This window comes from Puccinia triticina, chromosome 4A (assembly GCF_026914185.1).
Source record: "Puccinia triticina chromosome 4A, complete sequence".
Lineage (NCBI taxonomy): Eukaryota > Fungi > Basidiomycota > Pucciniomycetes > Pucciniales > Pucciniaceae > Puccinia > Puccinia triticina.
This window is the reverse complement of record NC_070561.1, coordinates 578,202-648,834: the sequence shown is the minus strand read 5'-3', so window position 1 is coordinate 648,834 and position 70,633 is coordinate 578,202. Positions and strand designations below refer to the sequence as shown.

Below are 70,633 nucleotides of genomic sequence, written 5' to 3'. Positions count from 1 at the left end.
CAAACACTTCGAACTGGAATCCACAAACCGGTTTACCACCACCACGCCCAGACAAAGGCAAAGGACCTGCAAACAGGTATAGAGATCAAGAGGAAGGCGGCAATGAATCAGACTCTGGTACACCTCAGAACGAAAGTCGACCTAGACCACAAGCTCAGGGATACGGGATGCATAATGTTCGCCAATCTGAAGGACTTATGGAAGAAGAAGACGAGCCTCCTGTCATGCAAAGAGGAGCACCAAAAATTATTAAAGACCCGGGATTGCTCTACAACGGGACCCACTTTATGAAGTTTTTAAAACGATACGAGAGAGCAGCAAGGACATACCAGGCAACGGATTACGATAAGGCGTTACAGATCGGACGATTTGTGCAGACGGTGTAAGACTCAAAAGTGATTGTGAAATCCTTTTGCTGAATGGAGAAGGGGATGATGGAGGTGCAAAACTCTGCCCTTCTATACTATCAGATAACAAGACCCACCAAGGTAAGCTTGGCAAGTTTTAATCAAGTGATAGGTCTGGTCTGTTCCAGATGAAGCTTGTTTGATGACAGGGATGTGAAAGTAGAGAGTGAGGTGATGAGAGTTGACTGGTTTTCTCCGGTGAGGATTGAACCCAGTTCCTTGAGGTGGGGGTACAAAAGGTTGAGAAGAGTGACTAGGTTGAGCAGGGCAAATGTCCCAAGCAGGAGTTGAACCAGGAGCTAGGCAACTCGTGACAGGCACGTGAAATGTCAACCAAGTGATATGAGGGTATGAGAGTGAGTTCAGTTGTTATTGCAGATATGTAAGGGTTGTTATATGGGTTGTTATAATGGGTAAGGGTACTAATAATTGTGGTTGTTGTGTCTGTATAACTGGTGGGTACTGAACTGAGGGAAAAACAACTGGGGGAGAGAGCTCCTTATATAGACAAATGTGAGGGATTTTAGCTCCAGGGCAGCCCCTGGGTGAGGGATTTTAGCTGGTGAGAACAGAAGATTGAGGGAATTTAGCTAGTGGGGCTGTGCACAAGTGGTGTCAGAAGATGCTAAATACAGGTAAAAGTGGGGTGAGAAATGAAGAATGAGGTGATACTAATGCAAGGAGTGCATAAATGAGGTGGAGAAATGTCAAATACAGGGGTAATGGGGTTGGTCCCCTGCATATGCAGTGGAGATAAGAGGGATAGAAAAGAGTATGTGTTTGGCTGGGGCTGAGTATGCGTATACCTGGGAAAGGTGACTTGAGGGGTGTGACAGGTTAATGACTGAGGCTGGCCGTGTCCATGAGGGTCCAAGATGGTGTAACTTCCAATCCTGTGGGGTTCCAGTGACGCTTCCAGTGGTGACTAGGGGTAAAATTGGCCGTAGAATCCATTTATGAGGTCTATTTGGTGGTATCTTGAGGCCTAGGGTGAGTAAATATATGTATGAGAAAAAAACTTTTGATTTTCCACTTTTCCGTCTACCACAACGGAGGAACTCAAAAGCAAACTCGAGGCGATGGACGGATATGACGAATGCAATTGGAAGAAGTTACGAAAAGATATGGTAGAAACGTGGGGCGAATTGGACGACACAGTTCTATACACCACAGCCGATCTAATCAAAGTAGCAGAAGAATACTCCAGGGAAGGTCAACTTAGCAGTCATCAAGAATACAAAGAATACCTTGGGAAATTCACCACCATCCTCAAGTATCTAGTCAGCAATGAGCACATAAACAAAAAAGAGGATGCTTCGCTATTATTTTTAAGTGCATTTTCAAAAGAAAGTCAGAAGAATATCCGGAGATCACTCATCAGCCAAGGAAGACTACCCAAGGGGAAGGATGGAAGTAACAAACCGCCACTCTGGGACCATGCGATAGAAGCAGCCGAGTTGGAAATACAAACGGAAGAAAATGGATATGTAGATGTACGAAGCTTTGCCGATTCAAACCGGGTCATGCAAAAAACCATGGACACTCAGAAGGGAGATAGTCGTCGACGAGAAAAGATGATTACCAACACGCCTAACTCCAAAGTAGCAGATAAACAGGTTCAAGAACTCACTCAAGAGATATCAGCTCTCAAACAACAAATGCGAAGTTTAGTCCCAGTTACATACAACCAAAACCATCCGGCAGATAGGCCATCAGATCGATCAGAATTCTCACGAGGGAATGGAAGACCTTCAACACCGCTCTATGAAAGCCAGACTTGTTACTACTGCCATAGGGAGGGTCACTCCACCACTCGGTGCGGGGAAATGCTGAAAGATGAAGCACAAGGCTTGGTAAAACGTAACGGGAAGGACTGGTACTTACCAAATGGCCAGCACATTCCTTGGAATCCAACTAGGCCCATCCGAACAGTTGTAGCTACCGCGTCAGCAGACCCTAAAATGCAAGAAGCAGCTCAGGAACATCAAAATTTGCAGCCAGTCAAAACCTCCGCACAAATAATTGAGTGGCAACCACCAACCCTGGGGGCTGAAAATTACCTCAAATCACATCCAATGACAAGGTCAGAAGCTCAGAAAGGATGAAGAAACGTAAGGATCCAGGAGCCCGGCCAAGAGGAACAAATGGATGTCGATCAAGAAGAAGAACCCGAAACACCGGTACGCAGCCCAGCAAGACAAATGGTCAAGAAAGTATGGAGCAAAGAGAAGGGACTAGCTGGAAAAGAGAAGGAATTGAATCCGGAAGAAACGCTACTCCAGGAACTAGACAACGTCAAGATACCAACAACATTTGCTCAGCTCACGGCAATCTCTCCGGCATACACAGCCCAGATTATTTCCAAGTTACAGAGCAGGTTACCAGAAAAATCAAACACCACATACATTTCAACAAAGGACACCAAGGTAGCAACTATGGAACTCAATAACCAGGAAGAGGAGAGGGACCCGTGTTACTACAGCTGCGCCTTGGGATACGTCTCAGCCGAAATTAATGGAGCAAAGGTCGATTTCATGATAGATTCAGGATCCATGGTCAATGTCATACCTACCTCAGTAGCACACGATCTTGATTTAGAAGTTGTGGCAGTGGACATACCAATGAAAGGGGTAGGCGGTGCGCGATGCGACATCAAAGGAGTAGTGGAAAATTGCCCGGTAACCATAGGAAGATTCTCAGGGCCAGCTCACTTGTTTGTATCGCCAAAAGCTCAAGATTGCATCCTTGGACGACCCTTCCTTTTCGACTACGAATGCACGTTAGGATACCAGGAGACAGGCAAAATTCTCACTTTCCTGGGCGACAAAGGAAGACAAGTATCAGTACCTCTTGCAAAAGTAGGACAAGGAAGAGGCTGGAACAACATGAAGGATCTCGGTGCAAATAATATAAGATCGTTTGGGTTCAGCTTGGTTCCACAAGGGCTCAAAATAGGACAGGTTTTGTTATGTTGGATAATGGCCTTAGCAATAATGATTGTGGAGGGATTCAAAGGGCTAGCAAAGATCAGTACATCAATTTTTAAATCCTTCAATGAAATACTGTTGATCACCCTTTCATCTATCGGTGGCTACGTCAAAACGGGAGCAAAGAAAAGTTGGGAACAGGGAGCGAAATTAGGACGCCCAAAAATGGAGAAGGAAGAATCGATAATCTGCCGGTCCCTATCCTCAATCGAATCAACTTCGAGGTTTTCCACCAACCAGTTGCAGCATCTATTAGCAAACGGCTTACAGATCTTGTTCCAGGAGCAATTATGTCGGAACTGGAAGGATGGGGGGCTTTGGTGTCTGACAAAATACAAGCCGGTGGGGAAGAAGATCAGACCAATCAACGAAGCGATTCCTCAATCACTCAACCCACCACTTCAAAGGCCTGACCTTTCTCGAGACCCCTACAAAACCCCACTCACACCAAATCCACCAGAATTCAAGCCAACGCTGAAAGTAACCGAGGAACGACTAAAGATGGTTAATTTCGGACCTGAAGGATGGCTTTGGAATGAAGAATTGAAACTCTTTAAACACCTGATCACGATTTGAGAAAAAGAAATAGCATTTTGCCCAGCGGAAAGAGGACTTCTGAAACATTCATACGGCTTACCTTACGTGATACCAGTCATAGACCATCAGCCTTGGCAGAAGAAACCAATCCCAATTCCAGCTGCAATAAAAGACGAATATGTGGAGTTAGTCAGGGAACGAATCAGGACAGGCTTATACAAACAGTCAACCTCAAGTTACTCGAGTCCAGTTTTTTGTGTAGCAAAATCGGACGGGAAACTTCGAATTGTCCACAACCTGCAAGAAATGAATAAAGTCACTATCAAGGAAGCAGGATTACCACCGGCAGCAGAGGAATTTGTAGAATCCTTTGCAGGAAGGGCCTGTTACGGTCTAGGCGACATCATGGGCGGATACGATGAACGAGAATTAGCGGAAAAGTCACGACCATTGACCACTTTTGACACACCACTAGGAAGATTTCAACTCACTCGCCTCCCTCAAGGTGCTACCAATTCTGTAGCAGTATACCAAGCACAGATGATGTGGATCCTTCAAGACGAAATACCAGGAAACATTGGAGTATTCATTGACGATGCAGGAATATAAGGGCCTAGCAGCAGATACAATAACGAAGTCCTAAACAAAAACTCAGGAATCAGAAGATTCATTTGGGAATATGCGGTTACTTTGGAGAGAATCTTGTTCAGAATTGAAGAAGCAGGACTTACGATCTCGGGGAAGAAGTTCGCAGTGTGCGTTCCGGCTCTGGATATTGTTGGCCACGTGGTCTGTCAAGAAGGACGGCGAGTTTCAGCACACAAGAAGAATAAAGTATCAACATGGCCTACACCAAATAATGTAACGGAATTACGGGGATTCTTGGGAATAGTAACTTACGTTCGAATCTTCATCAAGAACCTTTCCGAAATCGCGGCACCTCTTAGGAAACTCACAAGAAAGGACGTAGAATGGGTCTGGGGTCAAGAATGCGACGAAGCCTTTGAAAGACTTAAAAAAATTATTGGAGAAGAAATCACCTTGAAGAAACTAGATTATTCTGAATATGCGGGAATGATTAAGTTAGCGGTTGACTCAAGCTTCATTGCGGCTGGCGCGGTTCTCCTTCAACAAGAGTTAGAAACAGGGCTAGACCGTCCGGTACTTTACGAATCCATTGTGTTTTCACCCGTAGAATCCCGGTACTTGCAACCGAAATTAGAACTTTGCGGGGTGGCAAGAATTCTAAAGAAGCTACAGATATATCTTTGGGGTCAACATTTCGAACTCCAGGTGGATGCACAGTCATTAATTCAAATGATTAACTCACCATCACTCCCAAACGCCCTGATGACGCGCTGGGTATCTTTCATCCAACTTTTTTCATTTGATATTGTACACAGAAAAGGGAGCACATTTACCCTCCCAGACGGGCTGTCTAGAAGGCCAATCAGTGAAGACGAATCAGAGTTCTATGAAGACCAAGAGGATTTCGACGAGGACGCACCGGTAATCAAAGTCTGTTCGCAGTTCAGAATTCTGAAGACGTCATTGGAACCACAAGAATGGGAAGCGCCGGGATTCTGGATGGACCTTAAATACTTTCTGTTATCTCTGAAGAAGCCTGAGGGGATGGAGCCAGAGGATTTCAGACAATTAAAACAAAAATCAGTTAACTTCTTCGTGCAGGACCAGAAACTAATGAGGCGGCACGTACCCATGGGACAACTAGTGATATCCAATACAGATTATCAATTCAAGCTGTTGAAAAACGTCCACGAGGAACTAGGGCATAGAGGATTAGAAGAAACTTATCAACAACTAGTTTGCAGATTTTGGTGGCCAAGTTTGAAGAAACGAGTGAAACTTTGGGTCCAAAGCTGTGAAGCATGCCAGAAACGGGACTCGTTAATTCCCCGAGAAATCCGAAATCCGACTGGAGAAAGTACATTGTTTTGTCGTGTAGCATTGGACGTATGCCATATCAAAGCAGGGCGGTACAAGTACTTACTGGTAGCCAGGGACGATTTATCCGGATGGGTAGAAGCGGCGCCTCTAGAAAAACTGACGGCAGCAAAAATCGGGAAATTCCTACTAGACAAATGGGTTTATCGGTATGGCCCTATCAAGACAGTCACGGTCGACAACGGGCCGGAATTTAAAAACAAATTTATCAAAGCTGTGGAAAAGATTGGAGCAAAATTTAAGCCAACAACACCCTACTACCCAGAAGCTAATGGCATGATTGAAAGAGGGCACCGACCTATTAAAGATACCTTGGTAAAAATGTGTGGAGAATCTGGGGGAAAGTGGCGGGAATATTTGCCTTTAGTACTTTTTTCCAACAGGATCTCTACAAAGCGGACGACAGGATACTCACCATACAAGTTGGTATTTGGCCAGAAATCAGTTTTACCCGTGGACCTGGAAATGGATACATATTTAGGAATTGATTGGACAGACATTAGTACAACTGCGGAACTCTTGGAAGCACGGACTCGGCAACTGGAGAGAAGAGAGGAAATTCTAGGAATAGCTCATCAGAAGCTTCAAGAAACACGAGAATCATCAGTTAGGTTCTGGGACAGAAAGATGGCGGCCCGACTTCGGAAACCTTTAAACCCGGGCGAAATGGTTCTTATTTACAATAAAAGTCTAGAGGATCAATGGGGGAAGCTGTTTGCGCATCGTTGGAACGGGCCTTTCAAAATTAAGAAGCAACTCAGTGGTGGATCCTACATTTTGCAAGAACTAGACGGAACAGAACTAAAGAGGGCTTACACAGCATCACATATCAAACGATTCTATCCACGAGGACGGCTATTGACCGAAATTCAGGAGGATGAAGTCAAAGATTTAGATCAGGATTTGGACCAAGACTCCGAGGAAGGGTCGCAAAGCTCAGAATGAATCATATCTCTTTGTTGTAACAGTATCAAGAAGGTAAAACATAAATAAAAAAAAAGTAAAAAGAATAGAAAACAATATAAAAAGAAAAGAATAAAAAAAAGTTCAACTCATTTTTTTCAAGTTGGGGGAGGATCTTTTACCATGTAACAGTATCATTCTCAAATTGGTTGAGGACAACCATCAAAGTTGGGGGAGGGGTTTCTTTCTTATCAGTCTCAAAGTCTCAGTTTTTTTTCAAATTTTGGAAGTCTTACTTTATCCCCACTCTTAAAAAAAAAAAAAAAAAAAAAAAAAAGTAAAAAGTAGAATCAGACTCAATTTCTTACTCGCAATCTTCAGATATATCAACCATAGGATCGGCACTTGGGACAAGCTGGGAACACACACACATAGCAGGGACTTGGAGCCTTTAGCGGGAGGTACAATCAGGACGACAGAAGGAACAAACACGACAGGAGGAACAAACAGGACAGGAGGACAAGAAGGGTTTTCAGGCGTTACAAGTTTCTCAAGACAAGGAATCAGGCAGAACGGTGTGGTGAGCAAAATGGTACAGACGGTCCATGGTTCAAGATCCAGATGAAGACTCAAGATTCAAGTGACCAGTTATCAAGATCAAGCCCTCAAGATTATCCATCTCAAATTTCAAGCTCAAGATTCAAGATATTATGATTGATATTGATGATTATTGTTGATTTTTCTCTCTGTTCTTTTTGATCCATTGCACCCATCCTCTTATGTTACTCTCCTCATTTTTCTATGTATGTGGTTGATCTTTTCTTTGTGTGTGTTTTGTTTTGTTTGTGTTGTGTAGAGCTTGTTTGTAGTTAGGGATGTGATGAACATGTCTGTGACATGTTCACTTCCTGGAGTCTGAGTTCGAAGTTCGGACTCAGATGAGGGGGAGGCATGGCAGTCTTCTGATCCACGAAATACACCATCAAGATTCTCAGATCCTTATCCTCACCACCTCATCAGATCCTTATCAACCCTCAAGATCCTCATCAGCATCCCTTTCCAGATCCTCAACCCCCAAACCCGCCAACAAGTCTCACTGACATTGTTGTTCAACCCCCTTTCTCTGGTTTTCTCAGATCTCATTCATCCTAGGACCTCACAGGAAGGCAGGCTCATCACCACTTTCCCTTCCAAGCACTGCCTACCGCCTGGCACGGTAGGAGTTCCACATTTGGTCCCCCGAGCCGGGATCGAACCAGCGACCTCAAGATTTACAGTCTCGTCTCACTTTAGGACAACAGGCGGTCAAACCTTGAGGATCTCAAGTCTCTAGTTCTTGTTTCAGTATCTCCAGCTTTGGTTCAGGACTCCTCTTCCCTTTCTCTTTCTAGATCCAACCTGGAAAATCCGGATTTTTGACCTTGAAAATCACATTCTCAAACCTTGAATATCGGATCCCCCAGCTCTGCCGATCTCAATCTGCAAGCTTCTGGCCCTTTCCCGGTACTTGGACGACTTTTCTGCCGTTCTCTGATCCTCCGCAAGCCGTCAGAGTGCGGTCCTAGACTCCGCCGACTCCGCTATCGAATCAGTGCGGACAATCTATCATCTGAAGCGGCTTTTATCTCCATATACCCTCGGAACGGACGAGTCGAGGGCCGTTCTACCCTTGGTTGGATTTCTGTTGCTTTGCAATCCTTGTCTGGACGTTCGAGCGGCCGTCTTTGTTGCTTGATCTCTAGCTACCCGCTCGAACGATTGGTCGTGTCTCTCTGTGTGGTTTTCTCTTCATCAGGCGCCAGGAGGGATTGATCAGATCCCTTGTTTGTTTTGATCCTTCTCTCTCTTCCTTTGCAATGGATCCCGCAAATCTACTCGGCGGCACAGCAAGGCCAAGGGTCCCAACGGTAAGATTAAGCCGCGGGACAAGCAGTTTGGTTTCGACGGATCCAACGTCAAACGCTTCCTGGATATGTACGAGTTGACGGCGGAGGTGGACGGAGCTTCTGAGCAGGATATGGCTCGGCAGATTCGTCTCTTCGTCCCGGATGGAGAACTGCTAGATATTCTGGAGACACTGGATGGTTTTAGCCCGCCCGACTGGTCGAAATTGAAGGCGGCAATGCTCTCTCATTGGGGTCGGGTTGATGAGGCTCGCTTTACGCTACAAGATCTCGACTCCCTGGTTGATTCCTGGTCGTCAAAGGGCGGAGTCTCGTCCTCGGGTGATTATCATTGGTTCCGACGATCCTGGGACCCAATCCAGGCTTATCTGGTGCGGAACGAGCATGTCGACTCCGCTGAAGAGCTCCGCACCCGCTTCTATCGATCCTTTTCTTCTAGTTTTCAAGATCGGATCCGCACAGCTCTCATCAAGAGTGATAAGATGATCACTACACTGGATCATCGCTTCAAGCTTCCTCCTCTCCAAGATCTCCGCTCCGCCATCGACGAAGTTATGAAAGGCCAGATTGCCTTGACTTTGGAGCCTTCTAGATCAACTAATCCTGTCCCTTCGCCGCCGTTCAAGGATGCGAATGAAGTCATGCGGAAAATGGAAGCGGAGCGGCGCCCAACAAACGACGTCACTACCGCTCCGCAGGCCCCGGCGACCATTGATGAGATCACCAGGATGCTCCAGTCCTTTGAGCAGCGCCTGATGGAGAAGTTTGCTCTCCGCTCTCCGCCTCAGTCCTCCGCTCCGCACACCACTCCGCCCTCCGCAGTGCGGCGACCATTGATCTGTTACTACTGCCATTTCGAAGGCAACGGGACTGGCCGATGCTTCGAGCTCCAGAAGGACAAGGAAGATGAGCTTGTTGAGCAGAAGGGCAACAACTACTTCCTCCCAAGTGGTGCCCTGATCCCCTTTGATCCTAGTCGACCGATCCGCCGCGTGGTGGCCTCCTTTAAGGCATCACACCCGTCTAGCAGCTTTGTTTCCGTGCCATTCAGGACTGGTTGCGGAGCTCTTCACCCGTGGTATCCGCCAGCTTCTCCGACTCCGCCGCCGCCTTGTCACCCGATCCGCAGGCAAGCAACGCGAGATTCATCCACCCCTAGTTCTCCGTCTCCGCAAGCAGTAGATGCCGTTCTTGAGAAAATATCCGCTCTCCTTGTTCCCAATCTCGCCGCTACCGCTCCGCCTGTTGCAAAGGATAGAAGGAAGAAGATTCTGTGCCCCTGTTTGGATTCCCGTCAAATCAAAGTGAAGCAAGATCAAGATTTTCCCGCGACCCTTTCTGGTTCCAGTTCTGAGTTTGTTCCTAGCCACCGGCTCTGCCAGCCTGCAGAGATTCCGATTCCGCCATTCCGCCTCCGAGATGAGGTTAAACTATCTTTTCCAATCCGTGCTTGCGACCACCTCCGCAAAGAGGTTAAACTATCTGATCCTGATCCAATTCCCCCTCCTTACCCGCCAATCTCTGCCGATTGTCTCCGCTCTTCTACAGCCATTCTCCGCAATGAGAAGAAATTATCCTATCCTGATCCGTTATCTGGTTCCTTTCTCAGCCCTTTCCCTGATTCTTATCCGACAAAACGTTGCCGCCTTCCTCAATCCCGTCTCCGCAATGAGGGTAAACTAGTTCCACATGGTTTGGATGTGTTGGGTTTTGGTTTTCTGCGGAGGCAAAATGGAGTGCAAGTAAGTCCTCCCAATTGTGCACCTCCGGGGCTTGATGCCGCTTTAGTTGTCAAAACTCTACCCTGTGCCACATTTGTGAGCAATTCTCGATCCCTTGGTTCTTCCGCTCGTTTAGGCCAGCTCCTTCAGTTTCAAGATCATCTCCAAGAGCCCCGGACTCCCTTCTGGTTCCCATTCTTTTAGGTTTTTCTTTCAGTTCAACTTTGACTCAGCATAAGTTTATTTGGAGAGAAGAGGAGAGCAGTCTAGGGACAGACTGCAAGTTGGGGAGAGATGTAGTGAGCAAAATGGTACAGACGGTCCATGGTTCAAGATCCAGATGAAGACTCAAGATTCAAGTGACCAGTTATCAAGATCAAGCCCTCAAGATTATCCATCTCAAATTTCAAGCTCAAGATTCAAGATATTATGATTGATATTGATGATTATTGTTGATTTTTCTCTCTGTTCTTTTTGATCCATTGCACCCATCCTCTTATGTTACTCTCCTCATTTTTCTATGTATGTGGTTGATCTTTTCTTTGTGTGTGTTTTGTTTTGTTTGTGTTGTGTAGAGCTTGTTTGTAGTTAGGGATGTGATGAACATGTCTGTGACATGTTCACTTCCTGGAGTCTGAGTTCGAAGTTCGGACTCAGATGAGGGGGAGGCATGGCAGTCTTCTGATCCACGAAATACACCATCAAGATTCTCAGATCCTTATCCTCACCACCTCATCAGATCCTTATCAACCCTCAAGATCCTCATCAGCATCCCTTTCCAGATCCTCAACCCCCAAACCCGCCAACAAGTCTCACTGACATTGTTGTTCAACCCCCTTTCTCTGGTTTTCTCAGATCTCATTCATCCTAGGACCTCACAGGAAGGCAGGCTCATCACCACTTTCCCTTCCAAGCACTGCCTACCGCCTGGCACGGTAGGAGTTCCACAACGGAGAAGGGATTCATTTTCAGAGGTCGACACAGTGTTGCCGCCGATATCAAAGCCGGTTCTAAAAAGGATTAACAAGCGAAAAGAAGAAAACAGTTAGTACTCGAGTCGGGAAACAAAAGAGGAGGGGACATACCTAGAAGTAGCCGGCGTGGGTGGTAAGGAACACAGCTTGATTGGCGGTGAACGCCCATTGGAAGTTCTGAAACAAAGTAATACGAGATTCAAGCTCGCCAAGGGTGGACGCTGGATATTGGTTGCAGTGAAGGATAAAGTCGTCGGCGATATGGTTGAAAATGACAAGCAGGTCTTCTTCCTGGTAGACTTGGGTACCGAACGGAATAGTATGGTCACCCACGAGGGTACGACGAATTTGGGGAAGGTCAAGATTAATCAGACGAGTAGAAACGGCCGGCGGAGCAGGTGGCGGACCTTCAGTGGCCCAATCAGTGACTGGACCAAACTCAATGGGTGAATTCGGACAAGGGAGAGCTTCAGCAGGATCGACACGGTCAGCCACATAAGGAGGCGGGTCATTCATGACAGCATCAACTAAAGTCCCCTCCGTAGAGGAATCGACAACAATCGGAGCCGCCGCAGTCGCTCCGGGAGCTGGAGAACTGGCGGGCGAAGTGGAAGTAACACTGGAAGGACTAGTGGAGGAATCGGATACCGGCGGATAGACCGGGCTGGCCAAGCCAGGAGGAGCTTGAATGGAGGAGTTGCTAACCCAGGCCGGGGACCAATCACCGCGGATGGGGTAAAAATTGATCCCGTCCTGAACTTGATCGACCTGGGAACGATAACGAAAGATCAGCATCATCCAAGGAAAAGAAAGGGAAGATGGAAGACGAACCGAGTTGAGCACCACATCAGCATGGCGGGGACCAGCGGCAGGATCAACATCCATGTCCTGGAAAAACAACAAACAAAGAAGTTAGAAACAAGGAAATAAAAGAAGAAGGGAAATTAGCGAACGTACTGATTCGTTGGAGGTCTTCTGGCTAGGAACAGGCTCCCCAACCGCTCCAAAAGTAACTGTGGTATTGATCTCGAGACGGTTCGAAGACACAATGGTCCCAAACTCAGACTAAACAAAAAGGGAAACGATAAAATAAGTAAGGAGGAGGAGGGAAAAGAAGGACGAGCAAAAGTTATGTACGTTATCGGTCGGAGGAGAAGGACGAGCATTACGAGCCGGCTGGGGAACAAGCAAAGAACGAATCACGATCAGAATCGTGGCACAGAACTCATAGGCCATAACCACAATCAAAAATCTACCACGAAGGGGGGAGCCTCAGCAGAGACACGTTGAGAACGGCGGCGAGTGGAAGGCATAAAGTTCTGAAGATGGCTATCGATAAGGGAAAGCTTGGCGTGCAGACTGAAGTCAGAACGGAAGAGCTGAAGACAAAACAATTTTATCTCTTGAGGATCGGCTTTGAAGCGGACAATACTCTCCTTGCACAGGGACCCCATTGACCCCCGTGACAAGGAGAGGATAGGAGTCGATTTCGAAACGATTCCGTTAGGCATAACAAGGATCCAGCAGAGTTCATTCGAATGCGATATGCATATGGTCGGGTCTTTTGTTCGAATGCAAAAGTGAAGTGAATAAGAAAAGAGAACGGGCAATTAGTTCTCTCTTGTAAACGAACTAGAAAGTACTAGCGATGGCAAATCTTCGGAAAGGATGCTCTAGTTGAAGAAGAAATGAGAAGAAAGCGAATAGGAGACGACTTACCTAAAGATTGAGCACCACCGCGGCCAGAACAAGGAGTGGGTTGTAGAAGTGGGGATGACGGATGAGGGAGAAGCTGCTCGAAGTCGGAATCGAACGAGCTGAAAAGGATATCACAGGCCTAAAGAGACTGTCACGGACTCGTACTCCGAATCGGAGAAACGCACACGTCACCAGAATGCGCAGAGCGCGACTGCGGGCGCAGCAGTGAGGCCCGCGCGACTAATCACGCAAACCAAGTACCCCCGATGACTACTCGACACCCGAGGCGCGCGAGCGAGCACAGCGGCAACCAGCGCGCACTGCGGACTGTGCAGGAACCTCTACAAGCAAATCAGACACCACAGGACCACGGTTCAAACCCCAAGGGACATAACCACAAACAACCACCTATAACCTGGGTTCAATTTCCACCAAACTCAACAGAATCAGACACCACAACCGCGCGGTTTCAACCCCCAACCTCAGCGTGAAAATAAATTCGGCCAACAAACAGGGCGCCGGTTCAAGCCTCCGCCTCAACCCATAAATTCAAGTCTCACTCTCCGCAAAACACAAAATACCTATACAAAAACCATAAACTCAAGAATACACTCTCAAGCCAAATCAAGCCTCAACCTCAAAACAAACACAGTTATAAGTCATAATTGACTGGGGACAGTCAATAAGTTGGGGGAGGATGTGGTCATTATTCCTGTGTTTGTAGGAGGAAAAATTCAAACTTTTATGTGTACTCACAAAACACCTCAAGATACGGCCAAATGGACATCAGAAATGGAATCTAGGACCAAAATAACCCCTAGTCACCCACTGAAACCACTCTCATATCTCTACCAGATCAGAAGATACGCAAATCATCCCTTTCACGCACCAGTCCGAGCGGGTTCACACACAGACTCAACCCTTGGCTACCATACTTGGCATAATGCATACGGCACATGAATTACCTTTCTTCCTTCCTTTTATCAGTCCTCACCTCCTATTTTCTCTTTGCATATGTTTGTTTTCCATTTGCATATCTTTGATCTTGGAAAATCCCTGTATGAATATATATGATCCTGTTTGCATATCAAAGGGACACATGGTAGATAGTCTAGCTAAATTGCCTCAGTTGTACTTTCTCACCAGCCAAATTCCCTCAAAGCTGTTCCCTTGGAGCTAAATTCCCTCATCATTGTCTATATAAGGAGGCCTCTGCCTGCCAGTTGTTCCCTCCTCATGCCATCTGGCGGTCTATATTCACTACTCACTTAGCACCACTCATATTGTCATCCATCCATATCACAGCTATCAGCTCTTATCACCACTCAGTTTCACATACCTTTCACACTTTATTTGAAATTTATATCACCACTCAGTCACACACCTTTCACCAGTAACCAGTCCCCGGTTCCACTCCTGGTTGAGCTTAGCTCCCTCTCACCCTCATCACTTCTCACTTTCTGAACTTATATACCCCCAGGCCAAGGACCTAGGTTCAAGCCCCACTTGAGACATCAAGTCACCGTCACCTATTTCATACATCAGTAACCCATCTACCTCGGACACCAACAACATTAATCCTCTTATATATCTCATCCTCGAACATATCCTATCACAAAATAAATTGCCAAGCTTACCTTGGTGGTCTTGTTTTCTGATATACAGAAAGGCAGAGCTTGCACCTCATCCATACCTTTCGCCATTCAGCAAAAGGGTCTCACGGCACCTTTTGAGTCTTACAACGTATGCAAAGTATATACCTTACCTGAAACCAGCATGAGGACTATTTTATGCCAAGTGATATCAATAGTCGGGACATCCAATTTGTCTTGGTGTTTCATTCTTGGCACTAACCTGTTTCACCGAGGTGCAGTGTGCCCCAACTGACATGTTGTATGTACTTCTTTATCTTGCCGGCGGAACAGTTAGTTACCGGAAGGGGTCCTCCTGCTGAATGAATGAAAAATCCGTACCTGATGAACTTCATCCACCAACTTCACAAAAACTTCTAGACATTCATTAATCTCACCTCAGCGCATCCGCATCGGGTGCTAGGATTAGGCTAGGTTAAACCCCCAACTTTAGTCCGGACTAGTGCTAATCCACATGCTCAACCGCATTGGTTCAGATGATCTCCGGGATTAAAAGGGCTTAGTCTAGTCTAACACTTGCATCCTCATCAATAAAATACATTGGCTCCCTACCAGTGCATAGCACGGTGGTATTCAATGTGTTTTTCAGGACACTTGAATACTGATTTGTCAAATATTTGAATATTCCGAGATATTCAAAAGAAAACTTCAAAAAATCACAAAAAACATCAAAAAAGACATTTGAGGTGTTTTGGTTTGTTTCTGTAGATCAATAATTCTTATTTTCTGTAGTTCACTTTACTGCTACACTCCTCCGGACGTTTTACATTGGTCTTTCTGTTGACACTCTCCTAGTTCTATTGAACTGTAGAATGTCTTGCAACCCATTCTCTCAGCTTGAGAACAGGTTTTAACCAGTTCATTACTAGTTCTCCGGCTGTTTCTTTTTGGCTGGAGTTCTACCATTTGCCTCTCAACTCGGTCTTCATCTTTTAGGTCCCGCGACTCAATGAGCAGTGCTCTGCGCCTCTACTACTAAAAAGAACTGTATTTTTTTATCTTATCTTTAGCAGCCCTTTGTGCCACAACTTTATATAATAGAATAGTTAGCCGGGCTCTAAATTATTATAGTAGCCCGGCTGACACATATTAAGACCTATTTTATTTCAATTTAGCGTGTATACTATGTATTGCTTGTATTCCATGTAATCTTCTGAGATAAAAAGGTGAAAAAACGTAAATGGAGCTCCTCCAGGGCCCAAATGGCCCCGGGTGGCAATTTGAGGAAATATTTGATTTTGTTTGAATATTCGAGCAAAAATATGCCCTGGCATTGTTCAAATTGAATTGAATACAAATACAAATACTTGAATTGATTTGATTTGAAGTGCTATGCACTGCTCCCTACCTCCATGGACAAAATCAAAGAAAGATCAATAATACAACACCATCTCCGCCTTGGTTGCCAAATGATTCAAGATCTGCTTGAAGACAAAGAAAGAGTGCAAACCCTCATTGATGAACTTGATTCTGACTCCAATGAAGAAGATTCAGAACTAGAAGATACTAAAAGAAAAAGACCAAACATTGACTATGACCAATACAATTTCCGCAACCAGCTAATGGCTGATTAAATTCATGACAATGCCAGGTATGATTAATGATCTGGTGTTTGCTGGATGGAACCCAATAAACTGATCATCATCAAAATGCTAGGTATAGCAAAAAGGGGTTTTCTCGACGTTTTTGGCTGGACAAGGAATTCTTCTCAACCTGACCTCAAACTACCCATCCTTTGTCCAGAAACCAGACTTTACTGGGAAGCTTGGACTCAGCCTGGAACAGAAATTGACTGCTGCCCTCCAACGGTTAGGCTACGGGATTCCCTTTGATGCAACCTATGAATATTGCCGCCCCTTGGCGAAACAACGGCTCAGAAAAACATCTCCTTCTTCTGTGGTGCAATCACCAAACTTTATGGTCCAACCTATCTGCAAAGCCCAACTCAAGAGGATCTCAAAAGAATTTTGAGTCAAAATGCTGCACAAGGCTTTCCAGGATGCCTCGGGAGTCGGGAGCCTCAATTGCATGCATTGGGGTTGGAATAACTGTCCAACCACACATGCTGGGCAGTTAAAAGGAAAAGAGAAGACCCCCACACTTGTTTTGGAGGCAGTTGCAAACAAACGCTTGTTTTGTAGGCAGTTGTAACCAAAGACATGTGGATCTGGCATTCTTTCTTTGGAACCCCGGGCGCTCTGAATGATATTAATGTACTCAATTGCTCTCTGCTTTTCCAATATTTGCTGGTGGGCACAGCCTGGAATGTCAAGTTTGAGGTTCAAGGCCATGTATACAAGAATGCCTACTATCTAGTCAATGGGGTTTATCCCAGCTGGGTGACTCTGATTGAGTCAAAAGGGTTTGTGGCACAAGATCAAGCAACAAGATACTATACCAAAAGTCAGGAATCTTCTTGGAAGGACGTTGAACAAGCATTCGGAATCTTAAAGGCCAGATGGAAAATCCTCACAAGGCCAGCTCTCCAGCGGTATACAGGCAACATTGCCAATATCATGAACATGTGCACAATTCTGCACAACATGATGGTTGAATATTGGTATCCGCCAAGGCCATACAAGCCTGATGCCTCTTTCCGACTTATTCCCCTTCAAGCTACACCGTTACCCCTCCGGCAACAACTGATCCGCACACACTGCCAGCATAATTGGCTGGGATGAATTCATCCCAGCTTAACTGGGATGCACTCAACCAATTTAAAATGGGTTGATCTCATCCAATGAAATATAAATTCAAGGGGGGTACCTTGGATTTATATTTCATCAGTTAAGATCAACCAAGTTTAAATTGGTTGAGTTCATCTCAGTTTAACTGGGATAACCTCAACCCAGCCAATTATGCTGGCAGTGAAAATTGAAATGAAGTTCCCAACAATCCATGACAACCTCATCAGGGACCTTATTGCTCATGCTTGGAGTCTGAGTGGTAGATCTGACAAACTGAGCAAATACAAGTTTGACAGCAATGAGTTCAGCGACTCTCATTCCAAAGAAGACACTTAAAGCAACTCAGATTCATATTTAAATTGTTTTTCCTTTGTTTTTCTCATGATAGAATACTAGTGACTGAGATAAAATAAACCATTGAGAGTGTTAGCATTGCAAGATGAGAGGTCAGAGTGAGACAAAAAAAATACAATGATACCAGCAGAAAAAAAATCAAATCAGATTGGGGTTGATGTACAGGTTGCTTCCGGCCAAAGGAGAAATTAGATCAATGGTACCCTTGCGAAGGGAGTTTGGAGAGGTTTCTTGCTGAGAAATGATTGAAGTAGACACTTGTTGTCCTTGTGATGGAGTGACCGAGGTATTGTTGTCTTCAGTACGGCCCAATTGCATTTGAGGATCCATTGACTGACTCACAGAGGTTTTCTGATTTTGCCCAATATTTCCTTCCTGCATGCACATATATATTCCTGAAGTCCATCATCAGCAGACATGATTTCCTGTAACATCACCCTGAGCTCAGAGTTCTTCTCTTTGACGGCAGCAAGCCGCTCTTGAATTTTGTTCAGTAGGTTTGCCGCAGTGATCCTTTGGTTGGCCTCCTTGGTTGCTTTCTCAAGCAAATTGAGCTTTTGGCAATGTAATTCACTATCCTCAACACAGTGTTTTTCTTTCTTGATCCCATCAGGCCGTTTATAATGAGAAAGAGGTGACACAGCAATTTCACTTGCCTCTTGCAATACTACTCTAGAATCAACAGTCAAATTCAATTGAGACCCAAGGTCATTGGAGATTGAGGAGGCCAGATTTAAGGATGAGGTTGCCGAGGATCACACACCGTTTCTTTCTTTCCCGTCAAGCATGGTCTTCCACTTTGGCAACACCTTGAGCAGGTTCCAGGAACTTTCATATAGGAAGGTCTTCTTTTCAGTGTGGAGGAACATCTCCTTTGCATCAGTTAGCCAATCACTTAGTGCGGATCTGGATGCCGGATTTTTTGATATCTGAATGTATATTGCCCCAAATCGGAGGATGGCAGCTTGAATTAGCTTCCATCTAGATACATCCACAAAAACCATCAGCACAAATGAAAGCATGGAAAATGGAAGGCCAAAAAAACATTCCTGGTTTTCAACTGTTGAGCATCTCTTTGGGGTCCCAAAGTGTAGGTATTTTAATCATTGGCAATCTGCACAAAGAATTTGTCCTTGGTTTGTTGATTTGATTGGATAGGATCTTCAGAGACAACGACCCATCTCTTTGCAAGTTTCTTCCAAAGTGAAATTTGGGGCACATTTTTTGGGATTGGTCTTGCTTGTTGCAATGGTGGGTAGTTACGTTACCAATAACGGTAACGTAACAGTTTTTAAGCCGTTATTGTTACAGTTACTCGTAACGGTGGTGTGCTACGTTATTGGGCCACTGCTTGGACCATTTTTTTCTGTTTGTTACATTATCCAGGCCCGCGGCGCGCCAGATAACGAGCTGATTTCAGCGCCAAAACGGCCCTTGAGGGCTTGTTATTGCATTATCCAAGCAATAACCTAGCATAACGGCGTCGGAATAAGACCCGTTACGCTATCCATATGCCACTCAAACGGCCCGTTACTTGTAACATAACAGGGCGCGGTGGATAACGCAGGTATTTATGTTACAAAAATAGCGTGGATAACACAACGTAACGTAACTACCCACCGCTGCTTGTGCTTGGATGAGTTTGAGTTTTTTGAATCTGATATGTGCTTGGATGAGTTTGAGTTGTTTGAATCTGATATGTGCTTGGATGAGTTTGAGTGGTTTGAATCCAATATGATATATATGGTATAGGAGGATATAGGTGCTAATCCAACTTGATCCTGCTGGTGATGAATATTCAATTTCATTCAAGTCCCAGGATTACCTGGGGCTAGATTTAGACCCGGCTAGCTCCAAAGGGAGCTCTGGGTCAAGCTGATCATGTCTTAATCTGACCCAATGCGGTTGCCGGGTTGGGCTAAGTGCCTTAATCCGGGCTCACTTGGCGCCCAGTGCAGATGGTCTCACTGCCATATCCCCCACTCAGCTCATCTTTTCCAACCTAGTCCCCGGATCTCAAGTCCAACCGTGGGGATCAAGCTTCAAGTAAAAAAACACCAATAATGGCCGCACAAATCCTGCTTTCTAGCTGTATTGAGGGCCCCATGAATCCTCAATTATGGCAAAGTCTTGGGATGGATCATTATCTAAGAAACTACCCAGGTGCACAGAACATGACCTTAGCTGTAATCTCCTTACCATTTCTATAATTTGAAGGCTTGCCAGGATTTAACCCACTCTTCCTTCCCATCCTGGATATCTTCAGCAATGCACAGGAGAGATATTTTCCCACTCCCCAGGGAGTGCCCTACCATAACATTTTTCCATAACTGTGCTGGAGGCCTTTGCTCAATAAAAATTGGATAGGTTTGAAAAAGACTGGAAGTTGGCTGTGGAAATCAGTTGGAAATCATCCTGAAATGAACCATAACTTGCCAAAAAAATCATCCAGAACTCATCTAGAATTCATCCAGAATTCACTCAGAATATAGGCCTTTCTTGGCTCCATGACCAGTGTGTCCTTTTCATGGAGATGTGAAAGGCCCAGCCTGTGATAAAGTCCCCCTCATGTACTCGCGTACATCAGGGGGACAATTGGTGTCTCAACACAAAGCTTTTACTTTTCATGTGGCCATGAAAGGCCCATCCTGTGATATTTCCACATCAATGTATGCGCGTACATGATCAGGGTGACTATTACAAAAGTGCAAAAAATTTCACTTGCATGTGCACATCTGAATTTTGAAAAGCAAAAAAAAGCAAAATTCACCTGATCATTCTTGTGACAAGGCAAGGATATCTGGCCAAACTGGAGTGGAACCGCAGTCCAACCTTGACTTAACTCAGACTTTCACCCTATTAAAAAAGTTTTTCACCATTTTTTTTAGCCAAATTCAAATTAATTCCCGCATTTCCAAGAAAATGGGTTTCACAACATAACCACATTCCAAAATTCTGAACCCAATAGGGGGGTTCACGATTGACTTTTTGGCTCCTGGTGACCCCATAAAATCATTCTTTCTGGTGCGCTTTTGGGCTTATTTTTAAGCTTAAACCATCAGCACAAACAACCAACAGAAGCCATAAACGGCTACTGGTCATCCAACAGCAACCATAAAACTTTAGACATTGTAAGCGCCCAGATTTGGGGTACTTCACTGAGTGGGCTAAGGGGACGAAGGGCGAAAGCACGACGTTCTAGAACCTCTGTGTGAATTGCAAAGGGGCACTAGTTCGGGGGAAGTCTCAGTACTTCCCTCGAAATGCAAATTGAAAGAGAGAGAGAGGGAAACGGAAAATAAGGAAAGGTCTTGCTCACCTAGTTCGGGGGAAGTCTCAGTACTTCCCTGCCGAACTAGGATAGCGAGAGCTGGGGACTAAGTCGGTGGTCGATGTCGGTCGGTGATACTCCTGTGAACCTCTCTGTGAGCTCGCGGGAGCCGCGGCTCACATTCTCCCCCTCTATAGAACAAGCTTGCCCGGAGGGGCAATTGGCAAAGCGTCAATGGACGGTCCTCGAATCGTTTAGCGTGGTGGGGAGTGATAATGGGTGTCGGGGGAAGGGAAGTCGGTGGACTGCGCGAAGCAGGGCTTGATTTCATCTTTGAATGTTGCGAGGATCGCTCAGTCTTGGCTCGTCCATGTGATCCGATGTTGAGAGGGTTGACAGACTTCTTGGAAGGGGGTTCAGTCGAGGGGGTACAAATGAAAAAAATTGGAGAGTGATCGTGGGAATGAAACGGGATTAGGAAGAGTGGGGAATTGGTAGAGGGTGAGAGTATTGGGCTCGGGGGCCGGTCTCTGGCGAGTATTGAGGTGGGGAGCGTGAGGAGTTTCAATCTCGGCCTAATCACTTGTCTCGTTATCCGCACTGTTAGGATTTTCCTACGTAAGCTTCTTCCTTTATGGAGGAGGTGTAGGTTCTTGTGGATCCTAGGGGAATGTCTCACATACCCCGCGTCCTGTCCTAGGATGGTGCTATCGATGAGGGATGAGAGCGAAGAGGCAAAGCTAGTCTGCATGTCGTCGAAGTGTTGGACTGCGGCGGCTTCCGTTTCCTCGGTGATCAAGTCCTCGTCCTCCCCATAGCCTTGAGCTATGGCCGAGTTGAGTTCATCAATTGCCGCCGTTGCTGCTTTTTCCATTTCTGGGTATAGGGCGTCTTGATCGTCGGATACGCTGGCCACACCCGCTGGGCAAGAGGTTGCTTGACCGGCGCTGGTGTTGGGGGGACGGTTAGATGGACCTTTCAAAGAGCTCCACGCTTGTGGGGCGGAGTAGTTAGACGGTTTGACCGGAGTAACCCAACTTTCAGGGACATTGACTCGATTTTTGTCACGGGGGGCCGAGCAGGCGCCATTCGGTGAACCACAGTGTTCCCTGCACCAGTGACAGCGTCCTAACGAATCCAAATACAAATGGATCCTCCAACGTAACTCATCCGACATCCGTCCGGTTGGTTTTCCATCTGAGGATGCTTGAGTGGTTGCATTTGCCTGGGAGTTCAGCGGCTTGCCTCAGTTCGATGGTGGTAGGCATTTTGGCAGGGCCTTGTAGAATGTTCGGACACGCTTCGCGAAGCGGTTGTATTCGAAGGGCTCCGCTTTGAGCAACTCGAATTTTTGTACGTCGCCTTGCAGTTCCTCCGGGAGGCCGATGGTCATCCATTCCGCAAGACTGAGGTCCGAGATAACTGGGGATTCGCAGTCAAAGTTGACCATTCGCTGGAGTGTTCGAGCGCGCGTTTCGAACTGAGTGAAAGTCTCCGTGTTTTCCATTTTCAATCCACGGATCTTTGTTTTGAGCGAGTGACGCCAACAAACTGGAATCGCCGTCTCAAAAAGTGCTTCCTTGAAGTCCTTCCAAGGTCTTCCCAGATAATCCTTTGCTTCGTTCAAATAGAAGGAAAGTAGGTTGGTTTCTTTGATTAATGTCCCGGTGATTTTGATCTTGTCGTCATCCAAAGATATCGTTTTTGTGTCGAAGAAAATTTGTAAGCTGTTGATCCACGACAGGAATGGCTCCGTTTCTTGGAACGGGCCGGTGTAGGCGGGGCCGTCAGAAGTACGAAAACGTCGGAGATCTACATGGTTGTCTTTTGGGGCTGTGGCTGGGGTTTGTTGAGTTGTCTGTTAGTCTGCTACCATGATGTATCACCACAGTATGGAGGGCTGTCGGATCGACCCATGAGAACTACCAACCAACCACCCAGCTGGCAGCCACAAGTGTCTGTAGCCTAGTTGGTAAAGGCAGCACTCTAGTATGTGTCTCAGCATAGCTGAGGTCGTGAGTTCGACTCTCACCAGACACATCTTCATTTTACAGTCTCTACAGGGTTTGAGACGATTCTCTTTTTGCAGACGATCGGATGAAGGCCTCCTCCATTCTTGCCAATCGTTCGGCGTCCACTTTTGCCCGCTCGTCCGCTGCTTCTTGTGCTGCTACTGCCCTTTGTTCCGCTGCTCTCTGCGCGTCCAAGCTAGCCTGTTGGATTTGTAGGGACATATGTTGCATCTCCGCAATTAGCCCCAGTGCGTCGACGCCCGTGCTGAGGTTCTGGGTTGGTGCTCCTGGGGGTGTCTCTTCGACAGGATTATCTCCTGCGTTTGCCGACATCTTCTCTAGAGCGGTTGGCGTGGGAGGGATGGAACTGGCGGAGCGGTTTGTGGAGGGGTCTGGTGGGCTTCTTGTGTCTGCTACTTTTGCTGGAGGTGGGAGTGCTGGGAGTGTGGAAAGTAGTGGGTCGAAAGGTCCTGGAGGCGGGGGAGGGGGTCTAATCGATTCAGGGCCAATTGGCGACCAAGCTTTAACTACTGGGGGAATGTCGCTATCAGCCGAGAAGAAGGAGGTTGCTGGACTGTTTGGGAAGCCTATTGCTGGAGGGAGTGTTAAAGAGACTGAAAGCGAAGCCGGGCACGAGTTGGTCTTGAGATGATGGGGCGCCGGAATTGGTTGGGTGCGGCTCGAGGAAGCCTCTCTGGAGGCTGCTGTTTCTACAAGCTCTGCTGATTTGGCTGCTCTTGCTGCCGCTGTGGTAGACGGAAAAGTGAAAAATCAAAAGTTTTTTCTTGTCTACAGATTTACTCATACTAGGCCTCAAGATAGCACCAAATGGACACCAGGAATGGATTCTACGGCCAATTTTACCCCTAGCCCTCACTGGAAGCATCACTGGAACCCCTCTGGATTGGAAGTTACACCCTCATGGACACCTATCACACGGCCAGCCCCAGTTATCAACCTGTCACAAGCCTCAAGCCACCTTTCCCAAGTATACATTAACCCAGCCCATCCAAACACATACTCTCTTTTAGACCCACTTATATCCACTGCATATGCAGGGGTTGCACCCCATTTCCCCTGTATTTGACATGGTCCCGCTTCATTTATGTACCCCTTGCAGCTGCATGCATTCTTCTGACCCCATTCCTGCATTCTTTACATTATTCTGACACCACTCATGCACCCCTTGCATGAAAGACCCCTGTATTTGACATTTCTCCACCTCATTTATGCACTCCTTGCATTAGTATCACCTCATTCTTCATTTCTCACCCCACTTTTACCTGTATTTAGCATCTTCTGACACCACTTGTGCACAGCCCCACTAGCTAAATTCCCTCAATCTTCTGTTCTCACCAGCTAAAATCCCTCACCCAGGGGCTGCCCTGGAGCTAAAATCCCTCACATTTGTCTATATAAGGAGCTCTCTCCCCCAGTTGTTTTTCCCTCAGTTCAGTACCCACCAGTTATACAGACACAACAACCACAATTATTAGTACCCTTACCCATTATAACAACCCATATAACAACCCTTACATATCTGCAATAACAACTGAACTCACTCTCATACCCTCATATCACTTGGTTGACATTTCACGTGCCTGTCACGAGTTGCCTAGCTCCTGGTTCAACTCCTGCTTGGGACATTTGCCCTGCTCAACCTAGTCGCTCTTCTCAACCTTTTGTACCCCCACCTCAAGGACCTGGGTTCAATCCTCACCGGAGACAACCAGTCAACTCTCATAACCTCACTCTCTACTTTCACATCCCTGTCATCAAACAAGCTTCATCTGGAACAGACCAGACCTATCACTTGATTAAAACTTGCCAAGCTTACCTTGGTGGGTCTTGTTATCTGATAGTATAGAAGGGCAGAGTTTTGCACCTCCATCATCCCCTTCTCCATTCAGCAAAAGGATTTCACAATCACTTTTGAGTCTTACACCGCTGCCGCCGTTCGTTTTGCCTTATTTGCTGCCCGGAAGAGCGCTTTGGTGTCTGTCGGTGGGTGAAGTTGATCGGATGAGGTGGTTCTCCTTGTGGACATGAGAGACCTATTAGTCGGAGACGGGGGGGCACGAAGGGTTTGGGTGTTGCTGGGTGTGAAGAGTGGGAGCAGGTCTAAAGCGAAACGAAGCGAAGCGAGGCGAAGCGAGGGGGTCGAGGGTGTCAAATTGGAGGTTTGAGAAAAAAAAAGTGTAAGCGCCCAGATTTGGGGTACTTCACTGAGTGGGCTAAGGGGACGAAGGGCGAAGGCACGACGTTCTAGAACCTCTGTGTGAATTGCAAAGGGGCACTAGTTCGGGGGAAGTCTCAGTACTTCCCTCGAAATACAAATTGAAAGAGAGAGAGAGGGAAACAGAAAAGAAGGAAAAGTCTTGCTCACCTAGTTTGGGGGAAGTCTCAGTACTTCCCTGCCGAACTAGGATAGCGAGAGCTGGGGACTAAGTCGGTGGTCGATGTCGGTCGGTGATACTCCTGTGAACCTCTCTGTGAGCTCGCGGGAGCCGCGGCTCACAGACATCCAAAGCTATATTGCCTCCAACCTCGGACCCCCCCTCACATCTACACCCGGCACCCAGTTGATACACCTGGCACTCAGTGGACCTACATGTCACCAGCTGTGACCTAAACATTGCTGACTCCACCACTGATCATCTCCTTGCTTGTAAAAATCACCATCTCTGTGTTTCACCTCAACCAATTTGGACCAATTAACCGATCCGACTTTGTTCTTTTTGGACCCACGGCTTTTTTGACCTCTGTTTGGCTACCCATTCATCCTCTTTTCGGTCCAGCCAAATGAGCATGTCCATAAGCCAGGTAAGTTTGGCTTCACATTCAATTTGAATCATAAACCAACATTCAGTAGGCTGATTATTGTTTATTGTGTCAGTTGGATCCCAGTCTGCTTGAGTCATCCGGCATACAGCAGTCGCCCAATCTATCCAACCTTCACATTGACTTGGATTTCTCTAGCGTATCTCTCTTGCAGAGCCCGATGGCCGTCAGAACACGATCCGCTCAATCGGCCCCTGAACCAGCAAGCGGGAAGCCTAAACGAGCCCGCCAAACAAAGGCCGAGATGATTGCTTACCGCGCGCAGCTGGCCAAAGCCAAGTTTGAGGAGGACCGGTTGAAGAACGCCAGCAAGACCAAAAGTGCAAAGAAAAAACACGGGTGTGCTCGAAAATCCACCACAAAGGCATCCGAGTCCTCTTCCGCACCGGCGTCATCCGGGGTCACTTTGAAGGACTTGAGCCCTCCGTTTGGTCCTGAAGACTACAAGAACGTCTGCACCTATCTCAAGGACCAAGCCAACTATACCTGCCTCTACGGTGACGGACCCAAGACTGTGGTAGGGACCACTCGGGTCACCAAGGGAGCAGCCTCCGACATGTTTGCAATATTCATGAATCACAAGTCAAAGCATCGCCTCCAACTTACCAGGAGTCAGCTTTGCCAACGGATCAATGGTTACAAGAAAAAATTTTCAAAGGCCAAACAATGGGCCAAGAATACAGGCGCCGGAATAGAGGAGGGTGACAACCTCCCCACACTTGCCGAGCTCCTGGACAAGAAGTGCCCATGCTACAAGTGCATGTACAAAATATTTGGCACCAAAGCAAACATCACCTCTTTGGGGGAGTTGGACTTATCGGGACGTGGCAATCTATACAACAGAACCAATGATGAGGATGTGGATTCATCCCAGGAGGTCTTTTACCCCGGATGGGAGGAAACTCAAGACTCGATTCCCACATTGGGGATAAACACACCTGTCGCAGATGCCAATGACAACCTGCCCAGCACCCTCAACGGCATAACAAGCTGGGTCATACCCAAGTTGGACGGTGACGTTGATGATGAACTCCCGCCGCCGCTTGATTTTGGTGGGTCCGCACTTGGTCCTTCTCCCAGTGGGACATCTCCGGGACACCTCAGCAATTGATTGCTCAGGCAAACCTTGGCACTCCAGCGGCCTCAAGAGGCTTGGCGAGGACTGCATCTGGCACCGGGGATATTACGTCGACCGCGGGCAACGTGCCTAGCTTGGGTTGCCACGCGTTTCCAAATCAACTCCAGAATGAAGCAAGCCCATCCGGACCTCCCAGCGCGGCCCACCCTAAAGTCAAAGCCACTCTTCAACTTGCATCCGCCTTTGAGAGCTCTAATGCCAAAAAATTTGGCTACCTCAAGCAACACATGTCCTGGGAGAAAGAGAAGGAGCACAACCGGCTTGCGTGGGAGAAGGAGCGTTACACCCAGGAGTTGGAACGTGCAAATGATGTTGTCCAGGGACAGCTGCAACTAGCCGAGGCCCATATGAAAGTGGTGTGAGAATTACAGTCTAGGCAAGCGGTGTCGAACTCATAAATTGAGTGAGACGTTGGGAGCTACTTCAGCTGCGGAATCTGGTAAGCAAATGCAAACCTTTTCCGCAGTCCAAAGCCTGTGCAGCAGTGTTGTGAAACTGAATTCATCTTGTTGATGTAAGCAGATCTGACACTCGCCAGCAAGATTAGCCACGTGGAAAATCCAGGCCAAAAACCACTCCTCAAAAGAATCTCAGCCAGTGTCAAAGGTAAGCGGCTGAGTTCTTAAAAGAAGTTGGTCAGACAGATGCTAACGCTCTGTCTTGTAATGTTTCTAGACGGAATAGTCAAAGACAACCAGACTGTCCGCACCAATACCACTCTAAGAGCTGGAAGGCCTATTGGTAAGTGTGTTGTGTTATAAGGGCAAGCAAAACTAAAGGCAACAGCTGATGCAACTGTACCTGGAAACAGATAACGTTGCTCAACTGCTTCGCCGTTTCGCCGACGCCAAGTGAGGATTATCCCAGGTCAAAAGACCTTAGCGAGTAAGACTCTACAAACTAAAAAAGGAAAAGAAGAGAGAACCTAAACTGGGACAAAGTGCTGATGACACAATCTGTCTCTTCCCGTCACCTAGATCAAACTCAGGATCTTTTCTGTTTTCTATACTTCTTCTTAACCCAGTAGAGAGCGGCTCTATTCCTGCTCTTAGGTACATTTTCTCACTCTGAATTGTTTCTTTCTTCTATAAAACTTATTGTAGATAGTTGCATAGTCTAATCAGAATAAATCTTAGTTCTTTGCATTCTTTCAAGTGGCACATGAGTTGTTTGATCAAGGTAAATTGACTTCCGAGGTTGAGGGCCTATTAAAGGTCATATTTGGATGACACAGCTGAATTAGCTATAGCCTGCGGGTAAGTTTCATTCGTTATTAGCTTAGCGGTGGGTGCAACTTCTTTGTCATCTTAGCTCTGACCCCACCTTGATCTGTTTTGTAGGATGATTATTGTCAGAAACATGCCTCTGCCTAGCGCGTGACCAATTTTGGATGCCGCCAACCCCCTCCCCCCTTATGCCTCATTGTTCCGCAATTCTCTTCTTCTCTCCCTCCATCATTATGCCACCCTATTCCTTTTCTTCCCTTGATTCCCTTGAGGCAGTTAGGTCGAACACATTTTTTTTTCTTTGTTCACTCCACTTTGCTGAATCTCCTTTACGCCTTACGCACATGTTTGTTGAGCTAGCTGAAAAGGACAAATACATATTTTCTGTTGACTGTCTATTCAAGCACTCATAAAAGATGTGAGGTGCCAAATCATCAGTCCTTGGGTGACCTTGAGCTGGGATGTATCTCGGCAGACCTTGCGCTCCGACTTATCTGTCCGAACAGGTGGCCCACACGTGGGTCCCCAAGCCTGTATTCTCAATACAGGAATACAAACTGTAGATGTGTCCCTTTGGGGCTTCAGACGACTCCGATGCGGCCATCAAAGTCCCCTCCATCTACATCTTCCCCCACCATGGCGGCTAATCAAGCTTTCAACCAAGCGACTGCTCTACAAGAACCAAGACGAGTACACCGTTGGACTGACGATGGCGTAGATGGAGGGCCATCAAGTATGACTGTTCTTCTTGGCTGGCTAACCTTCCCTGGCAACTATGTGAGATGGAGGGCTGCAGGGCCATTCGGTGGCAACCAACATTCCCAAGACATCATTAGTGCGGAGATTGTTGAGATCTTCCAGCATAATAATCTACATCACCAAGACTGCAGAGGTACGTTGACACATATTCCACCGCATATGTCTTGTCTAATTAGCTGAGATTTCTTCTCCCTGATTCCGTCAAAGGCATAACCCATTGCATCTATCACTGCCAGAATATTTGGCTGGGTTGAAGTCATCCCAGTTTAACTGGGATGCACTCAACCAATTTAAACTTGGTTGATCTCAACCAATTTCATATAAACCCAAGGGGGGTACCTTGGATTTATATTTCATCAGGTCAGATCACCCAAGTTTAAATTGGTGGAGTGCATCCCAGTTTAACTGAGATAACCTCAACCCAGCCAATTGTGCTGGCAGTGTATCAGCTCCAAAGGTCTTACCGGTCTGCTGCCAAATTCTTGGAACGAACTAGATCGCGAAGTCATGATAGACTCAGCCAAGAGGCAGATCAGATCATATTGGGTATGTTTTCACCAGAGCAGCATTAGTTGAACGTCACTGCCAATACTCATGCATGTTTGTTGCCTCAGGTTATACCCGGAGGCTGTGTAGATATTGGGATGAACTGCATCCAGTCATGCGGGCTAGCGCACTCCATGAGGTACGGGATGGGGGCAGATGGGGTGCACGTGCAAACAGAGAGGCCTCTTCTGCGGTTGTTCGTGATGACAGCCCCAACAGTGATGCCACAAACAGCAACTGAAGGTGCCACAAGTCACTTCTGTTGATTACAAGGATAAATACCATTGGAAATGAAATGATAAACACGAATGGATTATTCATCCACAACTGAGTGTGTTTTAATGTAACGTAAATGACATCAAAGGAGGTGTATTTGCATTGTGAGCCTAAGAGAAATGAACACAAGAGTTGAAATGATGTCACAGGGGCAAGACACCAAGGGCATAATTCAACTCAAGACATTTATCCTGTACATTGTCACAATGAGATTGAGCATCATCGGAGGGTGTTTGATCCACCAAAGGAATATCATCAGCTGATGTCTCAAAATCATCCCATGCATCGCCAAGTTGGGCAAGCATGTTGTGTAAAGTTACACAGCAGTTGACCCATTGATTAATCTCCTTCATGTCCGAGGGTTTTTGAATGGCCAGGCGCAAGTGTTGAAGCAACGCCCATTGACCCTTGAGTATACCAATTGTATGCTTGTTCCAAACCTGTGACCGTGCAAGGCAGTAATTGAACTCCGTGTTTTCCTTGATGTCGGCGGCCGGGGCTTTGTAAGCAGGAATGCAATGCGGACTCAATTTGTAGGCCGAGTCCGCAATGAGATACTGGCCTGTGATTCATCAGTTTGTCAGTAGGCATACACTGAGGAGGGGATAGCTCGATGGACTGACCGGGATCAAAATACTCTTGGGGCTCTTTGTAGAGCCTCATTTTCTTGAAAACCAAACTATTGCCGCAGGAAACGGGCCAAACAGTCATGATTGCTGTGATAAAGTGATCACAGTCACAGATTACCTGACAGTTGATTGAGTATTGCTTTTTCCGATCAAAAAAAACTTCCCCATCAATTGTGGGACGCTGGTAGAGGGGGATTGTAGTGTCATCGACAAAGCCAATGCAGCCCTCAAAACCTTCACCCTTCATTACATCAGAGATCTCCTTTCGCCTATTCGCATCCGGCCACACCAGGTACGTATTGGACAAGTCATTGATAGCCCGCACCACTCGCGAACTCACTTTGACAATGGTCCCGCGGCCCACGCAGAGGTTCCTTGATAATCTTCCGACAGAGGCCCCATTCCCATTTGATCCAAGCCTTTCAAGGGTGAGGGCCAACTGATGAGGTATTGGCAGTTGCTGTAGAAGATGGGGTTCATGATTATTTGATCCAGAAGCCACACAAAGCCAGGCTTGGTGGTGCGGACCGCTTGCTTGAAGTCGTCCTCCCGCATGTCAAACAACAGTGCCAGGTTGTATTCATTGTGTGTCATCCCCGGGGCTTGCGCGTGCAAGTATTGATTACTGAGTACCAAACCAAGAAGATCAGAGATCATAGATTTTTCCTCAAAAAGGAGGTTTATGACCATTGTGTTCCCCGGATTTTCAGGTTCTACTATTGCACCAAGAGTCGGCACCATTGGAATGCCCAAAATTGAGTTGATGAGGTCGTCAGTCTCCTGATGGTGGAGGAATACCAACATCATGAAAAGATCATGGATGATCTGTTGGCGTTCACTGTATTTGTGCATCGAGGGGTTGATGGCTTTGCGGGTTTGTGTTTGCAGCATGGGGCGGGATGGGACAAGAGGGTTAGCAGGTGAAGGCCCCAGGTTCCAAAAAGGCAGACAGTGAGGCAAGGGAAGAGATAGTGGTACGTACGGGTATGGAGAATGAGATGGTGGTGCAGGTTCCAGCACGGCACACGACAAAGGGAGGGTGGTTGGTTGTGGAGGGCTTTTCCTCCGGCCGACAATTGTTGCCGGTATGGGTGCGCGGTGAGGTAAAGGCCAGAAGGGTTTTGGCAAAGTGATGTGGGTAGATGAGGGCTGGTCCTCCGGGTGCCGATCGGCGACTGTATGGGCGTGAGGTGAGGTGAGCCAGGGTTGCGACACGGCAAGATGAGGGGGGTTGTTGAGGCCGCCGGTGGTATGAGTGCCAGGGCGTTTCCATTGCTCAGCCAGCAATAAACCTTCCTGGCGGATTTTTGCTGGTGAGCTAAAATTTTAAGTGCGCAGCGTGCGCAACCCTTCTGGTGGGACAATAAAATCTTTCTGGTGAAAGTCAATCGTGAACCCCCCTAATAGTATTGAGTTGAATTTTACTTTAATTTTGTACATGAGGGCATATAAAGTCAATTACAAGAAACCCATTTTTTTCAGAGAAATTACATTTGAGAATGTCAATTTTGCTTGGCTATCCTTCAACATCAGTAAACAGGAGAAATTGATGAGTTGGATTTGGGTGAAATATCATTTCATCATATTTTTTCCTACAGTTGTACCTAGAAAACAAGAGAATTCTACACAACATTGTGTTGAGTCCCAAATCAATTCTGGCTGACTTCCGAATCACTTCTCCATCCAGTTTACGATTCATTTAGGGATGAGTTACTACATCAGGCCCACATCCAACCAAAACTCACATAAACTTCAGCTCTGGCACTCCCTGGGGAGTGGGAACATATCTCCCCTGGTGACACAAGACAAATTCACGCGGCAAACTTCATTTGCGGCATTGGCCGGCACTGTTTGGCAGGCCAGGTAAGAATCCAAATGCACTGCATGGCCCTTGAAGAAATCTGCAATCTCATCCAATATTTTTATGTTGGCCCGTCCGCTTAGCCATGTGTACCAGCCTGTGCCAGCCGCAAAGCTGGATTGGCTTGTGCTCTAACCGGCCCAACAATGGAATTTTTACATGAACTCACTCGACGAAGCCGTCCAAGGGGCTATCACCATGGTTCGAGGTTAGCTGTTCATTGATCTCTGTGCGAATTTGTGCTAATGTGTCACTTGATCAAACATGGAGTCTGCCGCATCGGCCGTCAGGGACTTGTAAGCCCACTCTCTGCTACCTACGCTCCACTCCGCTATCCCAAGCCGATGGACAACGATGACTTCAGTTTCTCTGCCCATTAGTACCCCAAACGACCCGGTCAAATGGATGGGGCTCACGATCACCACTGGAGTCTTAGCAGCCATCGTCTTGGCCCCTCGGCCCGCTCGCTGTTATCTCGGAGGAAGCTGTCCTAGCTAGCGGGGCAGCATCCGCTGGCGTGGCCGAGTCGCAAGTAGCATCCGCCAGCGCCCCTGAGGCTGTGCTGGCCGAGTCTCAGGTGACCGGCTCGGGCCACTAGCCGCGGTACCACACCCGCTCTTCGCCGTCGACACCATAAGGAGACCTTGTCCACGGACAAATTCGCGGCCGTTGAGTTTGGAATCTAACCTCACACGTTCTTTCATCTGCTGGACAAGCTAACCAAGCCTCTGTTTTTTTTACCCTTGTGGTTTTGATTTCTTTTTTCCCGAAATCATAGTATGCGAAGTTGGACAACGATATTGGACGTCTTCAATCCAAGTTAAACGAAGTGATCTCGCTCAACATGAACTCTGTCCTGACTTCCCCGATCAGCTCCGACTTGGGCGTCTACAATGTCGTCAAGAACGCTACCTACCTCATGCCGAATCCCAACAAGTCCGAACTACAGCAGAGTGCACAGAAATTGGCCCAGTTGACGATGATCTGAGAGCTGTTCAAATCCTTGGTCAGTCCCTTGAAGCTGATCGTCTGGGCCATAGCAGCTTGCTAACGAACGGTGTCTTCCTAGTGGCTGATTGATCTTGTAACAGAAAATGTTTGCGGTTGTGGGAACTGTGAGCAAGTATAGATATTCATGGGCTAAGATTGAGCACTAACACGAACGGTTCCTTTCCGGCAATCCTCTCAGGGACCATGTAATGGAGACGGGCCCAATGGAGCGTTATCGGGGAATGATGTTGTGTCATACTGCAGTGATGAAGGAGTGTAAGCTTTTTTCTCTTGCCAATTCGACCCGACAACAACTCTTCAAGGCCTTGTTTGATTGAGATGGCTGGGTTTTGTAGTGTTTGTAAATGGATCAGCTTGATGAACATCGTCCGAGCCGACGGTGACAAGATGAACGAGAAAATCCCGAACGGGAACCTGCTATCGCAAAAGTACGGATTCGAGCAAGTATCTGATTTCCACGGCTTGGAGCTGTCAAGAGAAATGCCAAGCTCATCTCAAGTCTACCACCAACGGTCCTTCACATCCAACGAACTCGACGTCCACCATCGCGTAAGCATTCGTCCCCACCCATCGATTGCTGTCTTCGATGCCAAACTGGTTTTCGTTTTTTTTCCTCTAGTGAAACCTCGAACCGAATCAATAGCGATTGCGCGTTCACTTTGCCGGTTTGTGACAGCAGACTACCTGGTAAGCTGTTCCCAAGCGTCTCCAATTGGGATCACCCGTTAACTCTATGATTGGATTCTGTCTTCTAGAAATCCGCAAAAGAATCACCAACCATGACGATGTCGTTATTGCGTGTCGCGAGGCTGGTAACTTGGACATATGATCGATCATTCCGCGCCCTTGATTTCTGCCAACTTTTCTGATTGGAGGAAAGAAATACCCGCGCTTGTTGAAGATATTGTTGGTGATGAATTTATCATCGAGAGTAGTTATTGATCAACTCATTCCATCATGATAACATTTACCCAGAAATCCCCCGCAGCGCTCTATGTGTCCTGGTTGCAACAAACTAAAAATATATATCCCCTTTTTTCCTTCGATGCTCATGCTGTTCATATCTTATCTTGGGTAGATCTCAGAAATATCATATTTGCGTTTTTTTTTTTCTTGGTGTGCTCTCATCGCTCCTACGCCGAGATGATCATCCGCCGTGCCGTCTGAGGACTACGTTGCTTTCAAAAATACCAACTTACAGGTAACTCTTAATCTGTGAGACGAGGTCATCTTGACTGTGAGTTTTGTACTGGGAGAACAGTAGACCTTCGGGCTCTTCTTATCCTGTTTTTCTTTTCTTTTTTTTCTTCCCCTCCCCGAGAACTGATTGACAAGAACTCACTCCGTTCCTTGTCTTGTCTTTTCTTTTCCTTTTTTTTCTTTTTTTTTTTTATTGAATGAATGCATGAATTTGACAGCTACTAAGCTCTGTCGGCCGTTCCTCCGTTTCTAGTCAGGCCCTGATCCCGGGGACCTGCGATCGGCCGGAGGCTGTCAGCTCGGTCCTTCTTTTTTTCCATGCTTAGCAGCTTGTGAGATGTCGTCTGCAGGCCATCGCCGCCAGACGCAGACCCGCACCATCCCATTCCGGCGCAGACTGACTATACCCAACCGCCGACTTCATTCGATCGGCTTGCTAAGCCAGGTTGGTTTATTGTGGGCTTACCAAGGCTATCATGGCTGATGCATTCAGCTCCAGCGATCGCGCTCCTAGAATGGCTCACGTCAGTCAGTCAGTCAGTCTTGTTGACCGCCGTCTGAGTCGGCCCCATGCTTCCTAGCTCCCTTGCTTGCTCCTGCTATAAATACCACCCATCCACTCCATTCCATCCCCGACGGCCAACTCCCCAATTCCTTCCTCTCCCTTTGACTGTCAGTTTTCTCGCTGGAGTCGCCTGGGATAGTGTATCTAGACTACTAATTCTTGAATCGACCACAAGCAAGGCTCCACAGGAACGCAATTTCCTATTTATTTTTGGCAGCGACCATATATCTGCGTCTCCCCATGCCCACACCCGCGGTGATGCGACTGATGGGCAAGCAGCAGGAGGGCCCCATTCGCCATTCGGCTCCTGGCGCCCAAACCGTCCATGACTCTGCCGCCCGTCCTCACCCCTCCGATCATCATCCCAGCCTCCAATCGCCTGCTCTCCATCTCGCCCCCGCAAGCAACGTCATCCCTCCAGGAGCGCCCTTGCTGCCCTATCCACAGCTGCCCTCCTCATTCAGCTCACCTGCCCCACCAGCTACCCACACCGGGTCCAAGAGTCGGTCTGTCGACCTCTCTGCCCAATCAGCTCACTTCTCTCTCGCCAGTGCCAGCAGGCCCTCAGCACATCTTCTTTCAAAGGCCTCCATCTCAAACCCAATCATCAAACCAGCCAGCATCCCTCAAGACCCCATCGCACCCCCCTTCTTGGCCAACCGCACGGCATCCGATACGCTTCCTCTCAGTCATCTAACCTATCTTCCCGTAAATTACGCCCAAAAGTTCAAGAGTGCTCCCAAACTTACGGCGTTGGAATTCATTAAATCCGATAGGCGCCACTCACCTTCGTACAACCCCATGAAGCCATCCGGTCATGGTCAGTCAACTACTTTCCCTGCAAACTGATTTCTGGGATTGGATTTCGGATCTCCCCCTCTTTGGTATTGTTTGCAGCTCCCTAATATCGATTGAACTCTGGCTTTTTTTCAGATACTAGTAAGGCGTCTTCTGGGGATGTGTTGCACTGGGATGGCCGCGGTCTCCAGCCAGCTGACACCATACTCGTGGATCCTGCTCAAACTCACAAAACACCTCCGCTTCGTCCATCCGCCGTTGCTTCGCAGCTCCCAACGACCCAGACCACGGCTGAAAAATCAACCATGTCTTTTTTCAAAAGACCTATCCGGATGATGCGCGAGAAGAAGGGTCCACCAGCTCCATTAATGGTCATTGGCGATCCACTGTCGATCAAACCAATCGAGATCATCAAGCCCCCACCTCCTTCTCCACCTCTCATCCGCCCATCAAAGGTTCCAAATTCTAGAACACACAGTGACACATCAAAGCCGTCGACAGATCCAACCTCTGTGCCTCTCACTCAAAAGGCACCCTCTTCCTCCTCTACCGGAAGTAAGCTCAACTCCCTTCTCAATGCGGCGGCGAGGTCCATACGAACTGGTGATTCTAGGCTGCTCGAAACATTCACAGCTGCTCTATCACCAAGATTCGTGCCGGAATCTGACAAGATGCCACCACCCATTCAACCCTGGAGCCGCAAACCCCAAGCTTATGCGGCCAACTCACTCAAACGAATCCCCGTTCCTGCTTACCACACCTCTGAAACCGACTCCCAATCCCCCATATCTCCCAGGCTGACCCGAACTACAAGCTACGAACGACCAAAGACTGCCACAAAACACTCTCGCACTTCCAGTATGCCTTTCTCTCAGGCCCCTCCTGCTCTGCAACATGCCAACCCTCTGCAAGGTCCACATATACCATCGCAAGAGCAAATCGAAGACCAGATCGAAACTGTTGAGAAGCTTCCAGAGGCAGAGGAAGTCAAACAATCAGCTTACATTCCAGCCGACTCAACTGTTAACATTCAAATCCATCCGACTTTGGTACTTGAAGATGACTCCGAGCCTCTCGGCATCACATCACCTTCCCCCCTCGAGCCTGATCCTTCTGGTCGAAAGCAAGAACTATATGTCACAGGCGCAAGAGCCCACAGGAGTTCCTCCAATTTAAGCTATGATGATTTTCGGGAAATGGTTTCGAGAGCTATGGGAAGCCCTTTGACTGTTAACCACACTATCAGCCACAGGAACTCTTGTTTGTCTCAAAAAAGCTCTGCATTATCTCACTCGCCCTTACGCCATGTCAACGATGTAGCACATGAGCGCGTCCCTGCTCGAGATTCGCTCGCGGAGCTGGTCACTAACGCGAACAAATCAGCACCCGGCTTTCTTCAACGGGCGTCGAGCTGTAGTATTCAGGAGGCGAAACGGGAATCTTTCCAGAACATGCCGCTCCCCGCACTTCCGACGCTCTTATCATCTAGAGAAAGTGACTCAAACTCCAGCCCGGGGTTAAACGTTGAGGGGGCAAAACCAACAGCTACGTTGGAGAACATCAAGAAGCAACCTAGGCCCTGGACAATGGCCATCCCCGGAAGCTTTGATCACCGTCAAGACCTGCAAAAACTACTCCCAGACCTTGCCCCTTCACTTCGAAAGAAGACACTGGTCCAGGGCACGACTCTACAACACGCGCTGACTCTGACCGCCTCGAATCCTAAATCTTCGTTTCCAAAGCGCAAGATACGTCACTCTTATCCTTTGCGTCTTGTCTCTAGTGGCTCTCCCCTCGAGCGGGTATCGAATGCCTTGTGCTTTCCTGATTCACCTGGTCAGACTGGAAAACCCTTGCATTTCAAGTTACGAACTTCCGGAGAGTTTGAATATCGACACAACGCCACCTCCCGTCTGACTCCTTCCCTAACATCCCCCTGCCCAAATCTGATGTTTGGGTTTCGTGGTGAGGTGTATGAGGTAGATAAGTGCGAAAAACCCTTGGATAACCGCCAGTCTGTCAAATCCTCATTTGATTACGACCAAGACTCCGCAGTCAAGTCTTCACTAGATTATCAATCACCTGATCCGACATTACCACCAGGATTCGTGGACGAAAAACAGACGTCGACTTCAGTTGGACAAGATATCGCCGCTCAATCACCCACGATTGAGGCTTTCCCCGGGAGAGGTGCGACGGCTGTAGACAAAGCCATCAATGATCAAAACGCTACAGATATGTTGCCAAGGATTGACATGGAGCCCGATGAACTGGGTCAGTCGATTGAACTCAAGGAAATTTGTCTGATTGGTGGTGGCAATGCCGACGATGCCAAAGAGAACTTGAGAGCTAGCGGCTACTTCGCACAGGTATGTTACGACCTTACCCTGAGATTCTTTTTTCTCCGAATCGATTGATGTTCATCTTTCTAAATTGTTCACAATCAAATATAACAGGAAATCTTGATCGAGCCACCATCACCACGTCTCTCAGAAAGAAATGTTTCAACTGAACACTTAATGGAAAACTTGAGCATGGATAGAGGTATGTTCAATGCCAAGTTCATGAAGATATCCTTCGTACATCTGTCGATGTTGAACATCTTCCTCTTTTTGCTTTTTTTCATGCACGCAGGTTCTAGTGAAGAAGAATCTTTCCGGCTACCAGATGAAAGTCATAATTTTGAATTGGGGTCGGAACCCAAGATCATCAATCCCGAAACTTCTCTAGAAATGGCCGCAAGTATATTGGGGCAGCCAGTACCTGCAGTATCCAAACAAATCTGGAAGGGATTCGAAAGGTTACATTCACTGACGGAAGGTCGTTTTATGGAATCGGAAGGGAAAGACCTGAGAGAAGTGCTGGGAAGATTGTTCGAGCCGGGCTCTCAAAGTGGAAACACGACAACGGAGGTAGCAGTTCAAACTGACCCAGTTGCGTTCGCACAGCGAAATGATCATTTTGTCCTCCAGCCCCCATGCATCATTCGGAGAAGCAGTACGCGGAGGGTGGCTGATGCCCTCAAGAAATTGGCTCAAAGGAGGGAACAAACCGAGTCACTTTCGAAGGAGAATCTGCCGCTGAATCTCACTCGGCACTCGTTTCAGTCTGAACGCAGTTTTGTATCGGCTTCCCGCGGAAGTGTTTCGAGTCTTCAAGAGTGCATGAAGAGCAGTCAGCATGATACTCCACGAACATCAGGGAGTACCCGGACCCCTTGGTCTGAGAGACGGCCGGCAGGGTTGGCTGAACTGGCGGAGCTGAGGAGGTTTTCTTCGACTCGGAGTCGGACGCCGCATTCGATCCACCTATCCCACTTTTCTCCGTTGCGACAGGCCACCGGAGAGTCACATCTCAGCCTCCGTAGTCATTCTTCACCCCTGACGACCTCTCCATTGCTTACTGAGAGCGTACTTGACGCGCTGGACAATGCATTGCGAGCGGAGGAGACTTTCCAACGAGAGAAACAGCATCTTCAGTCTGTTGCGCGACGTCAGTCCCAGACCATCGAAAGCCTGCTGTTGGACAAGGAAGTGCTTTCTCTGGAGGTTGCTCGACTGACCGGATTGGTCGAACTGCTGACTCGGGACCACAACCTCCTCAACGAACGGATCGATAAAGCTGAAGAAGCATTTGACAAAATACCCAGCTCGAAGGCCCAAGCTTCGCGAAGCCACTCTCCCGACGAAACGGCATGTTATTCCACGGCGGCAACGGGCGAAGGTATCCTCCACAAGGCGGAGAAGCTGAATTTGGCTCACAAGCAGCGACAGGACACTGAGAAAGAAGAGAGATCATTCAAGTCGAACGGCATTCTTACTGAGACTGATGACGGTGTGATGGCTGGAGACAGCGAAGACTCGGAAGACAATATAGAGGACGACCGAGACTCGCTCTGCGATCCCGAACAAGGATCGATGATCCAACACGTGCTTTGTACGTCCCCTCGATCGCCTTTCGGCCTCTTGAATTCTCACAAAAACCAGTCGCCTATCCCCGGCTCTTATCCTCTCTTGCCGACGGTACCAGCTGTCTAGCATTGTCCTAGCTCTCACTTGCGAACATTTTCTTTATTGGCTTTTTTTGGACTGTACATTGATCATGGCCTGAGGCCTTCAAGTTCCTCATTCTTAATGTACTCCATCTTCCTACTTGTCGGCGTTTATTCGTTTAGTGTTTAGTAAATACGAAGTGTTATCGTAAAGTCTGCTGATGTTGGATTCCTCTTGTTTTTTTTTTGGGTCTTCGAGCTATATATGGACCTTAACCTTGCTCTTTCAACCTTTTACTATGTAACACCGGTGCACTGTTTTTGATTTTTTTTGGCGCTTTGCTGGTTTCACGTGTTCGTGTTTAACTGTATTTCAATGCTTGGCTATTTATCTTTTTTGGGCGGGTGTCGATTAGTACAACAGTGTTTTTTTGTATGCAGAACTTTTCTTGCAAACCAAGCATCCATTTGTCACTGGGATATGTGATCATGTTCTTATCCGATCCGCGCCGATGATACACTATCGCAAAAAAAGGGGCGCTTCTCAAGGCATATTTCTAGGGAACAGGTGCAAAATGCAGCTGAAGGGTACAGAAATTCACCCCGGGCCGGGGCAGGACCCAAAGCTGAGAGGGGGAGTACTGAGGCTTAACATTTTCCCTGCAGCCATTTGTGCTCTCTGTCTTTTCTTGAAGGACGTCTGGACTTAAGTTGGGCCATGTCCCCGCGCCGACCCCTCGGGTTGGTTCGGGAATCGGGATACAGTCCTTCGAAGGTTCTTGCCGCCAAGGAAAAAACTAACAAACCGGAGTCCTCCACACACTTTCGCAATGAGCTCGACGGCCGTCCATAAACTTCCGAAAGTTTTGATGCTCCATGGGTCAGCCTTTCTTCAGCCCACACTCCCATCCGAATCATGGAATCCTTACTAACCGGCGTCGGGGGTTTCTTTCACCGGGCGTGGAACAAAACGCAGATACAGTTGAGCACAAATATCGCTTGCCAGGAGGCGCTTCTGCTTGATGCATTAGAGGAGAATGGACACAAAACTGACTCCCGAATTTATGCTGTTCTTTTCCCAGCACAGAATGCGTCCATCTTCTCCAAACGACTAGCCGCCGTCCGCAAGGCGTGTCAAGGGCATTGCGAAATGGGTAGGTGTACTTGTTGACCAATTGTCTCTCAGAGTCGAGTGTGAGGGATGGCAGAAAGTGGACTCAGATGGTACATTGCAAAAATATCTTGCTTGTTCTTAGTGTTTGTCGATGCTCCTCTTGTGATCGAAGTACCCGACCCCACCAACAACTCCCTGAGCCAATTCGATTCAGCGGCCGTTGCTAATCACACACCAGGTGCGCCGAAATCCCCTACCCATTAATCTCACCTGCCAGCCGAGCTTGTTGAATGTGCCATTTTCATTTTTCAAAATACTAAAGTCATCTTACCTCAGAGACTGACCCCGCCTTGATACCTAGAGCATGGTGGAGAAGCAAAGAGATCGAGGATGGTGAAAACGGAACCCGAAAGATCTACGAAGGCTTTGACGGTCTGTACGCATTCATCCAAGTCGTCCTTCCATCTTTGATTTTGACCCTAGCCATCTTCTTTCATCCACATATATCCAGAATCGATGCAATTCATCAGGCGTGTAATCGACGATCAAGGTCCATTTGACGCCTGTTTCGGATTTTCTCAAGGTACATGTTCCATCCATCTCATTTCTCTACCGTCTCTTTTCAATGGGGTTTGGATGAATTTGATGCCCTCAACAAATATTCCCCATCAGGTGCCGCGCTGGCCGGCATCATAAGCTCGATTCTAGAACACCCGTCTTTGCATACCGCTTTTTCTGTGCCCCCGTTGACGGCTCAGAAGCCATTTAAAGCAGCTATCTTAGTTTCAGGATTCCAGCTTCACCATCCCCCGGTATGGCATAGTAACAGTGACGGCACACACACCAAGTTGAACACTCGAAGCTTGCATGTGATCGGCAAGACTGATGTGATCGTTGGAGAAGGTAGACAGGAATTTTTTCCCGCCCACAGGCAACCTGGAGTTTTGGATTCGGAGGATACTGATTGCCGCTTGTTTCGACAGATCGAAGCCAGTCGCTAGTCGACGTGTTTACTAACCCGCGAGTTGAACGGCACGACGGTGGTCATTTCGTACCCTCCAAGAAAAACTGGCGTGATTTCTTTGCACTCTATATGCAGAGTCTCGACCAAGCAGACGAGTCGCTCGTCCTCAGTCCTGGTCAGGTCGGCAACACTATAGACGGCGGGGCCAAATTTTGATTTCTTGTACAAATATCTAGAACTTTCTTCGGCCGAATCCATTGCTTCCTTCTAATAGAACATATAGAACGCATGCGTGATTTTCCCCGGAGCACGAATTTTTCTGCCTGATTTACACAACTTCGCGGTCCTATAGTGCTGGCTCATCTCCTCTCCCAGAGCCCGGTTAGCTCAGTCGGTAGAGCATTCGGCTTTTATCTCCCCTGAAACGGGGTGACGAGACCGAAATGTCGGGGGTTCGAGCCCCCCATTGGGCGCTACTTTTTAACCCTCGGCGAATCTGAACTGCTGTGTAATGTTGTGTCCTCGGCTCCCTCGACAAGACTCCCAGTCCCACCCAATCCAATAGGCTGTGGTGATACTGTGCTTTTTTTAATGTCTTTGCTCCCTTGCTCAGCTGTGATAGCGATTGAACTTGCCAGAAACAAGTTGGGCAATGGCTTTAGTGTATCTGCAAATGAGTACGATTAAACGCGTGTATGGTACATTCACGGGGTCTCTCTCCCCTTTGTCACTGGCGAAAATTTCGCCATCTATATCTCTTTGACAGAAAAAAGGAAAAGCCCACATCGTGAGGACTCAATGAATAGGCTCGGGTGGGGCGAGTCGAAATGGAGTTTTTTTCCAGCCGTAGCTTGGAGACAGATTATTGCATTCGAGGGCCAAGTATAAGTAAAAAAGAGAAGACAACGACAGTTTGATGAAATAAAAAGATAAATATCTCGTATTAAAGGTAAAGCTAGGACGTTTCTAAGATTTTCCTAACGGGGGGCACTCCATGAGTTGATTAGATGCACACATCGACCATCTTTCCGCTCTTGTTGTCCATTCTTTGGTGGAGAGTGTATCCAGCAGCACACGAGACTAAAACGTAGGGAAGAAAAACTGAGTGCGAATGCCAATGAATCAACTCATGAAAGGGCGCTTACAGATCTTGCATGCACCGACTTGGCAGCCCACGTTACCGACATGGGGGAGTTTCATACACTGTTTAGAAGCAAAAGAACACAAATGGATCAGAAAAGTTTTCTTTGGGTCGACTGCGCGAGGAGGGAAAGGGTGAAAGAACGTACGTCGTTGTTACAGCTTCCACACGAAGTAAGCTCCTCCTGAAGATTAAGACATTCCCAGGATTTAGTCTTGACGGAAACCATCTTCGATTTGGAGGAGGGGATGGCACAGGCGGTCAATGGTGCAGGGCACTTGGCCTGGTCGGATTCCGGGTCGAGGGCGATGGACTGGATCCTGCGACGAGCGGCGCTCGAAGGTGTGGGCAGGGAGACATGTGGGACGACGGAACCTTCCTGGAGCGAGACCGGCTGGTAGCTTCCGGGTTGTTGGGAACCTTTCTCGAAGGTGACGGGCGTAAAGATGCCGGAGGTACCGGACGAGGGAGTGGGCCGAACCGAGACGGGCTGGAAATCGCCGGATTGATGGGTGCTAGGGTGGATAGTAACGGGTGCGTAGGTGTCAGACTCCGTAGCAGGGTGGATCGAGACGGGCTGGTAGGAGCCAGATTGGTCCTTATCAGAGTGCACCGTGACGGGCTCGTAGGAGCCGAACTGCTGGCCAGGGATTTGGACTGAGGCCGGCTGGTACGTTCCGCTCGGCTGATTGGGAGAGCGGAGGATGAAAGGGGCAGAGGAGCCGGACTCCTGGGTGGGAGAGTTGAATGCGACCGGCTGGTACGAATCGCCCTGCTGGGCGGGGGAGCGGATGGACACCGGCTGGTAGGAGTCGGAATCCTGGATGGGAGGAGTAACTGAGACCGGCGTGTACGTGCTGCTCTGCTGAGTGGGAGGATGGACCGTCACAGGCTGGTATGAGCCGGGCTGCTGGCCGGGGATTTGGGCCGAAACCGGCGGGAACGTGCCGCCCTGCTGAGTGGGAGGGCGGAGAGTGACAGGCTGGTATGAGGCGGATGGCTGGGTGTAGGAGTCAGGCTGCTTGGCGTATGAGTCAGACCGCTTGGCGGGAAGGTCGACTGGGACGGGCGCATACGTGCCGGAGTGCTGGGTGGGAGGCTGGACTAAAGCAGGCTGGGAGGTTCCGGGCAGGAAAGTAGCGTGGACGCTGCCGGAAAGTGCACTCAGGAGGAAGACGAGGAGGGATAAGGAGTTCATCTTGTGTGTGTGTGTTGGCTAGTTTATGTGTTATACTTTCTTTTTAGTGGAAGAAGAAAAGGCGGATTAAAGGAAATCGGCAGAGTTTCGAAGCAAAAGACAGATAAGCTGGTCAAAGAGTGTTATTGGTAAGGAAAGACTTGGATAAGTGATGGTATCTGGGGGAAACGGGGTAAGAGGGGGGTGAAGAAGCGGAATGTTAAATAGCTTCTGGAGCCCATCCATCGCAATCTGACGCTGCTTGCTCCATAACACTCTGCTGGTGAAAAAGATGTACGCCGGCTGCTATACGGGCCACAATGAAATCAGGACAGGACCCAGTGTGCAACGGCTGGCGCTGGGTGCCGGTGCCTCGGAGGTAGCCGGCGATTGCAGCAGGGATCGGATCGACAGGTCGGGCCCAAGACCGAGCTGAAGCTGCCAAGGAAAGCTCACATCCACTCAGCCGGGTCAAAGCGAGGCAGCATGGGCAATCTTCGCTGGGCGACGTGTGCGGGCATGAGCTGGAATGTGCTTGATCCCTCCGGTTCCCTGAGCGGGGCCTTCAACTTCGCTGGACGGCTAGCCGCTGGCAGACACACACCCAACATCACGCCGGGGGAGTGGGTGCGCTGTAATGCCAGGAGAGACTCATGCATGTTGTAATTAAGTGCTTGGCCGAGCAGCTCCAGGCTGGTCGGCTGCCGCTCGGATCAATGCAGCCTGCCGGGCAGCCGGGTTCCCGTACTCTGATGCATGATGTGTCCTATGCAATGTCTTGTGTGTCAAGCGCGACTACCGGCCGGCGAGCGGCGAGGCGGCAGCACGAAGCGTCTCCGAAGGAACGGCGTGAGGGCCTGGTGGTAAATTCGCTTCCGTCGGCTCGGCGAACTTTAGTCTTCTGAGTTGGCAGGCAGGCGCCCTCTACGGTAAGGGATTACAAAGGCATCTGCTCTGGCACACAGATAAAAAAAGTCTTCGACAACAGAGGGGAAAATTTAAAGAAGAGGTTACAAGTTTATATAACAAGACTGCCCCAATTGTTTTCTTTCAAGTGACCATTTCGATCATTTTGGTTGGGTTTATATATATTCTTCAGTTTTACAAGCAGAGAATAAGAAAAATAAAATAAAAGAGAAAGATATAACTGTTCTTTTTCGTGGCTGTTATTGACTACAAGCTATCGACGTTCTCGTGCGGTTACGGAATACATATATATATATGCTATATTTTGTTTGTTTTCGAGAGTGAGATATCGAAGATGAGGTTCACGGCTTTAATCCGAGGACCAATACCATTCGACTGGGCAGATAAACCTGGACGTAGTTCTTCCGGTTGTTCCACTCCATCTGTGTCGTGAAGTATTCAGACTGAAGATCCACTCGATCGTGTCCTCCGAAGCGTGCCTTTTCATCACTACAGAGTACCACCTCGTATTTACCTTCCCATTCGACGCCGATTCGGTAATCTGTATAGGATTGGGTCGGGTGGAAGTTGAAAATAAACAACAGTTTTCCTCGTTCGAATGCAACCACTCTATCGGACTGAAAAGCAAAGTCGAAAAATGATGTCAATTGGGATTTGTTGGTCCCATTCATTATTATTTCCTGATTAAAAAAGAGGCCCCACGTAATCGTGAGTGACCTCACTTACTTCGTGCTTGAGGGAAACATAGGTGTGCGGGCTGGAAAGCCACTTGTGCTTCGCCTCCAAGTTGTTCATAGCAGCATCAAAGTTGTTGAGATATTTGTAGCGCAACAACGGGTCATCGACCACGTTCCATTGTCGACGTGCGTAATGGAAGGAGTTCCCGTTTCCCTCTCGAGGGAAATCCAGCCACTCTGGACTTGAATAAAAGGGTCAATGTCCGCGGAGACAATCACCGGATGTAACGATGTTTGCCTGCAAAAGTTTTTATCAACCACTTACTGTCCGAACTCATTCCCTTCGAAATTCAGATATCCTTCACCGCCAAGAGCATGGGTTATAAGTCTGGGATGAATGGATGGATGTCAATCATGGGCTGACAATAAGAAACCGGTATAACCCTTTGAAGATTTCATTCACCTGATCATCTTGTGCAAAGCCAGGCCTCGATCGATCATTGGCGTAAATGGGGTCAAATCGCTCATGTTTGTATACATTTCCTTGTCCATCAACCAGAAGGCCAAGGTTTTGTCCCCAACGAGAGCTTGATCATGACTTTCACAGTAGCAGATTGATTTTTCTCGATACCTTCGGTTGGTCAAGGTGAAGCAAATCGATCCCAGATCCCACTCCTCGTCCCTCTTTTCCTTCAATAGTTTGATCCACATGTCAGGTACTGCCATCGATAAACGATAGTCAAAGCCAAGTCCCCCTTCGATTGTCGGTCGACAGAGCCCAGGCATGCCAGAAACATCCTCAGCAATACTGATTGCATGAGGATTGATCTTGTGAACTAATTGATTCGCCTGTGGGATTTTTGTTACGTCCATCCATTCACTTGGTCAATTTCTCTTGGAGATTCAAATAGAGTTAAGACTAGAAGCTTACTAGCATCAGATACGTGACACCCTCTTCATCAACACCAGGCCCAAAGTACTCATGATAACCACCTGAGAACCCGGTTCCAATTCCGTGATGGTTGTACAACATGCTAGTTACGCCATCAAATCTGAACCCATCAAACTTGAACTGCTCCATGAAGAACCTGAGATTGGAGAGCAAGAATCGTAGTACCTCATGGTGACCGTAGTTGAACAAACGGCTGCAAGGAAATAAAATCACCAGAGAAGATGATTGGCCAAGTTCATCTGCCAATTTGGAATTCAAATAAGAAAATCTTGAACTCACCTGTCCCATAGTTCATGCCGCCCCTTGGGACCTTCATGGAAATAACAGTGGTCGGTTCCGTCAAACATATTGATGCCATCCAGGACATTTTTACAGGCATGTGAATGGACCACATCAAGTAAGACAGTCAAGCCCATTCCATGGGCGACATCGACTAGTTCCATAAGCTCCTCTGGGGTTCCTGTTAGTCAACGCGATCAGCCCAAAGGTTAGTATGATTGCCGATGAGATATGTGACTAAAAAAAAGAGTCAAATGAACAACAACAAACCGTAGCGACTACTAGCACAGAAGAAGTTAGTAATCTGATAACCAAAGCTGGCATAATAAGCGTGTTCCATGACAGCCACTATATTCATGACAGGTAAGTCAGCAACTGAAAGTTACTAATGTTTGTATTTTATCGGGGCTTAAGCTTACTCATCTGGACTACGTTGTAGCCCAAAGCTTTGATCCGGGGAAGAACGTTGGCAGTAAACTCTTTGTATGTTCCTACCCTACCTTCAGAAGTAGAGATCCCGACTGATGATGGTGAATGGAATTGATGGAGATGCAACGTATGTGTGAGTATGATGATCAAATGGGCTTTGGAAGGCTGGGTTTGATGATTTGTTTACCATGTGCTTCGTAGACTTTTACAGAGTCCAATGGTGGTGGGCTTTTATTTCTCCACTGATACTTCTGAGGAGGGTCCCAGTAGATTGCGTCATAGACTGGAGAGACTGAAAGGTCCTGGGTCACTCGTCTAGAAAGGATGATCACGTTCATGGAATTAAGTTTTCACTCTTCTCAAGGTAAGAGTGCGAGTGGTCCATAGATGGAATGAAGCATAAACCTGATCCAAGCCGGGAGTCTTTCGATACGCTCTCCACTTTGTGCAATCATAGAGATCTTTTTTTTAGATCGAGTATATGGTTAGTGAGATTCAGACCGCTCGATTGATATAAAATAAATATGTAATTCAAGTCGTTCACGTACCTTGACTTTGCTTCCATGTGCAATACCGGGTTGGGAGCCTTTGGGGGGTACCCGACATTCCCATACACCAAACTGATCCTTTTTCATCGGGTTAGCCTCCCGGTCCCAATTATTGAAGTCGCCGATCAGGCTGGCGTTTTGAGCGCCTGGAGCCCATTCACGGTAGAGGATCGATCCGTCTGATTGGGCAATCAATCCAAATTTCTCGTACCCTTTGGAGAATGGATCTAATCCGCCTTCGGTCTCTTCGATTTTCGTCTGCCATTCTTTAAACTTTCGAATGCTGATTCATATACAGCAGTGGTAGTCAGTAGTACTAGGGGAAGCAGAGAAAATCAAGACGAGTCACTTACCGAGCCTCGATAGTCTGAGTGAATGGCTCTAGCCTGGGTATTCTCCTCATCAGCACGGCGACTGTCAGTCGAGTGAGATGGATGCTCTTACCAGGGGTCGTCGACCACCAGCTGAGGCTTGCCCGAATCGCTCGTCATCACGGCCAGCAAGAATATGCTAAAGATACGAGATGGTGTATGTATTGAATACTCTTGTGGGGCTGGCTCAGACCGGAGTGGACGATTGACTGGATGACGTATGTTGTAATTGGCCGATTTAGGTTATGTACCACTGCTGCTCATCAGTGACATCATTCAACTCATGTCGATCGCGATTATGTAAGCCATCTGCTTCCTGTAATGACTAGAGTATTACAACGAGCAATCGGACAGGCCAGAGATAGATTTCTCACAAGTGTCTACAAACGAGCTAATGACAACGAGGGCACAATTCAGGATGGCAAAGTTGGATTATTAAGGATCTCTTTAAAGGATTGATTTCTTCGATAACGCTTTGTATTTTGCAATGATGATGATGATAGAAAAGAACAAAAATATTACAATGAGGAAATACAACAAAGGGAAATAGCTCTCTTTTATTTCCTTACAATAATTATCTGTGGGTTTGTTCTTGAGTTTACTGATAGTACAAGCTTCTCGTATCTCCTATTTCCAAGGTCAATCGCATTGGATATCCGTCTGCTGTAAATGAAAAAACGTAAGAATGTCAAAGATTAAAAGAGTTAGCCTTTTACGCGTAAATGCGTGTCTCCTTATTTGTCATGTATTTGTAACTAGAGTTCAGAGGCGGCTTTGCCGCCTACATATTCACCTTACCCCAGCCTATTTTTCCCTGCCTCTAAATTATCCTATCTCAGTTCACACAATACAATTTTTTTTACAAAAATACAGATTTTTTGACAACATTTATAACTCCTTCATAATGATACTCTGATACTTGTGCTACTAACAAATTCCCTACACCACGTACACAAGATAGGCCAACATACAATTGGCCATGGTAGCACAATCTTTCTGCCCAATGGCTCAGCATTCTGCCCTATAGCTCCTCCAGGCCAGAATACATTTGAGCTTTGATTACCGCCTGATTTTGTTTGAACCATTTCAGCCTTGAGCTCTTGATGTACGCATACATATGAACTATCAACTCTTGAAAAAGAGTCTTGCCGCAGAGGATTGCGGAGAATACACCTGGTCTTGAAAATAAAAGGTACACCATCCACTTGAGTTGACTGACCCTTTGCGGTTGAACTAAACCTTTTGTGAGTAAGCAACACAATCCCGTTATTCTAATGATATGTACTAACCATTTGAAAACATATAGGGTGTTTGTTCAAAGTTAATTGACTTGCATAAAATCATAACACCATAAAATCATAAAATTCTAAGCTGAAAAAAATATGTTGCACCCAAGCACTCAAATTAGAGCAACATTTCTAGAATGATACATATGAAATCATCACTTGAAAGTTTTATGATTTTATGATTTTATGCATTGAAAATTTTATGATTTCAACTTTGAACACCTTAATACTACATAAGTGGTTTCCCGCTTTTAGGGGAAAGTATTGGATACCACAGTGGAAATTAGGCTGAATGCAGGTCCAAGATATACTGCAACCTGCCCCCAAATTGATGTAGCACAATTTGACACGGCACTTTTGAGAATCCTTCTCCTTCAATTACAAGCCCAACTTCCACAAATGTTGGTGCATTATACCTCCTTAGATCATGATTTCTATCCTGAACAGTCTTCAGAACCATTGAGATTTTTTTTCCACTCTTGACAATATCACCAGCCATCCTGTACAATTTTGGGTAAGGGTTGTGAGCATAAATGAAAGATTGCAGTTTTAAGATGGTTTTGGCATCCACATGATCCCTTGTGGCTTGATTAGCACAGACTCCCAAAGCACATTCTCAACAATGCTCCGCTTCCTCCAGACCTTTGTCTCCCAAAACAAAAGTATGAGCAATTTGCAGGTTGAATGGGGCCGGGCCAATCTGATGGCTGAGACCTCCCTGGATTTCAGCGCTTGGTTGGCAACAAACTTCCGGCACAGGTTGGCGGCTTTCTCGGACGGGAAGAGGATGCAGCGTTCCTGGGCTGACGGGGCATGGGCAGCGCGACAGATCTCAGCGAGCTGTGCAGACACCAAGGCGATGTCAGTGCTTGTCCGAGCGGAGGGAGGAGAGAAGAGCGAGACAGGCGAGCCTTCTGGATGTCCTGGTGGATGAAGAAGCGGGGATAGCCCGTGGTGAGCCTGGCATGGACTCGGTCGAGCCCCAGCTCGTAGTCGGCGTTGTCCTTCCAGGTGGGCAGGGAGACGGAGACGGCGTGTGAGGTGCAGATGGGCACCGATGAGCCCAGTTCGGCGGCGTGTCCGTCGGTCAGCGCTGGCATGGTGCGGTTCGTGGGCTGGCCGTCTCCCGCGCGCCGGCCGGGCTAATCCGCTGGCGGTCTTCCCAGTTGGGTGCCCCTGCAGCCAAACTACGTACTCGCCAGCGTTCCAGCGCATGTATCCAAACTCAATCGGAAACCCTGCATGCGCACCCACCCATGCTCCCTGGAAATCTACAGAAATCTCCCCCTTCTCCTGCCATTTGATCAGCAATTTCTTCAGGAACGGCGGATAGGATGGAGCCAACTTGAATGGGCAGGGGAGCTTGACTTTCCCCTTTTCACAACACATGGAGATTTTTTTCTTATAGCTTTCGCGTGTGCGACTAAAAATGATGGCTTGCGCATTCAAACCAAATGCACTGAGCCGCAAGTGGAAATAGCACCTTAGCACAAACGATGACACTGATGTAAGCAGGCCGCGAACAGCAGGATATCAAGGATTGGCCGAGAGCGGCTAAACAAAGGAGGTATGAATATAGTAGATACCGATGTGGAACTACTCTTAGGATGAATAGAGCTGGAGAGGGAATGGTGCTTTAATGGGCTGCCTCTCTGGGAACAAGAAAAAGAATATAAGAGTGTGGACTCTTATGGAAAGGTGTGGCTATAGAGGATTCTTGAGGTTTGTCTAAGGGTTTACTTTCTACTAATCTAATAGCAAGTTAAAGGTAATGTAAAGTCTGTCCAACCTGATATATTTGGCATAGACTTATCAAGCTTGTCCACTCTGATTTAATGGCATAAGCTAGGCTAGTGAATGGTGACCAGTGATCTGAATTACTTTGACAGGATCTGATGGGGAATAAATGAAGAGGAAAACAACCCAGTTTATATACACAAGAAAGAGTAGCCATGAGGAAACAAGGATAACCTGCAGGGAAGCATAGAACATTCTACTTCTATAGGATGAAACAGCCATGTGGTCAGAGTAGTGGTTCAAGGAGTCACATGATGGTGTAATAGTGGGTGGGGATGATGCCATCTTCTGGGGGCTATGGTGCAATCTTCCTAGTTGGAGGAGGGGATATGTGAGACATAAAAGGGGTAGAATATTCTATGATCTAAGATAGGAGGAGTTATGAGTTTCAGGAAGTGTTTCAGGAAGAAGTAATCTAAGGATCTAAGATAGGAGGAGTCAGGTGTTTCATGAAGTGTTTCAGGAAGTAATAATCTAGGTGGGGTTTGGGGCTATGTCTAGCATAATGTGTATCATGTTGGGTTTGGAGGGTGAAGGGTTTCAAGGGTGCTTATACATCTTTGAGCACATGGTTCTAAGGAAACACTAGAAGAAGGGGGTAAAATGTGATCTGGTAGATGTTTGAGACTAGGAAGAGGGTTTATCCAAGAGAGGGAGAGTGTGGGAAGAGGGAATACTATTATCCAGGGTATGTCCATTGAGTGGGGATGTTGAGGGGCTTGGGCTTTGCTGACAAGGGGGCCAGAGGTATGGGATTTATTCTTGAGGTGTGACAGCATTGTGATTGATGGTTGCTGGTTTTCTGGGTAGATCAGGATTGGCTTACCACACCGAGAGCGGTCACGGAGGTAAGAGGCCGTGAGCGGCGTACAAAGAGAAGGAGAGGGTAGGAGTCATTACCTTTAGGGGAAGATAGAAGCGGAGGCTGCACACCGTGCCAGCTTAGATTGCGAGAAGCTGTCTGATGACCATTTGAAAAAGGAGATTAGAAAAAAGGCAAGACCAAGAAATTGAAAAGTCCCGATGTCTGATACCGCCTATAGGATTCAGTAGGAACAGATCAAAAGCACCCGGTGCATGTGAAAAGCTAAACCCGTCGGATGAAAAGGATGTAGCTGAGAACAGCTAGCAGGTTTGCATTCAACAAGATTTGCCCGAAGGGTATAAGAAGGAGGATGTTTGGAGTGTGAATGTTTCCCCCATCGCAGATCCAGTGGGGGCCAAAGGCTGCCCACGCGGTGGTCTTGCGTTCATTTTTTTTTTTTTTTGCAGGAGTTTGACCTTTAAGGTTGAAAGAGGAATAGTTCCTTTGTAATAGGACATAACCGGAAACGTAACTCCGATTCTTACACTTCCCCATTCCAAGTGTACATTTTTATGTACAGGGGGCTAACAAATGTTTTTGGCTCCACATTTTTGAATGTAGAAGCTCAGGACACATCCTTTAAGTCCTGAGATTGGCTACAGGGGTGGAAAATAAGTTCCCAAGAATGATTATGAAATAAAAAATGAAAAATGTGAAAAAAAAATAATTTCTTGCAAATTTCTCAGAATGTTCATTACTGCTCAAACCAAGGAGGGAAAATTGGAGAGCACAGTATGGCATGCAACAAGAATGATAAAAAATGAAAATTTTTGAAACCATTGCCAATGATTTTATTGCATCAAATAAATTGAGTCAAATTAGTGGTTATTTGGGCAGCTACAGTCCCTGAGTTCAATTTGAAATTGGTGGATAGCCCATCCACCCAAAAGATTATTGAAAATGTTTTCTATTTTTTTTATTTTTTTTGGACCTACTTCGCGCAGCAGCGAAAAACTCTTCGCGCACAGAATGGACCGTCCCCCGACGTCAAGCCTGCTGTGCGCGCAAGCCAAAAAATACTTCGCGCACAGCGACTTCCCCCGAAAGAAGGAGGGAGTTTTTCTGGATCAAAAGAGGGGGTCTTGCTTGCCCCCTCCAAAAAATCTTGGAATTTTTTGGAGGTGTCCTCCATCATGTAAATTTTTTTATAACATGAATCCAAAAAATAAGCTCCCCCTGCCCCGATAACCCACCCCAGGGAATTTTGACCTGCCAAAACTCAAGCGGTTGGGTATGCAGCCCCTCGAAAAGAAAGTTTGAGGGGCAGCAGCTCCGGCTAACTCCCAGCCGCCGTGCCGTGCCGTGCCGATGGCCGGCACAGGCCATCGAGCGGAGTTACACGCTCCCCAATGACCGGCCAGCACAGACTACCGGTCATTGAGGGGATCATGTACTCCTCTCGATGGCCACTCTGTTTTGGTCATTGACAGGAGTACAAAATTCCCTCGATGACGTTCCGGTCACGAGGGGAGTGTTCACTCCTCTCGGCAACCGGAGCAACTGGGACGTCAAGGGGAGTACGTACATACATACTCCTCTCTCAATGACCGGAACATTCCGGTCATTGAGAGGAATAAATCCTTCCCTTGATGACCGAGTCTGTTCCGGTCATCGAGGGGGGTGTTCACTCCTCTCGATGACCGGGTCCGTTCCGGTCATCGAGAGGAGTACATACTTCCCTTGATGACCGGGTCCGAGTGAACACCCCCTCGATGAGCGGCAATTTGTGCCACATGCACACAGGTGCTGGCCTGTCATTGGGGGAGTGTGTAACTCCGCTCGATGGCCTGTGCCGGCCATCGGCACGGCGGCTGGGGGATAGCCAGGCCCGGAGTTGCTGCCCCTCAAACTTTCTTTTCGAGGGGCTGGGTACCCAACCGCTGAAGTCTTAGCGGTGAAAAGTCCCCGGGGTGGGCTATCGGGGTAGCGGGTGCCTTTTTTTGGATTAATATTATGATTTTTTTTTTACATGACAAGGACACCTCCAAAAAATCTAATATTTTTTGGAGAGGGCAGTTAAGACCCCCTTTTTTGATCCATCAAAAAAAATTTGGGAAAAATCCCCTCCTTCTTTTGGGGGAAGTCGCTGTGCGCGAAGTATTTCTCCGCTTGCGCGCACAGCGGGATTGACGTCGGGGGACGGTCGATTATGTGCGCAAAGAGTTTTTCGCTGCTGCGCGAAGTAGGTCCGTTTTTTTTATCATTCTTGTTGCATGCCATACTGTGCTCTCCAATTTTCCCTCCTTGGTTTGAGCAGTAATTGAGAAATTTGCAAGAAATTAAATAATTTTCACATTTTTTCATTTTTTTTATTTCATAATCATTCTTTGGAACTTCTTTTCCACCCCTGTGGTCAATCTCACGAATTAAAGCCTGTGGCTTGAGCTTGACAGCTCTGTTTATGAAGCTTAGGGCAAAAAACCGTCAAAATTAAGGGTTTTGGGCCCTAGCACTATAACTGTCCTGATGTAAACACTAGTAATGTAAATTACTAAACTTGTTACGTGGTAAATATGGCCACTACAAGGGTTTTAAACACTCTTTAAAAGAGGAGGATTTATTATGTAATTAATAATATATAATTATTAATTACATGGAATAAATTTGGCGTAAAAAGTAGGTGGTAAGCGCTTAAACTGATTGGCTGCTTGACAGAGGCGGAGGTCTTACAGCAACTACTTATAAGGATGATGCTTTAAATATGCTAATAACGGATTTTTAATAATTGAAAGCATTTAATCCAATGGTTTTTGTGTGCTGGGGATGGTTGAAAGGGAAAAGGGGCTACAGTAGTAGCAGAGGAGAATATTCACGGCAAACTTACAGTCTCTGGGCCGTGAATGGTCTGGGGGATCTTTTCCTGAGGGCCAAATAGGCCTCTATTTATAGAGGGGACTTTAGTGGGTGCAACCACTAAGTCCTTTCCTCCCTATGGGAGTATCCTGGGGTGTCTACGTGAACAAGGCTTGGCTGTGGGCAATTTATTTATGTTATAATAGACTAATTTCCCTGACTCTGTCACATGACATGTTTATAACCAATTGTCATGTGAAAGAGCTTCAGTAGAAGTCTACATAATGTTTTCACGGGTATTCTTACACAAGTAATATTACTCTTTAATGTAATGTAGTTTAATTTTATGTAATTTGTTTATTTTACTAATTTTATGTATGTAATACATTTTTGGGCGCTTTCTGGGGCCAATTCTTAATTATAAAATTAGTACATGAAGGAATAGGAATAATGAAAAAATTCAAAGAACTAAGAGCAGAACCTTGGCCGCTCTCTACTAGTGGATAGAGATTGAGATAGAAGAGTGTAAAGTGGAAACCAGTCTTTGTCAATGGTTGCGCTAATCTGCTTCAAACAAGAGTTCAGCATTAGCTCTCGCTACTATCTCTTTTGCCTATCCTGAGGTTTGCGTTTGCTTTACTCAAAGTGGTCTTTTTACTCAGGTGATTTTTCACTTGGCGTCGGCGATTTGGTGCAGAAGATTTGCAACGTTATCTAAGTTGTATTTATGTTGCTTCAGCAGCTGCACTTGGTTGTTGCTTTCAATGCCTGGAGCGCAATTCACTTACCAATATTTTTTCCACGCTCTTTGAGAGGTATTGGTGTGATTGGCCTGTCTCTCTTTGACTGCTTTGTCTAGATTGACGGAAAAGGGTGTTAGCTCCTTTCTGATCTACTCTCTTAAGTTTGAATACGACCGCTTACCTTTGGTGCTAGCCTGAATTCTCTCAATGAGTGATCTTGGGCCGGAGTTCTCCCGAATCCTAATCTTGCTGCTCGCGTGCGATGTCCCTGCTGTCATCAAGAAGATGAATTCAGTTTCAAGCCCTGCGGCGCTGATTTTGGACTGCGGAAATGGTTTGCTTTGCTGACCTGTTTCCGCAGCTGATTTAGTTCCCAGTGTCTTTCTCAACTTGTGAGAACAACACTGTTCACCTAAGCTGGAATTGTCACAGCCTTCTGTGCTTTGTGTTGCAAGATGCGAAGCAGCTCCAGAGACTTGGATTACCGCTAGCTTCGCCAGAGATTTCTTGATTGTGGTTCTTCCAGTTGGTTTGGCGAGGAAGTCTGCTGAGTTCTTGGTTGTCTTCACATAGATTGTTTTGATAAGGCTAGCCGCTATTAATTCCCTGACAAAATGCAGCCTGATTGACATGTGTTTAGTCCGAAATTCGTTCTGCAAAGTTTCACTTTTCGCAAGATCCAGCGCCCCTCGATTATCTATGTAGACTTTGATGTTCTTGAGTTCAGGAGAGACTAGTGTCTCATCAGCGAGATTGGCCACCCATGCGAGATCACGACAAAGGTCTGAGAGTGCTTTATATTCAGCTTCAGTCGTCAAAAGCGAGACCGTTGCTTGTTTGGTAGATTTCCAATTGATCAGATGTCCCCCCGCTTGCACCACATATCTGGTGGTTGATTGCCAAGTGTCAGGGCAGTTGCCCCAGTCCTGTAGGAATACAGACCTTGGCAAATGGTGCAATCTAAGGAAAGCGCCGCGAACCACAAAAGCTGCGGAATCAGGTAAGCAAAGCAAACCTCTTTCCGCAGCCCAAGCTGCCCGCGGAGATGGAAAACTGACTTCATCAACTCTGATGATAGCAGGTACATCTACCGAGGACAGCAAGATCAAAAAAACGGACAAGCACCATCAATCATTGTTACTGGACAGGATCACATCCAACACCGAAGGTGAGTGACTGTGAACTGTCCAGCTAACTAATCAGTTGTGGCTAAACGCTTGATTGTGTTACTTGCAGCATCAGAACTCAAGAACAAGACCCAAACCACGAACACTCCCAACCAAACAGGAAAGGAGCTAAGTAAGTGGAAAGGTCCTGAGCTAGAGAAAACGGCCGAGAAAAAGAGACGCTGAGATAACCACTACGTTCAACAGAAAGCGTAGGGAGCGCATCTCTATTGGACCGCCTCAGCTAAAGGCTCAAGCCTGGGAAAAACCCGGCCAAGTAAGAGAAAACTGACTCCCTAAATATTGAGGCGGGAACAAGCTGCTAATGGCACAACGGTGACGCGCAGACAACGGCTCACACGACTCCTTACTTTCAACTTTTAAGTCAGCGGCGGCCACTCGCACTGCTTTCAGGTAAAATCCATTTGCCTGTCTAACACTTGTAACTAGCTCTACATGCCTAAGAACAACGTGTCTAAAAAGAAATGCACTTTCAGTTCTCCATAATTTTTCAAGTCCAAATCAACAAAGGCTTGAATTTCTGACAAATCTTGCCTTGCGTAGGTTAAGCCGATTTCTCGAGTCACTTTTAGATATCTAAATACTTGTACAGCAGCCTGATAATGCTTGATTCCGGGTGTTTCAAGATATTGTGACAGGGTACTGACTGTGTACGCTATGTCTGGACAAGTCAAGATACTCAGGTAGTTGAGAGACCCGACCAGCGCCCTGTAGTTCACGCCTACTTCCTGAAAGGACTTGATTTCTGCTTGCGTTGCCTTTCTGAGATATTCTCTTGGATTCAAGGGGCATGATGACGGATGGAGACCCTCTAGACCAAATTCTTGCAATTTACGGTCGATATATTGTGTCTGATTGATTTGAATTCCATTGTTGAATCTGTTGATGTTCATACCTAACAGAAACTCCGCTTGACCCATATATTTTATTTCAAACTCCTTTTCCATTTCTGATTTGAAGATTTCCGGATGATCACTAATGATGACTAGGTCGTCCACATGGGCGAAGATCCAAGTAGCCGGTCTCCCTGCCGACGCCATTTGCCAGAAGACACACGGATCGGATAAGGCCGCCTTGAAGCCCAGGGTGAGTAGATATGACAACAGACATTTGTACCAGACTAGCGGGGCTTGTTTCAACCCATAAATAGCCTTTTTGAGCTCCAGCACCAAGCTCGGAGGACATTCAAGGCCTGGCAGTGGTAAGAGGGTCACTTTATCTTCCAGTGGAAAAGTGAGGAATGCGCTCCTCACGTTGAGCTGATGAATTTTTAGACCATTGTTGACCGCAAACAAGAGCAGGAATTGCAGTGAGGCTGGTTTTCCAGTCGGGGCATATTTTGCCTCAAATTTGAGTCCATGTGTCACCAGGGGAGATATGTTCCCACTCCCCAGGGAGTGCCAGAGCTGAATTTGATATGAGTTTTGGTCGGATGTGAGCCTGATGTGCATCAGTAACTCATCCTCAAATGAATTGAAGTGGATGCAGAAGTGAGTCAAAAGTCAGTCAGAATTGATTTGGGAGTCAACACAATGTTTTGTAGAATTCTTTTGTTTTCTAGGTACAACTAGAGGAAAAAATATGATGAAATGATATTTCACCCAAGTCCAACTCATCAATTGCTCCTGTTTGATGATGTCGAAGGATAGGAAAGCAAAATTGCCATTCTTGAATGTAATTCCTGTAAAAAAAATGAGTTTCTTGTAATTCACATTATATGCCCTCATGTACAAAATTAAAGTAAAATTCAACTTGGTATTATTGGGTTTAGAATTTTGGAATGTGGTAATGTTTCAGTAAAATGAGTGAAACCCATTTTCTTGGAAATGCTGTAATTAATTTGAATTTGGCTACAAAAATGGTGAAAAACTATTGTATTGGGGTGAAAGTCTGAGGTAAGTCAAGGTTGGATTGCAGTGCCACCCCAGTTTGGCCACATATCCTGGCCTCTTCACAAAAATGATTGTGTGATTTTTTGTTTTTTTTTTGCTTTTCAAAATCCACATGTGCACATGAAAGTGAACTTTTTTGCACTTTGCTAATAGTCACCCTAATGTACGCGCGTACATTGAGGTGGAAATATCACAGGATGGGCCTTTCGCAGCCACATGAAAAGTAAAAACTTTGTGTTGAGACACCAATTGTCCCCCTGATTTACGCGAGTACATTAGGGGGACAATATGACATACTGCGCCTTTCACATCCCCATGAAAAGGACACACTGGTCATGGAGCCAAGAAAGGCCTATATTTTGGATGAGTTCTGGATGAATTCCAGATGAGTTCTGGATTATTCCTTGGCAATTTATGGTTTATTTCAGGATGATTTCCAACTGATTTCAAGCTGACTTCCAGTCTTGTTCATACCTATTCAATATTTCTTTACCAAAGGCCTCCAGCACAGTTATGGAAAAAATTTACAGTAAGGCACTCCCTGGGGAGTGGGAACACATCTCCCCTGGTGTGTCTGCTTGAAACCTTGAGCGCAGATGCGCGCTTTGAACTCAATCACTTGATTCTCCGATCCCAATTTCTTACAATAAGCCCATGTCAAAGGGATTGGATCGTCACTTGCCACCTGCACCCAAACAATCCAGACTTGGTGCTTGTTCATGTTGTTGATTTTCTTGAGCTCAGCTTCCTTCCAGCTGAGATTTTCAGGACATGTCATTGCTTGCTTATGGTTCCGTGGCTTGATTGAGACTGATACGGTGTAGGCCTGCTTCCGCTCTTGCCTTCCTTCAACTATGTTTCTAGTGTTGATTCCTCCAATGACAGCCCTTGCTGGCAGTGATTGGTGAGAATTGTTGTCCTGAATTTCTGTCTTGTCGGTTTTGTCCAGTGTCCTACCTGGGTTCAGGTTAGCCAGGATATTCTCCATCTTGACTTGCTCATCCGCATCATCTTCTTCCGCATTCACTGTATCCTCAGGCAAATCTTCTTCTTCCTGAAACGGCATCTCAATCTCCGAGTTGAAACTCAGAAGCCTGTTGCCATTCAACAGGTTGAAGCTCTTCCTTAGCGCTGCACACTCCAGAAAGGTTTGCTTGTCAAAATGAGCATGCTTGACGGTTAGGATCTGCTTGTCTTCAAGTCAACAAATAATCATTCTTGTATCCAATCAGCACACCCTCCCATGAGACAGATCCAAACTTCTCCGTTTGGTGTTGCTTTGATTTGACCACCCACACGCGACAGCCAAAAGGACGGAAGAAATTAATGTTTGGAATTGTCTTGAAGAGGAGTCCCAACGGCAACTTTTTGCTTTTTGCCAGGGACGGTAAGCAATTAGTTGTTGCGGTTGCTGTCTTCACTGCTTCTGCCCACCATTTGGGGGCCATGTTGGCTTGCATCATCATGCATCTGGTCATGTCAATGACCGTTCTGTTTGCTCTCTCCGCCAGCCCATTGTTTTGTGGCGTGTACGGAGGTGAAACATTATGTTGGATACCTGCCTCTTGAAGCAGACTCCCTAGCTGTTTGTTGCAGAATTAGCCACCGCCATCCGTCACCAGCTTCTTCATCTGTTTTCCTGTTTGATTTTTGTACAAGCGTTTGAATTGTTGTATTGCTTCTACAGCCTGACTCTTTTCTTTAAGGATTGAAGTATGTATGTAGCCGGTGTATATTGAAGTATCTCAGTAGAAGCATACTCTTCAACCGGTTGTGTAGTGAGAGTTAGAGTTGTAACCTAGATGTGAAACCTAAATGATCTTGTCAAATAGTCTTTGTTGTACCGGATCCTATTTCTCTTTTCTTCATTCAGTTTTCTCATCCTGTTTCAACCCTCAACTCCGCACATCTAGGTGTGCCTTGTCGCTGGTCTCTTCTTAGTCTCTTGTGTGCTGTACTCACACTTGCTGGTCTTGTCAAAGACCCTCTGCGTCTTTTTGTTCTATAGTGTATTGGTCGACTAGCGTAAACTAAGAAGATAGTGCGCTCCCCCATTCGTGGATGGAGAGATTGGTCCAACTAGATCGCTGTGTACGATTTCAAGTGGGTCAGCCGCCAATTTGAAGTGGTCTAGTGATCTTCCCCTGCATGCAGGCGCTACACGCGTGAGTTTTCTTCAAGTCAAGAGCTGCCGGCACCGCTGTCGCTATTCTTGATGCACAAGCATGCCCCAGTCGGTTATGCCATTTGACAAAGTCCAAGGGTTGCAATGTTGGTGTCGCCATTAGACCGATTGCCAGATTTATTGGATCCAAAACACCCTTGATCTCTAGGAGATCATTGCTGGTGTTGACTCCAAAAGGTTTTCCGTTGTCTATTTTCACCGCAAACCCGCTTGGTCCTTCTTGGATGAGTGCCTTGCTTTTCATTAGTTGTATGAATGACACTAGGTTCCTAGTCAGGTTGGGCACGTAGAGTGCATCCTTGAGCGTGAGCGATCCTCCATTTGCCAAGGGTAATACAGCATTGCCCCGAGCAGTTGCAACAAGTTCGCCTGAGCCACTCCCAGTCACAACGTCAATCCTGACCTGACTGGTTTGCTTGAAGTAGCCGAGTGAGGTGAGCATGTGATTACTTGCCCCCGAGTCAAGTATGGTTGTCTGTGATTTTACTGCGCTTGTGCCGGAGAGATAACTGAATGACGGCCTGATGTTTTTGTCTTCTGGCTCCCTTGTTGGTTGTTGAGCTGTAGTGTGATAGGACGACCCCTTCTTCTTTTGCTTTTCCAAGTGTTGTTGGTACAGATTTGGATGCAAGGTCCAGCATTTGTCTGCTGAGTGCTTCGCGTCCGGATTGTGTTTGTTGCCAGGACAAGTTATTGGCGTATAGGTGCGCTTCTTCCTTGGTCCAGAGCCTCCAACGTCAGTGATCAAAGCGGTTGATGAGGGGTTACTTCCAGAGATTTCGCTCGACTTGTGTTTGTTTGTTCTCTCAAACCACCCAACCTCCCGAAGACAATTGATGATGAACTTTGGTTTGCCAAGGGAGTTCAGATCGCCAAAAAGACTTTGCATTAGAAAAGGTCTCTTTTTTGTTATTCTGCTGATGATGCTGCAGCATATAACAAAGTCTGGAACTATCATGCCCAACGAGTCAAATTTTGCCAGACATTCTTCAATACCAATGATGTACGAGGCCATGTCATCATTGAACTGAGTATCTTCCCATTTTGCCTAGACTTCATAGCTTGCGAGGATTGAGTCGGAGGCCTATACAGACTTGAACATCTGCCATAACTCATAGGGATTCTTTGAGTTTTCCTTCTTTACAATAGTGTTGAATACTCCGTCCGTAAGATTTGCGCATAGAAGATTTGCAGCTTTTTGCGCCTTCACCTTTGTCCTTCTTGTCATGTCCGGCAAGGGGGGATTGTCAATGAAGTTCTTGAGATTGAATTCTGATAGTGCCATTCAAATCTTTTTCTCCCAGATTTCAAAGTTTTCTCCTGTGAACTGTGGCACTTTCATCGTCAGTTTCCCTCCAACTGAAGAGTCACTCAAGTCGCTGTCATGGTTGGCCATTTCCATATCCTGCTCCTAGTCTTTTGCTCCTGAGGTTGTGTTTGTTGCCTCCAGACTGTAAATCTGAAAAAATTCAAAGGACTAAGAGCAGAACATTGGCCGCTCTCTACTAGTGGATAGAGATTGAGATAGAAGAGTGTAAAGTGGAAACCAGTCTTTGTCAATGGTTGCGCTAATCTGCTTCAAACAAGAGTTCAGCATTAGCTCTTGCTACTATCTCTTTTGCCTATCCTGAGGTTTGCGTTTGCTTTACTCAAAGTGGTCTTTTGACTCAGGTGATTTTTCACTTGGCGTCGGCGATTTGGTGCAGAAGATTTGCAACGTTATCTAAGTTGTATTTATGTTGCTTCAGCAGCTGCACTTGGTTGTTGCTTTCAATGCCTGGAGCGCAATTCACTTACCAATATTTTTCCCTGCTCTTCAAGAGGTATTGGTGTGATTGGCCTGTCTCTCTTTGACTGCTTCGTCTAGATTGACAGAAAAGGGTGTTAGCTCCTTTCTGATCTACTCTCTTAAGTTTGAATACGGCCGCTTACCTTTGGTGCTAGCCTGAATTCTCTCAATGAGTGATCTTGGGCCGGAGTTCTCCTGAAGCCTAATCTTGCTGCTTGCGTGTAATGTCCCTGCTGTCATCAAGAAGATGAATTCAGTTTCAACCCCCGCGGCGCTGATTTTGGACTGCGGAAATGGTTTGCTTTGCTTACCTGTTTCTGCAGCTGATTTAGTTCCCAGTGTCTTTCTCAACTTGTGAGAACAACACTGTTCACCTAAGTTGGAATTCTCACAAATAAGGCATTACTTTAAGTGGTTGACCCCCCTTAATTTATGATGAGGAATCTGATTCTGCAATAATAATTCACTAATTATCATTATTTCCTATGTTATTGCAGTCTTTTTGGATACTTGATGTATCTCTAAGGCTGACAGAGCTTCTGCATTGAAAATTCACCAGGGGGGGAATGGTTACACTTTCCAGAGAGTTCCAGACCATAATTCAGTCATACAACCTGTCTGATGTTAATCATATGTCAGTGCTGATTTCAACTGCAACTCATCTTTATCCTCATGCGTAACTCATCATGAGACCTGTTGGAAGTAATATTTCTTCCAGTATGTATTCAGGAGTGAATTATCCTGATGTGAATCTTACCTCCAGTCCATCCTTACTGTCTGTGTGGGATATCTGATCAAACTCAACATGACTACAGATGCACTTGTAGCCAAGCAAGCCAAAAAAGTGTTACATGGTCACCAAATTTACCAAAGTAAATCAAATTCCAAGCCATGTTTCCTCAGTCCATTGTATGCCTGAGGGATTGAATTCTCTTTGTGCCAAACTGAAGCAAGATTACATCACTCTGTGATACTCACATCCTCATATTTATAATCTGATTAATTGCTTTCTCCTGGGTGTCATTTACCACTTTGGAAGTCACACAAACTAACTGATCTTTATGATCAATGTACCCAAAAAATTGCCAAATCCAATTTTTGGCATATGTCAAACAGTCCGGGATAGAACCTACACAGTTTGCCATCTTTGAGTCACATTCAGCTCAAAACAAACATTTTGTACTATAATTATTGATTACACCTTTATTGTTCATGCTATATGGATGTTGCCCCTGTGTCTGTCAGGTTTAAGTCCACAGGGAGCCTCATATTCATACAAGAGGTCATCTGTCAATTATTGTGAAGTTAGAAAGGCAATGTTTTTTGTTGAAAAAAAAAAAACAGCCCAATATCATGGATTTTGGACCATTACCCTCCTGTGACAACTTGTAGGTCATGAGGGAGACAGAGGTAGGCCGGACACCAGATACAAAATTCTTGAGATGAATTGGTTCCCATTGAATCTTGCAAGGGTTCCAGGCAGGCCCTTTGGCTGAAGGGGGTGGGGGCGGGAAAGTCCCCAGAAAAGGGTGCGCCTTGATGAATGCACCGCCTCGAAGATTCAAAAAATTCAATAGGAAGGGTTTGCCCTCTTTAGAAAGGATGCTCTCGGGGTGGTATTGAACTGATTCGTAGCTTATGTCTGACGCCCATGATCATCGAGGATTTGTCGTCAAACGGAGCAGGATCGTTGGCCAGCTGGGGATTTGGATTTGTCCAGCAGGTCACCTCTAGCTCGAGCCTCGGAGGGTAGGGTGCCGAATCGACCGGCAAGGCTGTGGTATCGGGTGCACTGGATGTGCGGAGGGAGGGCTTTGAAGAGACCTTTTGCGTCATATGGGACGAGCGAAGTCTTTCAGGCTGCAATGACGGACATTGACGGACATTGACTAGGATGCAGGTACTACTTTGATTGCAGAAGCTTGCCTGTCATCATTGTCAATAATCAGCACCTTGACTTTACCGGCCAGCAACGATGTTTTGGTCATTTTTCGTAGGGTCGGCGCATTGTGACCGCCACTCCCGCCTGGGCACCTCAACCAGCCGATTCAGGCCAGGACGACTTAGCCTCAGAGTGGAAGTGCCCGCAGAACCTCGTCCCTCCAATTCTGATGTTGGTCCCGTTGATGTGTCCGTTGCTGGTTGGTCTTCGGCGCGGCATCGTGCTTATTGGACGGTCTCCGGTGATTGCTGGCGGACTAGCCTCGTTGCTGCCTCCCAGCCGAATCGGCAACCGCACGCACAGATTGTCGGTGAACTCGAAAACAATCCTTTATATGGGGCCATGGCCCTCTCAGTCTTCTCCTTCCATCTTTGTGCTCGCCAGTCGCTTTCACCTCATCCCTCGCCTTCGACTCAGCGCTCTACCACAAAGTTCATATATCATCAGATGGGTGCCTTGAAGGAACCACTCCCGACCATTGAAGCAGAGGGCTGCGCCCAAAACACATGTGATGAACGGCTATGTACTTGCCGAGCACCAGGCTCAGACGAGGAAAGAACATTGATTGATATTGACTTAGTTCGAAACATGTCAGTCTTGTGATTTCTTCCTGTCTTTACCTCAAGGAAACTGACAGTCTTTTTGTCAATAAATCATTCCGTGATTGCTTTCGTTTTGCAGAATTATAGGACTAAGTGATGGCTTGACAGTACCCTTCGGGCTTACTGCCGGATTATCATCCTTAGGCTCCTCGCGGCTGGTCGTTGTGGCTGGAATGGCAGAGGTACGCAATTCCCTCTTGTTTCCTGGGTTCGGCTCAAAGCTTATACAAAAATGTCCTATCACTTTATAATTACGATAGCTAATTTCCGGGGCCATCTCGATGGGAGTCGGGGGATACCTTGCCTCTGAAGCCGACCGTGACCAATTCAGATATCGACAAAGACTCATTCGAAAACGAGTAGCACACTCTTGCTCGAACGCGATGGATCGACAGGTGCAAGAAATCTTGCAACCCTTTGGTATCAGTCAAAGTCTTTGCGGTATGGTTAGCAATGACTTGTTAAAATTTGAATATCTCAGAACGGCCTCCTGTGATCAGGAAAACATGTCATCAAGCTGGAAGAAGAGTGCACTCGTATCCATTTTCCTGAAGCTATTTTCAAGAAGGACGCCTCATTACGACTCAATTTCACGCGAAAAAAGTGCGGACGAGGAAACTATACAACTCAGCGGATTTGAATCAGAATCTTTGGGTCTAGGCATGACACAATTTCTCCTTAAGTATGGTGAAGGCGTGGAAGAAGTTTCAAAATATCAGATGTACCTCTCGGCATTTACAATTGGGTTTTCTTACTTCATTGGAGGGCTTATTCCTATGGTGAATAACTTTTCTATTTTTGTTTGGCTTTTTGGAAAGTTCGTTGACTAACAGTATCTACATATTTTCTTGTTATCAACAGGCACCCTACTTCTTTGTCGAGAAAGCAAATGTTGCCCTATTTTGGAGCATCGGAGTTATGGTATTAACTTTGTTGGTTTTTGGATCACTCAAGGTAAATAGACAGAAAGAAGGAAGCAAGCTACGTAATTGCATTGACATTGACAAACCGGATTTTTTTTTCTTTACTTTTCATCAAGGCTTACTTCACTGGTGCCCGAATTGGTTTCATGGGATACCTCAAAGGAAGTTTATCCACGATTGTCGTTGGTGGAGGAGCTGCTGCTGCTAGCTACTGGGTAGTGAAACTCCTGGACGTTAAAGAGTAACCGACTGATCATGAATATTATTCCACCAGAGGTGGATCATAATTAAGCAATAAGAATAACAATAATGATACTTAATAGGAATGCAGAATTTGTTGAAACAAGTCTATTTGTCTTGATTGTTCAAAGCACGGACAAATTAAAAGTCACACAACATTTGAAGGTTTATTTTTTTGCAAATCAAGCATTGCTTCTTCTTTGGAAACCTTCAATGTCTTTCTTGTTCCCTTGGCCATAATATATGGTCAAACTTCTTGGTGATCTCACTCTCCCTGCTCTTGCAAGTACCTGTCCTTTTCTATTCTTCAAAAGTTTTTTCAAAATTCAGGGCAGCTTATATGCACACTGAGTGGTGATTGGTTACGCAAAAGTTCGAGACAAATCCAAATGATTGTTTGGATAATTTGACATGTAGATGTTCTGTCCTGAGCTCGTCTTGTGATTATTATCCACCCTAATCTTGTTGTGAGCCCAGCAATGCACTGGCTTTCTTCAAGCGCAACCCTCCTGGAAGGAGGTACCGGGGCCGGGCACCGGACCGAGAGCTGCGAGTCTGCTGAACAAAGTGATTCGATCCCGCGCAAGCTTTCGCCGCGGGTCTGGGTGGTCTGGATTTAACCGCGCAAGCTTTCGCTGCGGGTCTGGGTGGTCTGGGTCTTTTTGGTCTGTATTCCTACACATTGGACTACTGGCATCCATAGCGGAACAGCAAAACCACTCGGAAGGCAACCGATCGAACCAGTAACTTTCTCATCCGTTCGGCACTGACGGTGTGAAGGAAATAAACCTGCTATCCCCCGGCAACAAATCTTGCTAGCTTGTTGTCCAATTTCCCGCTGCTGAACATTCAAATCTTCAAACCATGCCCCCCTGTTCTGACAAAAAAACCTTCTACGAGATCATGAGAGCACATTTTCCCAGATCCTCCCGTGAAGATTGGAGCTTGAACTGTCGTGTATTTTTATTATTTTGATATTGTATTTTTAAGATGTTATGGTCTAAACAAGTAAATGGGGCTCAAGAGCAAGTATATGTTCTTTTCACATTCCGGAAGAAGAGTGGTCAAGTACGATATGAGTTATTGCTCGGAGCTCTAGCAAAAATAAAATGATGAGATGGATGATGAACCAGCATGTCTTTAAATGATTAGTTCTAATAACAGGTCCTACATTATGTAGTCAAGTGCTTCTTCTACATTGACTGTCAAATTTTGATGCAAATACCCTTGAGGGAGAAAGAAATGTGGGCTCTTTTGAGGACAAGTAGCGCTTTCCGAAAAAGGTATTCGAAGTCGTTTCATCCGTTTTTCCACCGAAGGATGTCGGGTCTTCTTATACCAGATGTCATTTAGAAGCGTTCTTGATTTCGTCGACTAGACTACTGCAAGTTTGTCAGCTCCAGTTTCCAGATATGCATCCCATAGTAAAATCGGACTTACCTAATGCTGGTCGCGTGAAATTTCCGAGCTTGAATCGTGCAGGGATCTCTGGGAAACAGAATCGGCCTTTGATTGATTGTGGTCCATCAGCACAATCTTTGGCTGAAAGTTTGCGTCTCGTGACTGATCGACTTCTTGCTCTTCTGCTCTTCTATGGTTCCTAAGCACGATCGAAGAATCTTGTACAGATGTTTTGGAAGCAGCGGTGCTTGCCGGTTGCTGGCCCTGCTGTTTCTTGAGTACAATCGAGGAATCTGATACTGAGTGTTTTGGAGTATCGGGTCCAGATCGTTTGTGCTGCCTGAGCACAATGGTAGAATCGCGCACAGATGAGTTGGACTCAGAGGAGGAGGCAGGCGATCTTCTAGTCTTCTTCACAACAATTTTTGGTTGAAGCGCGTCGTTCCGTGAGATAATTTCTTCTCCCTCTGATCTCTTATGGTTCCTCAGGACAATGACTGAATCGCGAAAAGAGTCGGACTTCGATGCGGCGCTTCCTGCTACAGGGCCGGATGCTTGTTGACTTTCTGATCTCTTGTGATTTCTCAGGACGATTACCGAATCTCGGAAGGAGTCTGGCTTGGATCCGGCGGTTCCGTGTTCCGGTGATCGCTCCCGCTTGACATGGGAGTAACCCGGCCCGGCTTCAAATTCAGGCGTGACCCAACCGATCTGAACGCACCGCAAGCGGACCAGTGATCAAATTCCGAATTGCGAATCAGCAACGCGCCAATAATATTTTTTCTTGAAACCTTGGATTTCAATGAGGAATCAAACTTACCTCGGACCCTAGGCCCATCATCATTCGCCGAGTTTTCCGGCGGCCCATCGATTCGGGAACGCGGCGAAAGTCTCCTCCGTCAACCCTGCGGTGCCAATGTGATGATTAGCTTTCAGACAAGAACAAAACAGAAAGAGGGATAAATGACTGTGGACAATGGCCCACCTTGGTGCCCTATCCACAACCGTAGCTGGGCTTGAGCTAACGCCGATGTTAAACAGGATCAAGGTCACACCCAATATCTGCATCCAGTTGGTCATCTTGCAGTTTAAGCTGTACTATTCGGTATGTGTTCTCTACTTTTGATAACAACGGCTGACTCGATAAGAGCAAGAAGGAAGCTTCGATATCCTGATGAGCTTAGCTGAGGGACAGACGTTTATGACAGAAAGCCGTAAGGTTATCAAAGAGGTTGCAAGTGAATTGGGTAGAAAGTCTTCAGTGCTGTTGGGGACGGAGAAGTCAGGCCAAGACACTCATTATATAGCCGTTTTTCCAGGGGGCTGGTCGGCTCAGCCCCATCAGAAGATCAAGGAGTCGATCATTAGCTTTCAGTGTGTGTCATGTCTTCCCAACACGAAAGGTTTGCAGAGAGTATGCGTCAAAATAGAAAAAAATGGCAAAATTTGTGGGTTGGTGGAGGACCGAGAGGACCCAGAACAGCGCAAGGTCAAAAAAATCCAAGATACAGGAGTGATTCGCTCAACCGCTTAATGCATACGTATGGCGAGAGGAGACTGTGTTTCTCCTACCGGAGCCAATTAAGCAGAAACTAGGTCAACTTGACGATCGTTTCAGCGGCCAGCTTTGGCGGACGCTGTTGTGATTAAGTAACCCAAAACCCAATCTTTCGAAACCCAATCTTTTGGTTGTTAATCATCATAAATGCCTCGTGGTATGTACCCCTTTTTAGGTGACAACGGGGTTGACACGCGAGGAGGTGCACGCGATCTTGAGCCTTTTGCCATGTCGTGGTGGACAGATTGGACTGGCAGTGGCATCGACAAACGTATATGGTCCGCATCTGTGAGTTGAATAAATATTTTATTTATGTAAAAAAAGCTAGGCCGGCTTCACGGGTGAGACCATTCAAATCGGAGCAACTTCAAAAGACTCAGCCCATCAACCGGCCATCTCGCTCAGTAGTCGCACTCCCCCGTGTGCATAGCAACTGCACCGCTGGTGAGTCATTCCGTATAGCTCTATCGGGTGACATTCCCTCCTGAATCCACAGGCGTATCATACATTCCAAGTTCCGCTTCAGGCAAAACCTCACAGTTCCTCTGCGGCGGCCTCCAACTTTCTTCAAACTTAGAAAACGTGTTTTAGAATTAGCGTTAATGGAAAGTTATATTTAAATACATAAATTGTGCACTCTCCATCTCATCGAGATTAGATGCCAAGGTTCAGCTTGCCATAACTTTATGTACGCCGCGTCCAGACTCTAAGCTGTTTTCTTCAGGTCAGTGCCCAAATGAAACCGTCGCAGTGTGACATGTTGTAACTGCAGCGTGCCAGTGACGTGTTTCTTTTCAGCAGATTGACCACAGCTAGGCGCAAGCTACGTTGGATACCTCCCAGATTTGCCCACCGGGCTAAGTCTACGAGTCAGTACCAAGGCGGGTGTCTTCTTTGGAACTTTGATTTGCAAATACTTCTGAGCCAGTCTTATATTT

At 46.7% G+C, this 70,633-nt stretch overlaps 9 protein-coding genes across 9 annotated transcripts; 5 read left to right on the top strand and 4 right to left on the bottom strand.

The window, feature by feature from the left end:
* Positions 1-32,692: 32,692 nt before the first annotated feature.
* PtA15_4A63 (uncharacterized protein) lies at positions 32,693-33,336 on the top strand (the record flags this gene model as incomplete). The annotated part of the gene is made up of 3 exons (XM_053168544.1): positions 32,693-32,727; positions 32,947-33,016; positions 33,127-33,336. The coding sequence occupies 3 exons, from the start codon at positions 32,693-32,695 to the stop codon at positions 33,334-33,336; spliced, it is 315 nt and encodes a 104-aa protein (XP_053019170.1).
* Positions 33,337-33,716: 380 nt separating this feature from the next.
* PtA15_4A62 (uncharacterized protein) lies at positions 33,717-34,188 on the top strand (the record flags this gene model as incomplete). Its single annotated transcript, XM_053168533.1, has 4 exons — positions 33,717-33,803; positions 33,859-33,908; positions 33,979-34,046; positions 34,115-34,188. 4 exons carry the CDS (start codon positions 33,717-33,719, stop codon positions 34,186-34,188), a joined length of 279 nt encoding a protein of 92 aa, XP_053019169.1.
* Positions 34,189-35,364: 1,176 nt separating this feature from the next.
* PtA15_4A61 (uncharacterized protein) lies at positions 35,365-39,959 on the top strand (the record flags this gene model as incomplete). The annotated part of the gene is made up of 4 exons (XM_053168522.1): positions 35,365-35,944; positions 36,058-38,291; positions 38,379-38,466; positions 38,557-39,959. 4 exons carry the CDS (start codon positions 35,365-35,367, stop codon positions 39,957-39,959), a joined length of 4,305 nt encoding a protein of 1,434 aa, XP_053019168.1.
* A 784-nt stretch (positions 39,960-40,743) lies between these two features.
* Positions 40,744-42,207, top strand: PtA15_4A60 (uncharacterized protein; the record flags this gene model as incomplete). The annotated part of the gene is made up of 7 exons (XM_053168511.1): positions 40,744-40,797; positions 40,890-41,067; positions 41,170-41,265; positions 41,364-41,459; positions 41,539-41,610; positions 41,700-41,930; positions 42,011-42,207. The coding sequence occupies 7 exons, from the start codon at positions 40,744-40,746 to the stop codon at positions 42,205-42,207; spliced, it is 924 nt and encodes a 307-aa protein (XP_053019167.1).
* A 787-nt stretch (positions 42,208-42,994) lies between these two features.
* On the bottom strand, positions 42,995-44,330 carry PtA15_4A59 (uncharacterized protein; the record flags this gene model as incomplete). Its single annotated transcript, XM_053168500.1, has 3 exons — positions 42,995-43,071; positions 43,137-43,194; positions 43,281-44,330. The coding sequence occupies 3 exons, from the start codon at positions 44,328-44,330 to the stop codon at positions 42,995-42,997; spliced, it is 1,185 nt and encodes a 394-aa protein (XP_053019166.1).
* A 1,247-nt stretch (positions 44,331-45,577) lies between these two features.
* On the bottom strand, positions 45,578-48,208 carry PtA15_4A58 (uncharacterized protein; the record flags this gene model as incomplete). Its single annotated transcript, XM_053168489.1, has 11 exons — positions 45,578-45,853; positions 45,963-46,155; positions 46,239-46,301; positions 46,377-46,762; positions 46,845-47,058; positions 47,145-47,325; positions 47,415-47,492; positions 47,564-47,665; positions 47,761-47,888; positions 47,979-48,034; positions 48,122-48,208. 11 exons carry the CDS (start codon positions 48,206-48,208, stop codon positions 45,578-45,580), a joined length of 1,764 nt encoding a protein of 587 aa, XP_053019165.1.
* A 16,414-nt stretch (positions 48,209-64,622) lies between these two features.
* PtA15_4A57 (uncharacterized protein) lies at positions 64,623-64,865 on the bottom strand (the record flags this gene model as incomplete). Its single annotated transcript, XM_053168478.1, has 1 exon — positions 64,623-64,865. The coding sequence occupies one exon, from the start codon at positions 64,863-64,865 to the stop codon at positions 64,623-64,625; it is 243 nt and encodes an 80-aa protein (XP_053019164.1).
* Positions 64,866-65,004: 139 nt separating this feature from the next.
* Positions 65,005-66,741, top strand: PtA15_4A56 (uncharacterized protein; the record flags this gene model as incomplete). Its single annotated transcript, XM_053168467.1, has 5 exons — positions 65,005-65,561; positions 65,653-65,755; positions 65,834-66,352; positions 66,435-66,527; positions 66,613-66,741. The coding sequence occupies 5 exons, from the start codon at positions 65,005-65,007 to the stop codon at positions 66,739-66,741; spliced, it is 1,401 nt and encodes a 466-aa protein (XP_053019163.1).
* Positions 66,742-68,176: 1,435 nt separating this feature from the next.
* On the bottom strand, positions 68,177-69,217 carry PtA15_4A55 (uncharacterized protein; the record flags this gene model as incomplete). The annotated part of the gene is made up of 3 exons (XM_053168456.1): positions 68,177-68,848; positions 68,958-69,042; positions 69,123-69,217. 3 exons carry the CDS (start codon positions 69,215-69,217, stop codon positions 68,177-68,179), a joined length of 852 nt encoding a protein of 283 aa, XP_053019162.1.
* Between the last annotated feature and the right edge of the window lie 1,416 nt (positions 69,218-70,633).